This window comes from Molossus molossus, unplaced genomic scaffold (genome assembly GCF_014108415.1).
Source record: "Molossus molossus isolate mMolMol1 unplaced genomic scaffold, mMolMol1.p scaffold_m16_p_12, whole genome shotgun sequence".
In the NCBI taxonomy this organism is placed as follows: domain Eukaryota; kingdom Metazoa; phylum Chordata; class Mammalia; order Chiroptera; family Molossidae; genus Molossus; species Molossus molossus.
In genome coordinates this window covers 16897575-16963054 of record NW_023425347.1, presented here as the reverse complement: position 1 = coordinate 16963054, position 65480 = coordinate 16897575, and the positions used below count along the sequence as shown (strand labels likewise).

Here is a 65480-nt window from a genome sequence, read left to right as displayed (position 1 = left end):
GATCAAATGAAGTACAAAAGCAGGCAAAATAAATCTGTGCTAGAAGTCAGAAGGTGATTGCATTTGAAAGTGGGGTAAAATTGTCTGGAAGATAGCATGAGGGAACTTTTGGGAGTGATGAAAATGTTCTATATTTTGTTTGTGTTGTGGTTTCATGGGTATGAATGAAATGTCAAAACTAATGTCAAAAGAGTGAACACTTAAGATCTTTTCCTTCTAGAAATGAGAGTTATAAATCCAACTAAATGATTGAATTAATGAATAAACAAACATGCTAATTACTTTTTTAAAGGGAGATTCCCTAAAGGTAAATTCAAATTGAAAGAGAAGTTGCATCCACTTAAACATTCCTATAATTTGTTCCAGTTCAGCCTGGCCAGTGTGGCTCAGTGGTTGAGCGTTGACTCATGCACCAAGAGGTCACTGGTTCGATTCCCAGTCAGGGCACATGTCAAGACACATCCCCAGTGGAGGGCAGGCAGGAGGCACCCAATCAATGTTCTCTCTCATCAATGTTTCTATCTCTCTCTCCCTCTCCCTTTCTCTCTCTCTCAAATCAATAAAGAAAAACAAAATTTGTTCCAGTGCTAATACCATTGAGAAAAACCCAGGGTAAAAGGGAAATCATTTATTTTAAGAGGACCTAAGATATCTGAAAACATAGCAGGGAAATCATTTATCTTAACCTTCCCTCAAATAATCTTTAGGGTGTTTAGAATACCTGTGAGGTGCACAGTTAATTCCAGAATGTAACTAACTAGCTTGTAATCCAGAAAGATGTATATATTGTTACACATTCTGGAAGGACGTCTGAATTTTGCTGCTTGGGGTTTTGTTTCATGCACGTCAGGAGTGGCACATCTTCGTAGAACTGGCGCCTGCTTGGGCACCATGCTGTGCTGGGCATGTTGTCCTGATCTGCCCATACTGGGCACCAGCGAGGGCTGCGACTATACGTTAGCAAATCCCACCCAGTTCAGATATTTAATAGTACTTGGAGTTCATTTTATTCAAGGGATAAAAAGATTAGTTCAGAAAAATTGAATTCCACAGTGGAAATAACGTAAGTTTCAATATCTGTGCCATATTGCAAGGACTCACAGCTATCATCATAGTCTGGTTTTAGAGCGGCAGTAGCTACTCTAGATGCTGGTGAAGCTTCAGACAGGGTGACGTGGCCCCAGCTCTGTGGCAGTTCAGTGTGTGGTCAGGCTGGCACTGTGAGTTCCTTCCCCACCTCTTTGGCTTCAAAGTGCCACACTGGTCCAGTCGTGGGGTTGCGTCATGGCTAGTATACAAGTTCTAGAGTTTCTTATTCCTTTCTGTTCCTCAAAGTTCAGTCTCAAGGGCACAGATTTTATCAATGATGCTTTTACTGGTTTAGAATGTTGTGCTTCTAATTGCTTCTCCTCAAATCTTTGCAAAACCGGAACTTCCGCAAGAAAATCTTTGCTAATGCCTTGTGTCTAAGCTTCTCCACAAATCCTTACTAAACCCCAACGCCAGTCAGAGGGGAGAGGTTTTTATACCCTCCATTCATAACATAGGAAATAAAAATCACCTGCATTGAGACCCTTCCTCAACACACGAATGACTTGATTTACAGCCATAGCAGTTGAGGTCAAAGTAGCCAACTTACCACCTCATGAGTGTTTTACACGTTTTCCATCTCCCACTCACCTGTATTTGGGTTGCAGATTGATCTGAGTACGTGCCTTCCAAGAAAAACACCAGGAGGTAGAAAGAACAGTGGGCTGGGAGTCTTGAGTCTGAGTTCTACCTCAAGTTTTGTCATAAATAACTGTGTGACCTTAATATCTGTTCCTCAATTTTCTTGTATGTGAAATAAAAGTAGTTACTTCTGAGAATGGGACTTGGAACCATTAGCTACTGGAAGAGACTTCCAGAGTTAAAGGTCTGCCAGTGGGCCAGACAAGGACATACCAATGGAAATCAAGAAGAGTCACAGAAGGAGACAACTCTTACATACTGACACATGCAAACAAGTGAGAGAGAATTGTTTTCATATTGTACCTTTCAGACCATTAAACAAAAATGTATATGTATTACTTTTATACATTTTTAAAGTACCAAACATTTCAATATAGAAACGTTTTAGACAAGTTAATTCCTAATATCCCTTAATACTCAAAACTCTTTACTATTGAAAATGTTACCATGTGTGTCAGGGCAGGGGGAGGAGTTCACTAAGGGGCTGTGCCGGTGAACACATGACTCTGTGCATTTAGTAAAACCCACCAGACTGTATACCACAAAGAGCAAACTTGACTGCATGCAACTTTAAAAAATAAATCAGGATGTCAGGGAATCCCAAGTTGGAACGTGGACTGCCTGTGACAAAAATGCATCTAACTGTATGAAAAACGTATGACAAAACTGCATGGGGGTAGGGGTAGGGCTGACCTAGGTAATGAGAAACAGTGCTTTACCGTAAACTGTAGCACCAAAGACAAAAAGAAACTGACAAAAACACTGCGCTCTACTCAGTAATTGTTTCCCACAAGAGTACAGGTTAGCAAGTCTGGTACCGCCTTATAAGTATACTGGGGTTGAACAAATAAGTACATAAATTGTAAATGATGGAAGTGATGTTTCTCGCTGTTGGAGAAAGTTAACAAATAAGCAAAGGAAGTACAGCTAGAATAAATTCTGTGGAGTTGGAGGAGTCAAAGATATCAGCATGAACTCATGTAGACAGAGATCTAGATAAGCAGACAGGCAGGCAGAGAGACAGATAGGTGATACAAAAATAAAAAGAGTCCTTATTGGCCAGACTTGGAACAACTTGAGCAACAAAATTAATAACAATAACATTTATTTTGTTTTGTTTTTTGTAATTTCTTTTATTCATTGATTTTAGAGAGGAAAGGAGAGAGAGAGAGAAACATCGATGAGAGAGAACATTGATTGGCTGCCTCCTGCTTGCCCCCACTGGGGATCAGGTCCACCACCTGGGCATGTGCCCTGACCGGGAATTGAACAGTCGACCTCTTGGTGCATGGGTCAACACTCAACCAGTAAGCTACACCGGCCAAGCATAACAATAACATTTAATTATAACCCAAAGAATAAAAGAAGTATCCTTTAATTCATACTGATATAAATAAACGATTGAGTAAATAAATGGGAGAAAAGGGAAAACTTCCTGACAAAAAAATTCCAGAATTTCAAATAATAAATGTAGACAGAATGAGGGCAATAGAAAAACCACCATTTGAAGTCCACAGTAATAATTATTGTGGGCAAGATTCAAAGATGAATGCTAAAATTAGTGGGTGAAACTTTAAAGAGAAACAGAATAGCCCTGTTTTGCTCAGAGGTTAGAGCGCAGAGTCACTGGTTCAATTCCAGTCAAGAGCACATACCTTGGATGTGGTTTGGTCCCCGGCCCTGGTCAGGGTAATGGTGAGGCAACCAATCGATATATCTCTCTCACATCAATGTTTCTCTCTCTCTTTCTCTCTTCCTCTCTCTCCCTCCCACTCTACCTGAACAAAAAATAGAAAAATGTCCTCAGGTGAGGATAAAAAGAGAGAGAGAAACAGAATAGTTGCATAACCTCAAATTATCTTTCTCAAAATATTTATTAAATGCTTAGGTGGTTTTTAAAAATGTCCACAAATTATTTGATATTCCTTCCTTCAGGAGGCATGATTTATTTCCCTAGACTTTGAGTGTTCTTAACTGAACTTGGTAACTGCTTCTAGTGAACAGAGTGCAAAAAGAAAAAAAATACTAATTTTATAGCTGAGAAAACTGGCAGACAGCACCTTAGCCAAGCAGGTCACCATCTCCAGTAATAGCTGACTCTAGTACATGTTGATCCCATGCTTCCCTGATATGATGCAATAAGAAGGCACTTTATCTATGTGGTATTCTTAAACACCCATACCCCCTGTCTAATGGTGAGAATACATCAGACAAGCCCAAATTGAGGAATATTCTATGAAAATCTGGCAGTGTTCTTCAAAAGTGTCAAATTCATGAAAAACAAGGGAAGACTGAGAACACATCACAGATTGGGGAAGTCTAAGAAAATATGATGACTGTTCAGCCAGTGTAGCACAGTGGTTGAGCATCGATCCATGCACCAAGAGGTCACAGGTTTAGTTCTTAGTCAAGACACATGCCCAGGTTGTGGGCCAAATCCCCAGTGTGGGGCATATGGGAGGCAGCCAGTTGATGTTCTCTCTCATCGATGTTTCTATCTCTCTCTCCCTTTCCTTTCCTCTCTCTCTAAAATCAATAATTTTAGATTAAAATGTAATGTGGTATCTTACTAAACCCTGAAACAGACAAAAAGTTTAAGTGGGAAAACTGGTGGAATTCAAATAAAGTCTGTAGTCTAGTTAATAATGCTGTTGCAGTGTCAATGTTTTAGGTATGATAAATGTAACAGATAATGTAATAACATTAGAGGAAGCTGGGTGAAAGATAGACAAGAATTCTGTACTATCTTTGTAATATCTTTATCACTTATCTATAAATCTAAATTATTCCTAGATTAAAAGCAGAAACTGTTACAATAAAATTCATTCAGTATCTCAATAAAAATATGCATATCTAAACAGTAGCCTTATTGTTGAACTAGGGGATCAATTAAGAAACAAGCATAAATAAAAAATCCTCCAAACTCATTTTATGAGGCCAGCATAATTCTAATTCCAAAACCAGAAAAAGACACCATAAAGAAAGAAAACTACAGGCCAATGACGCTGATGAACATAGATGCCAAAATCCTGAACAAAATCCTAGCAAGTCGGATCTAGCAATACATAAAAAAAAAAAAATTCACCATGACCAAGTGGGATTCATTGCAGGGATGCAAGGCTGGCACAATATTCGTAAATCAATAAATGTGATACACCACATAAACAAAATGAAAGATAAAAATCATATGATCATATCAATAGACGCTGAAAAAGCATTCGACAAAATCTAGCACCCATTTCTGATAAAAACTCTCAGCAATGTGGGAATAGAGGGATCATATCTCGACATAATAAAGGCCATATATGAAAGACCTACAGGCAACATCATACTCAATGGGCAAAAACTAAAAGCATTTCCCTAAGAACAGGAACAAGACAAGGATGCCCACTTTCACCACTCTTATTTAACATAGTACTGGAAGTCTTAGCCACAGCAATCAGACAGGAAGAAAAAATAAAAAGGATTTAAATTGGAAAGGAGTAAGTGAAACTGTCATTATTCACAGATGACATAATACTATAGGTAGAAAACCCCAAAGACTCCATCAAAAATCTTCTAGACTTAATAAATGAATTTGGCAAAGTAGCAGGACACAAAATTAATGTCAAGAAATCGATCGCATTCTTATACACCAATGATAAACTCACAGAAAGAGAAACTAAAAAAACAATCCCATTTACCATCACAGCAAAAAAATTAAGATACCTAGGAATAAACTTAAGCAAAGAAATAAAGGACCTATTCACAGAAAACTACAGGTCAATTCAAATGCAGAGAGCCTGGGACTTCGCCTGGGGCTTCTACAACTCCCCTGCACTTAGGCCGCTGATTCCAAGCTGCTCAGCAAGATCCCGGACTGTCAGGGCTGAAAGACTTCCCCTCCGTGTGCCGAATCAGAAACTGCTCCTCACCCGCTGAGAATAGGCAGGATGTCAGGGGGTAGGTGGCAGTGGGGTAGTGGTGGTGGTGGAGGGTGGTGGCCATTTCGAGGTGTGAGTCCAGGGCATCCAAAAAGAAGTTAAACTGCCCATCTCAATGTTTTCGATTCCCTGGGCCAAACGCTGCTGTGGAGTGATGAGGGCCCAGCGAGGACTGGTAGGGGATGATTGGACTCAACAACCCTGTGTTAGGAGAACAACAAGCACACTTGTGCTGAATCACTGTGCTCCAGCTGACAATTTTGGTCGTTCCTCTTTCCATTACTTTCGGATGCATGGATGGACAGATGGGTGGCTGGGTGGGTAATTGGATGAATGAATGGTGAGGACTGAACTGGACAGACAAGAAAAAAAAAAAAAGAAAACTACAGGTCATTGAAAAAAGAGATACAGGAAGATATAAAAAAGTGGAAGCACATATTTTATTCATGGATTGGAAAAATTAACATCATTAAAATGTCCATATTACCCAAAGCAATCTATAGATTCAATGCAATCCCCATCAAAATACCAACGACATACTTCACAGAACTAGAACAAATACTTCAAAAGTTCATATGGCACCAAAAAAGACCTCGAATAGCCATAGCAATCTTGCAAAACAAAAGAAGAACAAAGTTGGAGGGATCATATTACCAGATTTCACGTTATACTACAAAGCCACTGTAATCAAAACAGCCTGGTATTGGCACAAGAACAGATAGATAGATCAATGAAACATAACAGAGAACCTGGAAATGAACCCAAGACAATATGCTCAATTAATATTTGACAAGTTGGCAAGAGCATACAGTAGAGTAAAGACAGCCTCTTTAATAAGTCGTGTTGGGAAAATTGGACAGTTACATGCAAAAAAATGAAACTAGACCATCAACTTACACCCTACACAAGAATAAACTCAAAATGGATAAAAGACTTAAATGTGACTCATGAATCCATAAAAATCCTAGAAGAAAATGTAGGCAACAAAATTTCAGACATCATATGCAGCAGAATTTTCACTGATACATCACCTCAGGCTACAGAAACAAAGGAGAAAATGAACACATGGTACTACATCAAACTCAAAAGCTTCTGCACAGCAGAAGATACAACCATCAAAATGGAAAGGCAACCCACTGTATGGGAGAGCATAATTGCCAATAATATATCAGATAAGGGGTTAATTTCCAATATATATAGAGTGCTCATACAACTCAACAAAAGGAAGACAAAGAACCCAATTTAAAAAATGGACAGAGGAACTAAATAGACACCTCTCCAAACAGGACATACAAATGGCTAAGAGACATATGAAGAAATGTTCAACATTACTAATCATCAGAGAGATGCACATTAAAACAACAATGAGGTGTCACCTCACACCTGTGAGAATGGCCGCCATCAACAAATCATGAAACAACAAGTGTTGGTGAGGGTGTGGAGAAAAGGGGACTCTAATACACTGCTGGTAGGAATGCAGACTGGTGCAGCCACTATGGAAAACAATATGGTGTTACCTCAAAAAATTAAAAATTGAACTTCCATTTGACCCAGTGATCCCACTTCTAGAAATATACCCCAAGAAGCCTGAAACACCAATCAGAAAGAATATATGTACCCCCGTGTTCGTAGCAGCACTATTTACAATAGCTAAGATCTGGAAACAGCCCAAATGTCCATCAGTAGATGAATGGATAAAAAAGCAGTGGTACATATACACAATGGAGTACTATGCAGCTATAAGAAAGAAAGATCTCTTATCCTTTGAGACAACATGGAAGGACCTGGAAAGTATTATCCTAAGTGAAACAAGCCAAACAGGGAAAGACAAGTATCATATGATCTCACTTATTTGTGGAATATAATGAACATAACAGTCTGAGGAATGGGGTAGTCCCAGAGACATGGAAGTGGGGTACACACTGACAATCCCCAGAAGAGGGGGTTGTGGGAGAGAGATAAACCACAGAACTTATATGCATGTATGCATGAACAGTGGACATGGACAACAAAGCCGGGGACAGGGCGGGGAGGGAAGGGAAGGGTATAATCAGTGGGGGCAAAAGGAGAAACATCTGTAACAAAACAATAAATTAATTAAAAAATAAAAATAAATAAATAAATCCTAAAAAATATTTAAATATAAAGAAATGTGGACAACTCCAGTGTTTTTTGTTTTTTGTTTTTTTTTAAAAACCAGGGAACAACATCTCAGACCTATCAACAAAGCCTGGGCACATACCTTGCACATCATGGAAGAGTAGAACTTATTATTTTGTCATTAGTTTGCTTTTCATATCTCTAAATACAAAGAGATCATCTGGTCCAAGGTTGGGGAACTGTTTCGTTCCCACCCAGGCCCATAAACAATTAAAACCACACACACACACACACACACACACACACACTCATTAGCATTAGTTCAAAGGGACTTAATGCCATTTCGGTTGTTAGTTTTTTGTTGTTTTTCAGGGATAGAAATGTGTGACATTATATTCATGTGATTTTAAATTTAAGTGGAGTTTATGTAAAATTGTTTCCTAAATATGAAAAGAAAAACAAAAGTATCCACATTAGGAAGTTCACGGAATGAAAGAAAGAGAAGAAGGGAGATGAGAGGCTACCTGATACTCACAGGTGGACGCTGCCTTTGTGGCTAACCCTCTTCCCTGACCTAGAGAATGAGCTTGGACGAGGTGTTTAAGTGAAGCCACACTGATGAGAAGCACCTGAGAGTAACCAGTCTGAGTCCTTGTGGAGGATGAGCATTCAAGGTCAGTAGCGAGATTTTGTTGTCAGGTCCTGGGGTGAAAATGGGAAAACAATATAACTGAAGCTTCCACGTGCAATGGTATATCTCACTGTATTTCCACACCAGCCCTGTGAGTTGGGTGTTATCATTATTCTCCTTTCCTAAGTGGGGAAACTGAAGCTGAGGGACATGAAGAAAATAGCCCAAGTCGCACAGAGGGTGACTAGGGAAGCCAGAATTGGAACCTAGGTGTCTATGATCTCACAGTTCGAGCTTTTAACCACAACATGAAAACAGTCCAAAGTTGAGTGGACACAGGAACCAAGAAAAGAAAGAAAGGACTTCCGGTCAAGATGGCAGCGTAGGGAAACGCAGTATCGCGTCCTCCCACAACCACATCCAAGTTACAACAAAACTACAGAACAACCAAGATTCAAAACCGCCTGAAATCAAGCTGAATGGAAGTCCTACAACTACGGAATTAAAGAAGCTGCATCGAGACTGGTAGGAGGGGCGGACGGGCTGGTCCCACACCCACGTGTGGCGGATAAAAATCAGGAGGACACCTCGGCTGGGAAGGTCCTTCCTGAGGACTGAGGGGGTCCTCGTCCCACACCAGGTGCCCCGCTCAGGGTTCCAGTGCCAGGAAGAGAATCCCCATCACTTCTGGCTGAAAAAACCAGCAGGAACTGAGGCTCAGGGAAGATGACACGGCTGGAGCCCCAGGCAGCTCCTTGAAGGGCCCGCGCACGGACTTATCGGACTCTCTCCCTCTAAGCTTGGAGGGGAGGCAGCTCGAGGGGCACCAGAGATATACAGGCAAGAGCTGTTTGGCACTGGAGTGAGGGCTGGAGAGGGGACTTTCTCCGAGACAAACGTGCTGTCAGAGGCCTTTGTTCCTTTGGTGAGCCCTTCCTGGGGGCGGCAGACAGTCTCCATATCTGGGACTCCAGCAACCTGGCTCACACTGGTAGCCCCGCCCTGCTGACTCCCTGAGGCCCCGCCCCACGCAACTTTCAGGCCCACCCAAGCTGTTGGCACTTGCTTAACCATAGGATTGTCCTGACTTGGATCCTGCTTCAGGTTTTCCTAAATTTTTTTTTTTTTTATCCTCACCCGAGGATATTTTTCCATTTTTTTTGTATGGATAGAGTGGGAGGGAGAGAGAGGAAGAGAGAGAGAGAGAGAGAGAAACATCGACGTGAAGGGACACATCGAGTGGCTGCCACCCGCACGACCAACCAGGGCCAGGGACAAACTGCAACCGAAGTACGTGCCCTTAGCGGGAACCGAACCCGGGTCTCTCCGGACTGCAGGCCAGGGCGGTTTTCCTAAATTTTTTCAAACGAGCAGCATCTGATCTCAGCTAGCCCCATACCACTTGTTAAGTAATACACAGAAACAAACACAGGGAGGCAGCCAAAATGAGGAGACAAAGAAGCAGGTCCCAAATGAAAGAACAGAACAAAACCCCAGGAAAAGAACTAAGCGAAATGGAGATAAGCAACCTAACAGATGCTGAGTTCAAAATACTGCTTATAAGGATGCTCAATGAACTCAGTGAGGGCCTCAAGAGCATAAAAAAGGACCAGTCAGAAACGATTGATGGCCCTGGCCAGTTTTGCTCAGCGGTTAGAGCGTCGGCCTGCGGTCCGGAGAGACCCGGGTTCGGTTCCCGCTAAGGGCACGTGCTTTGGTTGCAGTTTGTCCCCGGCCCTGGTTGGTCGTGCGGGTGGCAGCCACTCGATGTGTCCCTTTCACGTCGATGTTTCTCACTCTCCCTTCCTCTCTCTCCCTCCCACTCTATCTGTACAAAAAATGGAAAAATATCCTCGGGTGAGGATAAAAAATAAAAAAAAGAAATGATCGATGCACAGTTAGAAACGAAGGAGGCTTTAACTGAAATAAAGAATAATTTACACAGATTCAATAATAGAGTACGTAAATCCAAGGAGCAAACCATCGATTTGGAATATAAGGAAGCAAAAAACGCCCAATCAGAACAGCAAAAAGAAAAAAGAATCCAAAAAAATGAGGATAGTGTAAGGAGCCTCTGGGACAACTTCAAGCGTGCCAACATTCGCATCTTGGGGGTGCCGGAAGGAGAAGAGAGAGAACAAGAAATCGAAAACCTGTTTGAAACAATAATGGCGGAAAACTTCCCTAACGTGGTGAAGGAAACACACATACTAGTCCAGGAAGCACAGAGAGTCCCAAACAAGATGAACCCCAAGAGGCCCACACCAAGACACATCATCATTAAAATGCAAAAGGTTCAAGACAAAGAGAGAATCTTAGAAGCAGCAAGAGAAAGGCAACTAGTTACCTACAAAGGAGTTCCCATAAGGCTGTCAGCTGATTTCTCAAAAGAAACTTTGCAGGCCAGAAGGGAGTGGCAAGAGATATTCAGAGTGATGAAAAGCAAGAACCTACAACCAAGATTACTCTGTCCTGCAAAGCTGTCATTTAGAATCAATGGCCATATAAAAACTTTCCCTAACAAGAAAAAATTAAAGGAGTTCATCACCACCAAAGCGTTATTATATGAAATGATGAAGGGTCTTTTTGAAGAAAAAGATAAAATATATGAACAAACAAAATGGCAATAAATACATATCTATCAACGGTGGAATCTACAAACAAGATGAACAGATAGAACAGAAACATTCTCATAGATACAGAGAACATTTTGTTGGTTGCCAGATGGGAGGGGGTTTGAGGGAATGGGTGAAGAGATTAAGAAGTACAAATTGGTTGCTAAACTGACAAACCTCAAAGGGAAAGGGGCTGGGGGGGGGGGGAAGAAATAAACCAAAGCACTTATATGCATAACCAATGGACACAGACAATAGTGTGGGAAAAGGCGGGAGGGGGGCGGGAGTGGGGAGGAGGGAGTCAATGGGGGAAAAATGTGGAACATCTGTAATACATTCTACATTCAACAATAAAGATTTAAAAAATAATAATAAAATAAAATAAATAAATAAATAAAAATAAAAATAAATTTCCTGAAATATTCAGGAAAAGAAAAGAAAGAAAGGATAGGCAGGAATAATGTGAGGGTTTAGCATTGGCCTCATGTGCCTGAAATTCATTATTTATTTATTTATTTATTTTATTTATTGATTTTAGAGCGAGAGGAAGGAAAAGGGAGAAAGAGATAGAAATATCAATGAGAGAGAACATCGATTGGCCACCTCCTGCATGCTCCCCACTGGGGATTGGGCCCACAACCTGGGCATGTGCCCTGACCAGGAATTGAACCAGCGATCTCTTGGTGCATGCATAGGTCAACGCTCAACCATTGAGCCATACCAGCTGGGCCTGAAATTCACTTTTAATGGCTGCTGGGATTGGTTTCCTGATTTAAAGAACCAACAAGGTTCTTATCGCAGCAAACAAGGAAATAACAATGGAGACAAAGAACAAGTGTTCTCTCTCTCTCTTTCTCTCTCTCTCCCTTCCTCCCTCTGTGTGTGTGTGTGTGTGTGTGTGTGTGAGAGAGAGAGAGAAAGAGAGAGAGAGTGACAGAGAGACAGAGAGATCTTAGACTCACAGAGAAAATGGAATTAGAGCCACCACATATAACCATACACATCTACAGAAGGGAATGGTTTGTGGCTCTCATATCTACCAGCTAGTGATCCTGCGATTGATTTGTCTCCTGAGAAGCCTCCCCTGACGATATTAGGCAGGGTTCCCTGTGTGTGGTGATAACACGCCACGGTTCTCCACAGCATGTTTCACTGTAATGATTAACTAACCATTTGAATAAATTTATCTGAACTCTGCCTTCCTCACTTGTACCTAAGTCCATAAAAACAAGGATTGTTTTCTTTTTCTGTTTTGTTTGTTTTTACATAATATCTTCGGTTTTCAGGACAAAACTTGGCATATAATAATGCTCAAAGTTTGTTGGCTAACAGGGTGCCATGCGAGCATTGGGCTGCTCCTTGTCTAATCACTGCTGCAAGAAGCTAGTCTACTAGAACTTCTGTAATGTAACCAGATAGAATTAGTACCCAGCCCTGAACACCAGCCTAACAGGTTGGAGTTCTAACCACCCCCTCAGCCTACTTTTTACTAGGTCCCTTCCCTGGGTCTGGAGGCTACTTTCCTCTAAAGATGGGCTGGAGCACGCTGATCAGGACTGCGGTCTCTGAAACTGGATCTTGATCTTGAAGACAACCCAGCTCAGAGTCTCTGCTCCTGTTGTCCTGCCATGTGATTCTTTCTCGGCCTCACTTCCACCCGATAACCATTTTCCTCCGAGGAGCTCCAGTTGCCTCATAGTCAGAGCACCAATTATGAGTCACACAGATGCTAAGGAGCCAGAGGAATGTACTCCTCTGCTGGATATTGTCCATTTTAAACAACAACAGCAATGTTTTAGGGTAACTGCTCATTTCTCTTTCTTCTCTTTGATACATTTGCAGTCTTATATGAAGAGTGCTGGTGGTAGCTGAGGGCTTAGGTTTCAGGTGAGTCTGTGACTGAATCACTATCACACCAGGATGCTAGTACTAGCTAATGGGATTTTGTGTGTGTACCATAATTTAGGAAATTTAGTTTTTCATCTTAGAAAAAAAAAGAATTGTAGTGGATGCTAATGGGGGAAAGTGGGGTTGACTGGAGGACAGAGTGTTTAATTGCTCTTTCAGCTCCATTTGCCATCTTTTCATACTCTGCTCTGTACCCCAAGATCCTGACTTGATCAACAGCATTGACAAGGTTGCCAGCTGAGCTTGGCCAATGGGGAGCACAGGCAGGAGACTGGAAAAAGGAGGCCAGAGAAAGGCTGATGGATGTGTTCCCTTGATTGCCTCCTTGCTAGGTGACCGACGGTGTTTCTATACCAAAGGCCACGGTTCCTGCTGGAAAGTCCTCTCTCCCGGTTTCAGCAGCTTCATCTGTCACTGCCGCTCAAGGCTTCCAGCAATCCGTCCCTCCCGGCCCCTCCCGGCCCCTCCCGGCCCCTCCCGGTTTAGAGATGCTGACGGCTTCCTGCTGCCACTAGCCTGCCCTACTCCCCCATCTCTCGTGGTTTCCCTCTATCTTCTCATACCTCTGTTAATAGTAATTTCATCAAACCCTCTTTAATACCCCATTTTGAGGGTTCTAGCTCTTTCCTGCCAGACCCCTGACTGAATTAAAAGGGGAGTGGGATGGCTTCAGGAAACAAAACACTTAGATAGCATTCTTGCTAGAGAGAATATTGGGACACATTTCTCAAGGCATGGGATGGAAAGATTAAAAGCAAGGCCCTGGCCCTGGCCGGTTTGGCTCAGCGGTTAGAGCGTCGGCCTGCGGTCCACAGAGACCTGGGTTCGGTTCCTGCTAAGGGCAGGTACTTGGCTGCAGTTTGTCCCCAGCCCTGATTGGGTCATGCGGGTGCTGCTTTCACGTCGATGTTTCTCTCTCTCTTCCTCTCTTTCCCTTCCGCTCTATCTGAATAAAAAATGGAAAAATGTCCTCGGGTGAGGATAAAAAAAAATAAATTAAAAAAAATAAAAATAAAAGCAAGGCCCTGGAAGACCAGGTGGCCATGGCAGTGATGATGGGTACAGAGATTGTGCAGCTTGGGGTGGACATGTCTCCTACCCTGGAAAGCACATACAGGAAAAAGGCCAAATATTACACATTAAATGCCCAACTCAGGGCGTGAGTGGATAATCAGAAAATATATCTTGCATTTTTTTTTTTTTTTTTTGGTACGTGCCCCTAGCGGGAACCAAACCTGGGACTCTCTGGTCCACAGGCCGATGCTCCAACCGCTGAGCCAAACCGGCCAGGGCTATCTTGAATTTTTTTAAAAAACCCCTTAGATCCCAGGGGCACAGGGCAGATGTGAGTGAGAGGTAAACACAGAGCCTGCTTGTAAAGGTTGCAGAGTTGCAGTGTCAGTTACATTACAGCACCACCGAGTCTTTCGTGCTAAGTGAAGGCATCCATAAGAAGGGAGTAGGAACCTCAGATATGTGGCTGGTAAGGAAATTTCAACAGAAGAGATGGTGCTGAGTACTTTGAATCCCAAATCCCCTAAACCTCCATAGCCAGCAGAAGCATGACCAACCCTGTTCTGAGGAAACTAGACCCTCTCTGCATAAACACATCCCAATGGCTTCGCTTTCCTGTTTAACTTTCCTGGCTCTTGGCAAAAACCATTGAGGCCTTGGAGGATGAATGTGAATTTTTGCTTAATTAGGTGATTATGTCATTTGCAGCCTGCCATCTGGTATGACTTAGAAAATGCTTTTATTCAGTTCCTATTAGCAAAGGTAATCAAAGGTAGTTACCTTTACAGGGCAGAGGGCACAGTACACCATGATTTTCTTTTTTTTTAAATTCTGACTAGGTATTTATTTGTTCCTTTTTAATAATTTTTAAATTAAAAACATTTTTCAATTAGTTTATTGTTAATATTATTTTGTATTAGTTTCAGACGTACAACATAGTGGTTAGACAATTATGTACTTTACAAAGTGGTCCCCAGAATGCCATCATTTTTGTATCTCGGGGCTACATCACGCTCCTGTTTCTGTCATATTAGAATCTGTGGGGAAAGTTTTCATCTTAGTATCTCACAGATGATCACACTGGAAGAATGCTGCTGATCTTACCTCTTTTCCCCAAATGTCCTGAGTGTATTTTATGGGCAGAATTTAAATTGTATCCAAAAATGTAGTTCCTGAGTTTCCAGTCCCTTTACTTCAGAGACTAGCACAGAAGGAGGTAGACATAAATCTGATTGCTAATACACAATATTAGACATGGGGGGTGATGCATACTATATAAGACTGAGGATCATTACAAGAGATTACATACAATGACTGGTTCAGAGTAAGGACCAGTCATTATGGCAACAATATTCAACTCAAAACACAGCAAAGTGACACTGCCATGGTGAAAGACATTTCTCTTAAGAACTGTTTCCCTGTAGCACTTCTTCAGGGATAGAACCATCAGCCATTTCTACACTAAATAGCATAAAAGCCAGACAATCTTTTGCACCATTATATCATTTCTAGCTGTATTACTTCATCTTTATAACAACCACGTGAGATAGATACTTCACAGTCGGAGAAACAAGTTTTGGAGAACTATGTGATGTGCTGCAGTGGCAGAAAGAGGCCTCAAACCCAAAAGTTTTTAGCTTCAGTGTTCATGGTCTTTCCTCTATGCCGTGAACTGTAACAGAAATACAAAGGGCTTATTCAGTATAAATGCATTAATCCTAGTTTGGGGAACCTGGGATACATGTTAAAGGAAGCAAGTTTAGGTCTGTCCTTTTGAAGAACTGACCAAGGTGATGATGGGGAAGAAAAAAACATTCTTAGTAGAGGACAAGTCGAGAGAGAGGGAAGCATAAAGCATATCTAGAGAGTGATGAGTGATTTGGGGCTACAGAATTCAGAGGGCAAGAAGTCATATCCCAGGCAAAGCTCAATGAAGCCAGCAACTGGGTCTGCTCACCATTGTATTCTCAGAGTCTAACATAATACATGGCACATAGTGGACTAAATGAATATTTGTTAAATAAATCGATTGAAGAAAAGTCTGGAAACGTGGCAGGGGTCAAGATTTAAAGGAACACCAGGCTGAGTGTGAGGAAACATTTTACTAGGCAGCCACGTATAGGAGGCTCTGAGGGGAAGACCAAAGATGGAAAGGTTGCTGCCCTGGCCGGTTTGGCTCAGCGGTTAGAGCGTCAGCCTGCAGTCCACAGAGACCCGGCTTCGGTTCCCGCTAAGGGCATGTACCTTGGCTGCAGTTTGTCCCCGGCCCTGGTTGGGTCGTGTGGGTGGCGGCCACTCCATGTGTCCCTTTCACATCGATGTTTCTCTCTCTTCCTCTCTCTCCTTCCCGCTCTACCTGAGAAAAAAATGGAAAAATGTCCTCGGGTGAGGATAAAAAAAAGAAAAAAAGGTTGCTGACCAAACCTAGGCATGAAGCCTGAATAAGGGTAGTTGCCTTGAGAGTAGCAAGAAAGTAATAAATTGAAAAAGCATTTTGCAGATAGAATCAGCAAGATTTGACAAGAGATTTTTGAGTGTGGGGTGAAAAGATAGAGAAATTTAGAGATCACACCAATTTTAAGTCTGAATTACCTGGAGGATGGTGATTACTCAAGATAGTGAATGTGGGCTCGGCAAGTGTGGCTCAGTGGTTGAGCGTCGACCCATGCCCCAAGAGGTCACCAGTTCAATTCCCAGTCAGGGCACATGCCCAGGTTGAGGGCCTGATCCCCAGTGGAGGGCATGCAGGAGGCAGCCAATCGATGTTCTCTCTCATCGATGTTTCTATCTCTCTCTCCCTCTCCCTTCCTCTCTCTCTAAAATCAATAAAGGAAAAAAAAAATTTTTTTTAAAGATAGTGAATGTGGGAGGAAGACTAGAATAGAAATACCAGGTAGGGGAATCTGGAGATGAATGATGACTTCCTCTGTGGATGGCTTGGTTGTGAGATGCATGTGGAACACCAAGCAGGCAGCCGGCTGACACTACCCTTAGGGGAAAAGTCAGATGTATAGTATATACTTGTGCATGATTCAGGATGTAATTGAAACTGTGGGCACAGAAAAAACAATCAAGGAGAAACCCAGATAAATAAATTTAAAAATATAGATTGAGCAATACCTGAAATCAAATTCTGGTTTTGTACATAGTGCTTTCAAAAGAACATGGTAAGCTATAAGAGGAGAAGTTAAAGACTCATACAAATCTGGGAAGGGCTGTGTAAAAATAAATAAATAAATAAATACACATATATATGCATACACCTCACAAATAAGATTGTTTTTTAAGGAAGAATAAATTCTTCCTAAAAAAATAGATTCAAGTAATCTCCAAAGCATTTTTGGTTCAGAAAATATTCCAGTGCATTTGTTGTATTTCTTAATAAAAATTCAGATATGTAATCTTACATGCAGGAAAAAAACCACAGAAGTTATCTAAAAAAGATGTATACATTAAATAAACTGGTAGTTTGTGAAATATGAAAAATTATTTTTAAGTGGAAAACAGTTTTAGAAAGATTTAGAATATGTCTAGAATAAAGTGCTTACAATTTATTTTGCAGATACCTTGTGGGAACATAGATTAACTACAAAAAGTCAATATTGCATATTGACAATGTTCGCCTCACACTTTTATCCATGTAGAGTCAAAGCTGCTGTTTTCCTCCTACAACGTTTTATGTCCACTTAATCCTATAAGTAATGTTTGCCCTCTGTGTTAAGTATCTTAACAGGATTTAATTTTGCAAAGATAAAGATAAACCAAAAACTGAGTTTGTGAAAGGGTTCAAGAAATGGAATTGAGCCCTGGTCGATTTGGCTTAGCGGTTAGAGCATCAGCCCGTGGACCAGGGAGTCCCCAGTTCGATTCTGGCCAAGGGCACGTACCTCTGTTGCAATTCGATCCCTGTTCCTGGTTGGGGTTGTGCGGGAGGCAACTAGTCAGTGTGTCTCTCTCACAATGTTTAACTGTCCCTCCAACCCCACCCCCCCACCACACTCTGTCTAAAAATCAATGGAAAAAATATCCTCGGGTGAGGATTAAAAAAAAAGAAAGAAATGGAATTGCTTTTCAAAACAGAAGAGTTTGGAGTCTTCAGGCAACCCAGGAGGGAAGGGGTAGTGATGAGGAAGAGGAATAAGAGGAGTAAGAATGAGAAAGATTCAACAAGATGCGTACCTCGGTAGAGCAGGGACTCGAAGAACATGTAGGAACAGAAATGGCTAGCTTTCAGTATCTTTTAAAAAATTATTATTCCCCCAGTGAAGCCACCAGCTCCACTTCTAGTTTCCACCAAAGCAACAGTAGATAATGTAAGAATGAGGCGGTGCTGAGTAACCAGAACAGTGCAGGTTTATTGAGAGAAAGACCTGCCGGGCTACCTCTAAGGAGAAAATAGCAACCTGCTCATCCAGACTAAGGATTTTTATTTCTATTTTATTTATTTTTTATTTAATTTTTGTTACAGATGTTTCTCCTTTTTTACCCCATTGGCACCCTCCTCCCCATCCCCCCCCACCCAGTCCCTGGCTTTGTTGTCCATGTCCATTGGTCATGCATACATGCATATAAGTTCTGTGGTTTATCTCTTCCCACCCCCCACCACCCCCTCTTCTGAGGGTTGTCAGTCTGTACCCTACTTCCATGTTTCTGGGTCTAAGGATTTTTAAACTTAGGGCTGGGGTGGGTGGTTGTTCAGCCGAGGAGTCGTGGTTGTCCTTGATTGGTCGGGGCTGGGGTCTCCTGAAACTTGTTTTTCTTGTCGAGCGACAGTTTGCAGTCTTGGGTAGGTTAGGGCAGTTCCATTCCACCTGACTGGAGTGATGGGTTTTGGTTTCCTGGAATGAGAGGCTTAGGGCAAGGTTAAACGATAAGAGGCTTGGGCAGTAATATGGAAGTTAGAGCTAACAGGCAATAGATAAATGACATGGACTATCTCAAATCATTCAAGATCTGTTTATTAGGGTTTTGTTTAGGCCAGTGACTCGGGCTTGTATAAGAAATCACAACTGAGAGAAGTAAGAAAAGGGAGGACATTTACTTTGTCTTTCCCCATAGACAGCGTGGCACTGGGCAACAAAAGATAGCGAGTTGCCCTTTTATTGAAGGGGTGGTATTTGAAGTCACACAGATACCGGGTTTGGTCACCTTAAGGAGTTTCCTTCTTGGGCCTGCAGGAGCCGGTCCCACCCATGCACCAGGGTTTCTTATCTCTTCTTTAGCCTGTAAAATATGCTTGGGAAAAGAGAAAAGGAATTTCACCTGACAGGGTTGCAAAGAATTCGAAAGAGGAAGAAGGGAAGTTTCTATTCTAAAAGGCTAGGAAAGAGCCCATGCCCTGCCTATTTTACTGGTGGTGAAACCCAACAACTGCTTGAGCCAGTTAAGCAGAGAAAAGGTTGAATTGTATGAGTGTTTATTCCAATATTGCCGGCAGTATGGGAGAGCAGCGGGTTATCCCATAGAATCTGCTCTGTCCCCCTCAGTTGCCAGTTTAAAGAGTAGAGAAACAGGACTTCCGGTCAAGATGGCGGGTAGGTAAATGCGGTATCACGTCCTCCCACAACCATCAAAGTTACAACAAAAGTACAACACAACCATCATTCAGAACCGCCTGAAATCGAGCTGAATGGAAGTCCTACAACTAGGAATTACAGCAGCAGCCACATCCAGACTGGTAGGAGGGGCAGAGGCAAACGGGCTGGTCCCAGACCCACGTGTGGCAGATAAAAATCAGGAGGACACCTCGGCTGGGAAGGTCCTTCCTGAGGACTGAGGGGTCCCCGTCCCACACCAGGTGCCCTGCTCAGGGTTCCAGTGCCAGGAAGAGAATCCCCATCACTTCTGGCTGGAAAAACCAGCGGGAACTGAGGCTCAGGGAGGCTGACACGGCTGGAGCCCCAGGCAGCTCCTTAAAGGGCCCGCTCACGGACTTATCGGACTCGCTCCCTCTAAGCTTGGAGGGGAGGCAGCTCGAGGGGCACCAGAGTCATACAGGGAAGAACTGAGCTGTTTGGCACTGGAGAGAGGGCTGGAGAGGGGGCTTTCCCTGGGACAAACGTGCTGTCAGAGGCCTTTGTTCCTTTGGTGAGCCCTTCCCTGGGGCGGCAGACAGTTGCCATATCTGGGACTCCAGCAACCCGGCTCACACTGGTAGCCCCGCCCTGCTGACTCCCTGAGGCCCCGCCCCACCCAAGCTGTTGCCACTTGCTTAACTATTGGTTGGCCTGTCTTGGATCCGGCTTCAGGTTTTCCTAAATTCTTTCAAACAAGCAGCATCTGGTCTCAGCTAGCTCCATACCTCTTGTTAAGTAATACATAGAAACAAACACAGGGAGGCAGCCAAAATGAGGAGACAAAGAAACAGGTCCCAAATGAAAGAACAGAACAAAACCCCAAGAAAAGAACTAAGAGAAATGGAGATTCTGAGTTCACAATACTGTTTATAAGGATGCTCAATGAACTTAGTGAGAACCTCAGTAAACTTAGGGAGGGCCCCAAGAGCATAAAAAAGGACCAATCAGAAATGAAGGAGGCTTTAACTGAAATAAAGAATAATTTACACAGATTCAATAGTAGCGTAGGCAAAGGCAAGAAGCAAACCATCGATTTGGAATATAAGGAAGCAAAAAACGGAGGATAGTGTAAGGAGTCTCTGGGACAACTTCAAGCATGTCACCATTCGCATTTTGGGGGTGCCAGAAGGAGAAGAGAGAGAACAAGAAATCGAAAACCTATTTGAAACAATAATGGCGGAAAACTTCCCTAATGTGGTGAAGGAAACAGACATACATGTCCAGGAAGCACAGAGTCCCAATCAAGATGAACCCCAAGAGGCCTACACCAAGACACATCATCATCGAAATGCAAAAGGTTCATGACAAAGAGAGAATCTTAAAAGCAGCAAGAGAAAAGCAGTTAGTTACCTACAAGAGAGTTCCCATTAGACTGTCAGCTGATTTCTCAAAAGAAACTTTGCAGGCCAGAAGGGAGTGGCAAGAAATATTCAGAGTGATGAAAAGCAAGAACCTACGACCAAGATTACTCAATCCTGCAAAGCTGTCATTTAGAATCGATGCCCATAGAGTTTCCCAGACAAGGAAAAGCTAAATGAGTTCATCACCACCAAACCATTATTATATGAAATGTTGAAGGGTCTTCTTGAAGAAAAAGATAAAAAATATGAACAAACAAAATGGCAATGAATACATAGCTATCAACAATTGAATCTACAAACAAAATGAACAAGCAGAACAGAAACATTCTCATATAGAGAACATTTTGTTGGTTGCCAGATGGGAAGGGGGATGGGGGAATGGGTGAAAAAGGTGAAGGGATTAAGAAGTGCAAATGGGTTGCTATACTGACAAACCTCAAAGGGAAGGGGGGTTAGGGGGTGGGAAGAAATAAACCAAAGAACTTCTATGCATATATGCATAACCAATGGACACAGATAACAGTATGGGAAAAGGCAGGAGGGGGGCGGGAGTGGGGAGGAGGGGGTCAATGGGGGAAAATGAAGGACATCTGTAATACATTCAACAATAAAGTTTAAAAAAAAAAAAAAAGAGTAGAGAAACAATGACTACTTGAGAAAAGGCAGTTAGGCAAAAGGAAAAAAAATGGTTACAGGCAAGTGGAGAGGAATGTGGATGAGGGCTGGTCCCCAGTGAGTTCCAATCACAGGTCCGTGGTTCCGATAATCAGGTTATTAATTCCAGGAGGTCAGGTGTTCCCCCCCTGTCCTCAGATTAGGAGGATGGACAGCGTTCGAGGTAAACTCTGGAGGTGCACACCTCCCAGCAAGGTCAGAGTGGGCTTTCCCTCAATCAGAACAGAGCAATCATGACCAACATTGTAAAGGATGATTAACATTTTTCTAACTATGGCTAAATGCCTCACTATGCTTTGTTTTCTTGCTCTTCTAATATTTTCTGTTAATTCTCATGTTCTTTCCTGCCCTTTCAGTTGGGTAGAAAGGCAGTTTAAAGTTGCAGACACCAGCCAGGTGTTTAATTACCAGGCGCTTCTCATACATTGAGGAAAAAAATTATAAAAAAAAGAAAAACCTGTTTTCAGTCCTCTGTTGTGAAATGGAGGTTCAGAAATGCAGTGACCCACCCATGGTGGCAGAGTGGTAAGGAGTGGTTTCAGTGAGATGCCCAGGCTCTCTTACCCTATGTCTACAGATATAGTGCGGAGGGCATCAGACTTGACTTAAATTTTGAAATGGAGGTTTAAGCATATCTTGGTAGGGTGAGTGTCATATAGAAAAAAAGCTTTGCAGCCCTGGCCGGTTTGGCTCAGCGGTTAGAGCATCAGCCCACAGACCAAAGAGTCAGGTTTGATTCTGGCCAAAGGCATGTACCTCGGTTGTGGTTTGTCCCTGGCTTTAGTTGGGGTTGTGCAGGAGGCAACCAGTTGATGTGTCCCTCTCACATTGATGTCTCTCTCTCTCTATCTCTCTCTCTCCCCCCCCCCCCAACTCTATCTGAAAATAAATGGGAAAATATCCTCAGGTGAGGGTTAAAAAAAAAAAAAAAGGTTTACAGATAAATATTTTTTTCAATCTTTTTTTCCCCTGAACTTTTTTCATAGTTATGATTATACACTATACATTCTGTTGCCATTGTGTGTGCGTGTGTGTGTTTCTCCACCCTTTATGCAAATTTTAAGACAAGTCCTTAGTGACATAGATAAACCTCTCCTGACATTTCTCAGGTGGGTAATGATTGCTGGAAGATTCGTAACTCAGAAGTAGGGGTTATGCAATGTAAAGTTCTTTGGAAAATTAGTTATAAATATTTGCCATGGCCAGGAAAACAGAATTTTTCCACGTTCGAGGCAGTGACTGATACATACAGAGCACCTTTGTGTCATCACGTGTGTGACAAAGGAGTGTTGACAAGTGGCAGGGGACCCGTGAGTGTGGCTACCCACCGGGGGAAGCACTTTGTGTAAGAGCACGTTTGCAGTTCTTTGGCCCCCTTTCCTCTTCACCGCCCCTTCGAGTGTGGTCTTTCGACCTGTTTGTTCCCTTTCCTTCTTCTCAGCTCTCTCCCTCTCTCTCTCTCTCTCTCTCTCTCTCTCTCTCTCTCTCGAGTCCGCTCAGGTGTTGTAAGATCAAAGGTATTATTCTAGTTTATGATTATATTTCATTTGCTCAAGACTCCTTCTAGACTTCCTGGAATGCCAATTCCAAGATAATCTCCTTAGTTCTGCAAAACTCACCATGAAGTATTGCCACTTGCCCTTTTCTTGGGCTAAGAGCATGCCACAGGGCTCTGCCTTGGAATAAGCCCCATGAGACATTTCAAGGAGAGCAAGACCCAATCTGCCCAGAACTGCACAAAAAACTCAGCTCTCAGGTGTTCATCTCTGTGGCTACCACTCTGCTTCCTGTTCCTGGCTGCCTTCCAAGTAATCTACAGTGACACCCCCCCACACACACACACACACACTAAGTTCAGCCTCTAAGCTATGTACCTGGTTTTCACTGCCTTGTAAGGCCAATAGCTACTTGGCTCCCATCTCTCTTGTGGACTTTGAAGACTGGCCCAGGCTTTTGGCTCTAATTTTGTTCAGCATTTATTCCCCTACGGGCTGAGCTGTTACTCTCACTAGGAGTGGTTGTCTGCATTGAGTGGGAAATACCTCTGAATTGAGAAAGCCTCTTCTCTCACTCTGCTTGGCTTTCAGAATCTTTCTTTGTTGTGGCTCGAGAGAACTGATCAGGGAGTATGTACCAACCGGAAGAGTTTATGTTCCCTTTTAATTTACATCCGAGTGTAAGAACGTGGTGGAACGAGGCGGTGCAGGGTCTCCAGAAGTGCAGGTTTAATGGGAATCAGCCTGCCGGACTACCTCGAAGGAGAGCGTGTTGTAGACCAACGAGACAGACCAGACTCAGACTCCGAACTGGGTTTAAAAAACGAGAGCTCTATCGGCCACGGCGACTGTCCCATCCTACACAGAGGGGAGAACAGCCCCGAGCTCAGGGGGAGGGCTGCTTATACAGTTGTCTTAGCTCCCGTTAAGGAATTTGGGCTAAGGGTTTGCGAGCAAGCAAGCAGTACAGAAGCAGATATTTGCGGTTAGCTGTTATGCCTGAGGAGCAAGCACTTTCGGTGTACACAAAGCAATGGTTATCTATACAATGCAGTGGTTAGCTATCAACTCTAGCAGCTAGTTCTTGTCATTCTCCCAAAACCCAGGGGCTAAGTTCTGCCTAATGGGAAAAATTTTACTGTACATTCACGTAGCATGTGTTTGTCCTTTACAAGAGTAGCAACCGGCTTGTATAGACTAGGGATTTTTAAACTCAGGGCTGGGGGGTGGTCGTTCAGCCGAGGAGACATGGTCGTCTTTGATGGTCAGGCCCGGGGTCCCCTCGAGTTCTTAATTGGTCGGGGGCTGGGGTCTCCTGAAACTTGTTTTTCTTGTCGAGCGACCCTTTGCAGTTTTGGGTGGGTTAAGGTGGTTCCATCATTCTGGTCCTCCTGACTGAAGTGATGGGTTTTAGTTTTCTGGAATGAGAGGCTTAGGGAAAGGTTAAATAAGAGTGATGGGTCTTGGTTTCTCGAAATGAGAGGTTTAGGGCAGTAATATGGAAGAGGTAACACCAAGTTCTTTTTCCTCTTCTGTATAAGAGGGAACTTTAGGGAGATTTCGTGGAGGTAGCACAGGTAAAATCTGGAGGGGCCCCACTGGTTTTTTTGGGCAGTGTCTCTTGCAGTTCGATTTGTAAAAGCATTTCCCTGGGCCACTGGGTCCTTGGTTATCTGATGTCCTTTACAGTGAATAATGGCAACCCTTTGAGGCAGCCAGATGGCCTCTAACAGGGCTACGATTTCAGCTTTGTTTTTAATTTTCTTTCCCTCTGAGGTGAGGAGTCCCCGCTCCTGATAGAGGGTCCCATGTACATGAGCAATAATGAATGTATATCTACTGTCAGTATAAATGTTTATAGTCTTTTCTCCAATGTAAGGCTTGTATTAAGGGTATACGTTCAACCCTCTGTGCAGAAGTTCTATGTTGCAATGTCTGTGCCCAGAGTATCTTATCTTGTGTTATCATAGCAGTTCCTGCATATCTGGTATGTTTGACATAGAGCTGCTCCCATCTGTGTAGAGATCAGCATCTGAGTCCGGCCAGGGTGTGTCTCTGAGGTCCATTCAAAGACTAGTCAAGGAGTCCAGGACCTTGAGGCTGTTATGAACAGGTTCTGCTGGGTCATCATCAGGCAGCAAGGTGGCAGGGTTTAGGGCAGTAGTCTTTAGGAATTTAATCCTTGGGGGGTTTAACAAGAGCACTTGATACTGGACAATTCTGGTATGGGACATCCATCGTTTGTGGGGTGCTATAATTTATAAATCTTGTCTCACGGTCAGCTTAGAGGCTTCCTTAGTGAGCAGGGCTATAGCCGTTATGGTCCTTGAGTAGTGTGGCCACCCAGAGGCTATTGGGTCTAGTCTCTTTTAGTTCTTGGAAAGCCTTTTCCTCAGTTTCAGTCCAAGTTAAATAGTCTGTCTTTCCCCCTGTACTGGTGTATAGGGGCTTTGCGATTTCTGCAAATCAGGGTATCCAAAGGCGGCAGCACCCAGTTGTTCCTAGAAAATCCTGGACCTGTTTCTGTGTTTGTGGTCAGGGTATTTTCAGAAGGGCCTCCATGTGGCTTGTGGAGAGGGACCGTTTTCCTCCTCTCAGTTCATAGCCCAGACAGGTGGCTTTCTCAGTGCATAACTGAGCTTTCCCTCAAAACCCTCTAACTTCTGTAATTTCCTCCTACTGTCTGGGGCCGACTGGGTAACAAAAGCAATATTAATAGCTCTCCTATTATCAGGGCCTTCCGGGTCTATGAGTGGAAACAGCCGGCAAGCTTCCATCAAACACTCTAAGAAAGCGGAGGGGGATTCCCCCGACCGCTGGACAGTTTCGCTCACCTTAGACAAGTTGGTTTTTTTTTAGTTGTTCCCTGGATGCCCCGTAATAGAGTCAGGTGACATTGTTTAAGAGCCTCCTTCCCTTGGGGATGTGGGTAGCCTGTGACAGAGACGGTCGGGATCAGAGGTGGGTTCTCTGTCTGGCCTGAGAACAGCCTTAGCTGCTTCTCAATAGATTCCACCCCTTTCTTCAGAGGTGAAAGGGACCTGTAAGAGCTGCTGACAATCATCCCAAGTGAGCTGGTGAGTGTGAAACACAGTTTCTAACAGAGAGATTAATCCTTGGGGTTTGTCAGAGAAAGGGGTTTTGTTATTTCCAATTATATAGGTCTTAGTGGAGAAGGAGACATATATCATAAAAGGCCGGCAGACGGCAGAGTAATAAGTGATTCAGGGGCCAGCACATCATTGGTTAAACAGTTTGCCTGTGAGAATGTTAATAAGCCTTGCAGAGAGGCCCTGAGCCCTCACCACAAAGACACCAATACGTCCATTCAGATGTATCCGTTCAGACATTGGGTCCTCCCATACACAGGGGTCGCAATAGCCGAGGCTCTGAGAGAAGCCTTCCTGCCAGCAAGGTAGGAGGAAGCAGCAAAGAATCATCATCTTTTTAAATTCTTTTATGTCAATTTTCCTATCTTCTATTATTCATAAATCTTAAATCCTTATGATTTTTATAATTTCCTTTTCATAAAGCCCTTCTCAGGTGGAGACCCAAAGTACATCAGAGGTATCATTTTATCTATGCAACAGTAGCCATAGCTCAGATCCATTTTTCCTTTTTGACATGTGAGTGCATTGTAGCACCACGAAAGAAAAAAAAAAACGCTCTCAGTTAAACCAAAAAGAGCTTGATCTTCAGGCCTCTGGGGCTTAATCATGTTCTTTCTTTAAATAATTCAAGCATGACTTTACCAAATATCTTATATTATATGCCCCTTTAAAGTGAGGACTGTTTGTATAACCCACAGCATTAGCAGAGTCCCACATATAAGAGGCATTCTATGCATCTGCTAAGTGAACAAATAATCACTCTTAGTAGTGTGTATACTCTTGGAGTTTGTTGTCCGCTTACCCATATTCCAGTGGGGAAACAGACTGTGTTAAGCTATCTGCACTGATTTAGTTTCCTTTCATAAGGAGAGAAAACAAATCCTTGAGGAATTCCAGGTCCTATTGGAAGGACTCAAAGCTAATTCCAGGTCAAAAAAAAGTTTCTTAAAATTCAAATCCTGGGAAGGTTGTCAAACATATTAGACCAAAAGATTATATAGTATTATTATAGAACAGTATTTAATTATTTATTCATTTAAAGTGACAACAACAGATGTTAAACATAAACATAAGTCAGTGAAATTTCAGTTCTTATGATTAAGAAAATGGGTCTTTAAGAAATAAAGTACTTGCCCTGGCCAGTTTGGCTCAGCGGTTAGAGCGTCGGCCTGCGGTCCTGAGAGACCCGGGTTCGGTTCCCGCTAAGGGCATGTACCTTGGTTGCAGTTTGTCCCCGGCCCTGGTTGGTCGTGCGGGTGGCAGCCACTCGATGTGTCCCTTCACATCGATGTTTCTCTCTCTCTCTCTTCCTCTCTCTCCTTCCCGCTCTAGCTGAACAAAAAATGGAAAAATGTCCTCGGGTGAGGATTAAAAAAAAAAAAACAAAAAACAAAACAAGAAATAAAGTACTTGATTAATATAACATAAAACCATTTCAATAATATATATATATAATTTTTGCTTCCCAGGCAAATATTGGGGAAAAAAACTTTTTTCCTTTTAACAGACTGAAAAAGAACCAAATAAATTCTATATTAATTTATTTTAGATGCATGTATCTTATTACATTTATTATTTGTCTTATGATTTTCTTCTGAGATTTCTCTTAACAAATCTTTTAATTTTCATAAACCTTTTTATCCATCCAGAAATAACCAGTTTTAGAACAATTTTCTTTCAAAGAATATGTATATAATTTCCATATCTTATATCTTCTTTCATCAAAACCATATAATTTCTTTCTAATTTAATCTGAAACTTTAACTCTTAGAAATGTTGATTTTTTTTCCTCTTTTTTTGACAAGTACAAGTAATTAACATTCCTCAGATTGGAAAATATATTCATATTTTCAATAGACATTTTTCAAATCAATAGATCCAAATTCATCTTCTAGCTTTTCTGTAATAAGAACCCAAAGTAGGCAAACTCAGGTTAACTAACATTTTAGTATATCCTGGGGAAGGGGAGGTCCTGAAGGACTAGATATAATTTCTTCTGGGGCTGGGAGGAGTTACCGTTTTTCAGGGCAGACTGAGGCATTGTTAACAAAACTGTTTTTCCCTTCTTTTGAACGTCTGGACATTGACATTTTAAAAATATAATTTGGCCCTGGCCAGTTTGGCTCAGCGGTTAGAGCGTCGGCCTGTGGTCTGGAGAGACCCGGGTTTGGTTCCCGCTAAGGGCATGTACTTCAGTTGCAGTTTGTCCCTGGCCCTGGTTGGTCGTGCGGGTGGCAGCCACTCGATGTGTCCCTTCACGTCGATGTTTCTCTCTCTCTCTCTCTCTCCCTTCCTCTCTCTCCCTCCCACTCTATCTGTACAAAAAATGGAAAAATATCCTCGGGTGAGGATAAAAAATAAATAATTAATTAATAAAATAAAAATATAATTTGGTTTGTCTGTAGTTATATCAATCCAAATAGCAATATATGGCATTTGATCCAGGTTTCCAGGGTTTCTGTATATTTTCTGATGGACCATGAAAGCCAATTGCAAATTGAAACTACCTTCGGGTGGCCAATTAACCCCGCAGGTAGGCCATTCAAGTTCACATAGGGTCCGCAAGGTCCCAGAGCTTACAAAACATTATAGCTTTTTGCCAGAGTTTTGAAATCTTTAAAATTATCCAACAGGCATTGTAATGGAGTTTTCATACCAGATTGGCTTTGGCCCATGACAACAAAGGAAAGTGCAATCAGACAATAACAGACAATCCAGAGGGCCAATAAACAAACAGAAAAACAATACAGACAGGGCTGAAACCTAAGGTCAACCAAAAAGCACAGACAGAACTGACTGAAACCAAAGTTACTGAAACCAAAACAGAACTGACAACTGACTAAAGTTCCGGAACCAACTAAAGAATAAAGTTAACCACCTGAAGTTCCCTGCGATGTCTCGCCAAGGGACCTGGCTGGGGAAGTGATGCCGCGTCCAGCCTTCCCCCTTGCCATCGAAGGGCGTCCAACAGAACAGATAACAGTACTCACTGGTGAGATTGCAGATGATGCGAGATGAGTCTAGAGGCACTCTCAGAATTCAATTTAGAACAGGATTTGAGATCGGGCTAGGGACACTGGGAGGGCAGGCTTAGTCCTGAGGCAGAGGACACGTCCCTCCGAGGCCCTCCCCCAGGACAGCCCCCTTGCAGTTTAGATAGCCGGTCTACTGGTCCGGTCCGAGGCTTCCCTGTAAGGGAAGGATCCCGCTGGGTCTCCAAATGTGGCACGAGAGAACCGAGAGACCATCAGAGCCAAATTAAAGCCAAATAGAGAGCAAAGCAGGCTGGCGACTGATCCCCAGTTCTCGGAGATCAGCCCCGACTTTCAGCTGATGTTTTATTTTATAGGGAGTTTGTTACAAACTTCTGCAGCTGGCATTTCTTGTTGGCCTTGGGGAAGAGCAAGCAAGAAGTGGAGGCAATTAGCGATAAGTTGGAGGGAACGGAGGTAGGAGGGAGCTGAGGGGAAAGGGAACTGGGTCAGCACACATCTATCCTGCTATTCATTTTGTTTTCTAAGTTCTAAAAACGAACAAATTTGCTTAGAGGACAAATTCATTTAGAGGAGTACCAGGCCAGCTGGTTACTTCCTCAGGTTGCCTCTGAAAGCTTCATAGTTGGCCTTTTGTTTATTTAATAAGGACAAGGTGATAAGAGCAGGCCAGTACACCTGCTATATCTGAGACTGCTGGGCCAGGGGAGCAGAGTAAATCCCACAATACTCTTCAGCAATTTTAAGATATTGGCTTTCAGTGCAGAAACACGCACAGTAGCGCAGAGATTGGCATCTACTTCAAGTGAAATGTCAGTTTCTTTTTTTTTATCCTCACCCAAGGACATTTTTTGTTCCGATAGAGTGGGAGGGAGAAAGAAACATTGACGTGAAAGGGACACATCGAGTGGTTGCCACGCGCACGACCCAACCAGGGTCAGGGACAAACTGCAACCAAGGTACGTGCCCTTAGCAGGAACCGAATGCAGGTCTCTCTGGACCACAAGTCAATGCTCTAACCGCTGAGTCAAACCGGCCAGGGCTGAAATGTCAGTTTTATAAACCATCTCAGAATGATAGAGTTTAGCAACATCGCTTAGGATAAAAAATGTTGGTGTTAACTGCCATTTATTGAGTCTCCAGAATAGGTCATGTTCTCAACATACATTATTTCATTTTATTATCACACACAAACAATGGGAAAATAGATATGATTATCCTAATCACAGGTGAGCAGAAGCTGAGAAGACTGAGTGACTTTCCTAAAGGTACATGGTTAGTTGATGGCAAAACTAGCAGTCAAATCAGGCCTGGCTGACTCCAAATTCCTGACTCTTAGTCACCATGCTAACAGCCTCCCATAGAAAAAACAGAGATCCACTTCACTAGCATAAAAGCATGGACCACATTATATGCTTTTTGGAATCTGTACTAATCAGTCAATGATTTACAGGGTCCAACTACATGCAAGGTACATTGGCTAGTACGATGAAGGACAAGCCAAAGGATGACACAGTCCTTGCCCTGAAGTTGGAGAGATGACATGAAACTGAGTGCTGAATAAAAATGCAAGAATTAAATAACAGTGGGCAGCAATGCAAGAGATATCACAAGTAACCCTTGAGAGAATTTACTATGTCCCAGACTCTGTTCTTTTATTTTTAACTTAAAAAAAAATTTTTTTTTAGTTAATCCTCACTCAAGGATACTTTTTCCATTGATCTTTTATTTTTTAACATATATGTTTTTATTGATTTTTTAGAGCGAGATGAAGGGAGAGATGAAAATATCCATTGCTGCTTCCTGCACACCCTCTACTGGGGATTGAGCCCCAAACCCCGGCATGTGCCCTGATGGAGAATCAAACAGGGACCTTTCAGTCCATGGGTCGACACTCAGTCCACTGAGCCACATGGTCCAAGCTCCATTGATCTTATAGAGAGAATGGAAGGGAGGAGAGAGAGAGAAACATCGATGCAAGAGAGACACATCAATTGGTTGCCTCCCACACAACCCCAGCCAGGGCCAGGGATCAACCCAAACCTGCAACCCAGGTACATGCCCTTGACCAGAATCAAACCTGAGACCCTTTGGTTCTCAGGCTGACATTCTAACCTCTGAGCCAAATCAGCCAGGGCCAGATACTGTTCTTTATAAACATTTTTTATTGTGGTATAATATACTTTTTAACCTCTTTGTGATATAATATACATAATAAAAATTAATGTTTTAACTATTTTAATGGCATTAAATACATTTACATTGTCATGTAATTATCACCACTATCCATCTCCAGAACTTTTTCATCTTCCCAAACTAAACCTCTGTATCCAATAAGCAGTAACTCCTCATTTCTTCTTCCCCCCAGCCACCGGGAACCACTGCTCTGCTCCCTGTGTCTATGTATTTTACTATTCTAGGTGGCTCCTGTAAGTGGAATCAATGAGAGATTTCAGAGACAGAAATATCTCCGCCTCCAGCAGATGCAAGAACTTGCCAGCATCTGAACCTGCGCTACGAACGGGTTAAGACCTGGTTCCAGAACCAGAGAATGAAATATAAGAAGTGGAAGAAATACACCTGGCCAAACAATCAGCAACCAGGTGCCTCGGACGGCCTCAGAGCTACACAGTAACTGGGTCTCTCTTCCTGTCACCAGGGAGGCCTGGTGAATGCTTCTGGAAACCTCTTCGTGTGGAGCAACCAGACCTGCAGCCACCTAACTTGGAGCAACCATTCCTGGAACAGCCCATCTTGGAACTATACCACCCCTGGAATAGCCAGAACTTTTGCCTCCAAGCCTGGAACAACTAGTTCTTTGTTTTCCTCATCTTCTTTTATTGATTTTAGAGAGAGAGGAAGTGAGAGGGAAAGAGAGATAGAAACATCGATAAGAGAGAACATTGATTGGCCGCCTCCTGCATGCCCCCACTGGGGACTGGGCCCACAACCTGGGCATGTGTCCTGACCGGGAATGGAACCAGCAACCTCTGGGTGCAAGGGTCGATGCTCAACCACTGAGCCACACCGGCCGGACTGGAGCAACCAGTTCTAGAGTTATGGAGAGGAATCCCTGCAGCTCCAGATCTTGTCAGTGATTTGGAGGCCACTGTGGAAACTGCTGGGGAAAGCTATGATGCAATACTGCAAACCCCTAAGTATTGTAGTACCCAGCAAACCATGGATTTAGTCCCAGATTACTCCATGAACATACGGCCATGAACATAGTGTGATGATGAGTATATTATTCAATCTCAGTTTGGGCAGCGACTGTATTACCTCTCCTAGGATTTGTATTAAAAACATTTATTGTGTTATTATCATGAAAAGGAAGAAATCCACCCTTTTGACTGGCATTGCCCCTTGGGGATTACACCCTTTTCAATGTGTGTGACAATATCCTTATGTGGGAGTAGTCTGGAAAATGTATGTATTTAATATATATTTGATATGTAATGATACTTTTATTGGCTCCTGTTTGTTTTTTAAATTATAAGAGTTAAATAAATCAGTTCACATTTGAAAACTCATTTTTAAGAGTCTTATTAAGAACCTTAGCATTGACTTCATTTCAAGGTCATCATTATAATAAATGACATTGGAGAACCTGGAAACTTCTACCATAAGAGAGTCATGTCAGAGATTTCAGTCAGAAAATAACAACATTGCCTGGCCAATGTGGCTCAGTGGTTGAGCGTCGACCCATGCACCAAGGGGTCGCTGGTTCGATTCCTGGTCAGGGCACATGCCCAGGTTGTGGGCCAAATCCCCAGTGGGGGTGTGTGCAGGTGGCGGCCAATTGATGTTCTCTCTCATCGATGTTTCTATCTCTCGCTTTCCCTTCCTCTCTCTAAAATCAATAAAGAAGAAAAGTACTCTTTAAAAAAAAAAAAGAAAATAATATTGAGAAGTGTCGGGCAAGGGACAATTTATCTGGTGAAGTAAGCTCTTGCCCTTTGTACCTTCATGCTTGCCCTTTCCAGGTACCTGGTAGAATTTTATCAGCTGTCACTCTGTGAAACAAAGTTCATGTCCTTATTTTAACTTTGACTCTCTTCCAGTCTGTGTATTGAAACAAACACATGCACAAACATTAAAGCTACAAAACATGTGAAGCAAACACTAATAAACTGCAAGGAGAAATAGCCACACCTGCAGTTACAGTTAGAGATTTCCACATTCCTCTCTCCCCAATTGACAGAACAACTAGACAGAAAATCAGCAAGGATATAGAAGAACTCAACAAGATCATCATCCAACAAGATCTACTAGACATTTATAGAATGCCCTGCTCAGCAACAGCAGAACACATATTCTTTTCAAGTACTCATGAAACATATAACAATACAACTATATCCTTGGCTATAAAATAAACCTAAACAAATTTTTAAAAATTGAAATTATACAAAAACAATGGAGTCAGCCCTGGCCAGTTTGACTCAGTGGTTAGAGCATTGGCCTGAGGACTGAAGGGTTGCAGGTTCGATTTCTGGTCAAGGACATGTAGCTGGGTTGCAGGTTTGATCCCTGACCCTGGTTGAGGCATATGTGGGAGGCAATCAATTGATGTGTCTCTCTCACATTGATGTTTCAATCTCTTTCTCTCTCCCCCTCCCTCCCTCCCTCCCTCCCTCCCTCCCTCCCTCCCTCCCTCCCTCCCTCCCTGCCTCCCTCCTTTCCACTCTCTAAAATTCAATGGAAAAAATATCTTTTGGTGAGGATTAACAGAAACAAAAATAAACAAACAAAATAACACCCCAAAATAAAAACAACAATGCAGTCAAATCAGTAATAGAAAGTTAACCAGAAAATCTTCAGACACTTGAAAACTAAGCAACACATTTCTATGTAATTCATAGGTCAAAGAAAAAGTTTCAAGAGAAAGAAAAATATACATAGGTTGAAAATGAAAATACAACACATCAAAATCTGTGGTACGTAACTCCAACAGTGTTGAGAGGCAATGTGTAGCACCAAACACATATATTAGGATAAAGGAAAAGTCTCAAATCAATAATTTAGACTTCTACAATCAAGAACCTTAATAAAGAAGAACAAAATAAACCCAAAGCAAGCAGAAGGGAAGCAATAATAAAGATAAAAGCAGAGCCCTGCCGGTGTGGCTCAGTGGTTGAGTGTCGACCCATGCACCAAGAGGTTACCAGTTCAGTTACCAGTCAGGGCACGTGCCCAGGTTGTGGGCCCGATCCCCAGTGGGGGCATGCAGGAGGTGGCCAATTCGTGTTCTCTCTCATCGATGTTTCTATCCCTTTCTCGCTCTCCCTTCCTCTCTCTCTAAAAGCAATAAAAAGAAAAGAGATTTTTTTTTAAAGACAAAAGCAAAAATCAATGACATTGAAAACAAGCAAAAGAGAAAAATCAATGAGATAAAGAGTTGGTCCTTTTAAAAAGATAATAAAACTTGAAAATATCTAGAAAGACTGACAAAGAAAAAATAAATAAAAGGGACAAACTACAATATCAAGAATAAAACAGGCGATGGTCATTACAGACCCCATGGACATCAAAGGGGGTAATATGGGAATATTATAAACTCTACACCCTTAAAGTTGAAAACTTAGATGATAAGTTAGATGACCAATTCCTCAAAAAATATGAACTATCACAAATTAATCAATATGGAATAGATCATTTGAATAGTTTTATAAGTATTGAGGAAATTGGATTTATAATCTTAAAACTCCCTAAAATGAAATCTCCAGGTTCATACAGTTTCACTGGAGAAATCTACCAAACAGTTAAAGAAGACTTAACACCAATTCTATATAATCATTTCCAGTAAATAAAAGAGGCAGGAATATTTCCCAATTCATTTTAGAAAGTTAGTATTGTCTTCCTGATACCAAAAGTAAATAAAGACATTACCAAAAAAGGAATTCTCACAACCAATATCTCTCATAAATATAGATATGAAAATGGGAAAAAATTGAGCAAATTGAATTCAATAAAGAACTGTACAACATGGCTAAATGGGGTTTATTCCAGGATGCCAGGCTGACTTAGCATTCTAAAATCAATTAACTGAGGATTGAACCTGCAACCTAGGTATGTGCCCTGACTGAAATCAAACCTGCTGCCTTTTGGTATATGGGACGACACTCCAACCAACTGAGCTGCACTGGCCACAGCTCAATCAATTTTTTTTTCTTTATTGATTCTAGAGAGAGAGGAAGGGAGAGGGAGAGAGTGATAGAAACATTGATAAGAGAGAACATTGATTGGCTGCCTCCTGCATGCCCCCCACTGGGGATTGGGTCCACAACCTGAGCATGTGCCCTGACTGGGAATCGAACCAGCGACCTCTTGGTGCATGGGTCAATACTCCACCACGGAGCCACACCAGCTGGGTTCAATCAATTCTTGATAGGCATTTAGGTTTGTAGAGCTTTTTGGGGGGGGGGTTAAGCAGTATATTCTGAACTTCTACAAACTGAACACACATGTATATCCAGCACTTGGGTCAAGAAACAGAAGTCTTCCTCTTGTTCCCTTCCAGTGACTGTACCTCGAGAGTAACTGACATTTTTATTTCAAATATTATTTACTGTTTTAAATATTAATTATTTAATATTAATTGTTGTTGAGATCAGAAGAGATGTTCAATTATTTTTTTGTGTCAGGAAATCATTTGTGATCAATGGAAATAGATCCTTGCTATCGAGAAGAGAGGGTATTAGTACCTTGGAATCACTTGTACGAGGGTGGAGCTGGGGCCTTGCTAAGAAGTCAATCATTTTAAGTCACTCAGAATAACTAAATAAATACTTGTTATCTAAAATGATTATTGGTACTTCATTCTAAAAGACAGAGCCTGGCCAGTGTGGCTCAGTGGTTGAGCATCGACCCATGCACCAAGAGGTCATCAGTTCCATTCCCGGTCAGGGCACATGCCCAGGTTGTGGGCCCAGTCCTCATTGGGGGTGGGGGGGTGTGCAGGAGGCAGCCAGTCAATGTTCTCTCTCGTCGATATTTCCATCTCTCTCTCCCTCTCCCTTCCTCTCTCTGTAAAATCAATAAAGGGCAAAAATTTTTTTGACTATCTCCATGGCATTGAACTATTCTGTTAAGAATCCAGGAGGACTCTCAGATAGCAAAACATTCTAACAATACATTAGCCTTTCATAACTGTAGCTTTTCCATTTTTTCCTAATCCCTAATACCATTTCCTTCTCTCTCTCTCTCTTTTTGTCTAGAGAAAAGAATACTTGAATTTTTAAAATGTAAAATGAGTAGATATTTCTTCGATAGCGCACGCAAAGGAAAACCCCACCCTCTTGGAGCTTCCTCTTCTTTCTCTTCCATATAAAAACGTCCATATAAAGGCTCTGGCCTTTATCTTCAAAGCCCAGTATGTTACAAAGAGACTTCATAGTTTGTTGAGCTCTATATTTATTCAGATCAATTTGAACCATCTGCTTCACTTAGAATCTTTTAAGAAGAAGCTTCAGATGTTTATAATTATGTTATAATAATAGATTTTAAGGGCAAAAACAAGTCCTCCATGTTAGATCTGAGCAGATCCTGTGACATTTCAGACTGTCTCAAATGTGAAGTCTGTCCATCTCCATTTCATTCAAGATAACACATCTTTTGGTTAAAAAAAAAAATCTGGAGCCCTGGCCGGTTTGGCTCAGCAGTTGGAGCATCAGCCTGTGGACCAGAGAGTCCCAGGTTTGGTTCCCACTAGGGGCACGTACCAAAAAAAAAAAAAAAAAAAAATCTGGAAATAAGTTACTCGATACTTCTATTGTAGACTCTTTTTTTTTTTTTTAAATCCTCACCCAAGAACATTTTTGTATTTATCTTCAGATAGAGTAGGAGGGAGAAAGGGAGGAAGAGACAGAGAGACACATCGACTGGTTGCCACCCACACAACCCCAACCAGGGCCGGGGACAAACTGCAACCGAGGTACGTGCCCTTAGCGGGAACTGAACCCGGGTCCCTCTGGTCCACGGGCCACTGCTCCAACCACTGAGCCAAACTGGCCAGGGCCTATTGTAGACTCTTTTTAATTGGATTTATTGGGGTGACATTGGTTAATAAAATTACATAGGTTTCAGGTGTGTAATTCTATAATACATCATCTGTATATTGTATTTTGTGTTCACCACCCCATGTCAAGTCTCCCTTCATCACCATTTATTTGCCGTTTACCTTCTCCTACCTCCTCCCACTCCCTTTTCCCTCTTGCAATTATCATACCGTTGCTTGTGTCTATGAGCTGTTTTGTTTTTTTTTTTCTTTGCTCAATCCCTTTAATTGAGATAACTTCAATCAGATTAGCATTGAAGGACTGCAGCCCCAGGATGAAGCAACAGAACACTCCTGACCTAATCAAACAGACCCACCCACTGATAATCTCTGTCCCAGACTTCACATGCCTTTTACCTCTCCCTTAGTTTCCTTGATGATTTTAAAAAATAAGTGTGGGAAAATAATCTGATAGGTTATTGGCAGTAGTGGTGGCGAGCGGTGGGCCGGCAGGGGAGATGGAGGCAGAAATGTCCTGAAGCGAAGCCCACACTCCCCCTGGTCACAGGCTGGAGAGAGTGTGGTCGGCAGACCGGAGCTCTCACTGAGGAGAGGGAACACACTTCCCAGGACAAAGGGCAGGGGAAGCAAGAATAAACTGATTGATCCTGTTTATTAATTACATCTGTCCCCTCTTGCTCCCATAGCATATAATGTAAGAGTAACTGTATTGTTTGCCAGGTGATTAAAATTGTTGCTAGACTTCCTGTCAAGATGGCGGGTAGGTAAACATGGTATCGCGTCTTCCCACAACCACATCAAAGTTGCAACTAAACTACAGAAAAACCATCATCAAAACCACCTGAAATTGAGCTGAGTGGAAGTCCTACAACTACGGAATTAAAGCAGCAGCCACACAAGACTGGTAGGAGGGGCGGAGGGGGAGGGGCTGGTCCCACAACCACGTGTGGCGGATAAAAATCAGGAGGACACCTCGGCTGGGAAGGTCCTTCCTGAGGACTGAGGGGTCCCCGTCCCACACCAGGTGCCCCACTCAGGGTTCTAGTGCCAGGAAGAGAATCCCCATCACTTCTGGCTGGAAAAACCAGCGGAAACTGAGGCTCAGGGAGGCTGACGCGGCTGGAGCCCCAGGCAGCTCCTTAAAGGGCCCGCGCACGGACTTATCGGACTCTCTCCCTCTAAGATTGGAGGGGAGGCAGCTCGAGGGGCACCAGAGTCATACAGGGAAGAACTGAACTGTTTGGCACTGGAGTGAGGGCTGGAGAGGGGCTTTCTCTGGGACAAATGTGCTGTCAAAGGCCTTTGTTCCTTTGGTAAGCCCTTCCCGGGTCGGCAGACAGAAGCCATATCTGGGACTCCAGCAACCCGGCTCCCACTGGTAGCCCCGCCCTGGTGACTCCCTGAGGCCCCGCCCCACCCGACTTTCAGGCCCACCCAAGCTGTTGCCACTTGCTTAACCATAGTATTGGCCTGTCTTGGATCCGGCTTCAGGTTTTCCTAAATTCTTTCAAACAAGCAGCATCTGGTCTCAGCTAGCCCCATACCGCTTGTTAAGTAATACACAGAAACAAACACAGGGAGGCAGCCAAAATGAGGAGACAAAGAAACAGGTCCCAAATGAAAGAACAGAACAAAACCCCAAGAAAAGAACTAAGCGAAATGGAGATAAGCAACCTAAGAGATGCTGAGTTCAAAATACTGTTTATAAGAATGCTCAGTGAACTTAGTGAGGGCCTCAAGAGCATAAAAAAGGACCAGTCAGAAATGAAGGAGGCTTTAACTGAAATAAAGAATAATTTACACAGCTTCAATAGTAGAGTACGTAAATCCAAGAAGCAAACCACTGATTTGGAATATAAGGAAGCAAAAAACACCCAATCAGAACAGCAAAAAAAAAAAAGAATCCAAAAAAATCAGGATTGTGTAAGGAGCCTCTAGGACAACTTCAAGCATGCCAACATTTGCATCTTGGGGATGCCGGAAGTAGAAGAGAGAGAACAAGAAATTAAAAACCTGTTTGAAACAATAATGACAGAAAACCTTCCTAACTTGGTGAAGGAAACAGACATACAAGTCCAGGAAGCACAGAGAGTCCTAAACAAGATGAACCCCAAGAGGCCCACACCAAGACACATCATCATCAAAATGCAAAAGGTTCAAGACAAAGAGAGAATCTTAAAAGCAGCAAGAGAAAGGCAGCTAGTTACCTACAAGGGAGTTCCCATAAGGCTGTCAGCTGATTTCTCAAAAGAAACTTTGCAGGCCAGAAGGGAGTGGCAAGAAATATTCAGAGTGATGAAAAGCAAGAACCTACAACCAAGATTACTCTATCCTGCAAAGCTGTCATTTAGAATTGATGGCCATATAAAGAGTTTCCCAGACAATAAAAAGTTAAAGGAGTTCATCACCACCAAACCATTATTATATGAAATGATGAAGGGTCTTTTTGAAGAAAAAGATAAAATATATGAACAAACCAAATGGCAATGAATACATATCTATCGACAATTGATCTACAAACAAAATGAACAAGCAGAACAGAAACATTCTCATTGGTTGCCAGATGGGAGGGTGGTTGGGGGAATGGATGAAAAAGGTGAAGGGATTAAGAAGTACAAATTCATGCTAGACTGACAAACCTCAAAGGGAAAGGGGTTGGGGGGGTGGGAAGAAATAAACCAAAGAACTTACATGCATAACCAATGGACACAGACAATAGTGTGGGAAAAGGCAGGAGGGGGACAAGAGTGGGGAGGAGGGGGTTAATGGGGGAAAAAATGAGGAACATCTGTAATACATACAACAATAAAGATTTAAAATAAATAAATAAAAATAAAATAAATAAATAAAGACCTGCTAGAGGCAGGAGTTTCTTATGACTATATAAACTTTGGTTTAAATATATTTAAGGAATATGTGTGTGTGTGTGTGTGTATCCCAGAGGCAGGATTGAGGCACTGCTTGTCTATTTCCTCAATGGCAACAGGACAACTACAAAAGTTTATAGTTGCTGCCAGCCAGGTCATAAGAACAAATGGTCTCTTCTTTTTTTTTTTATCCTCACCTGAGGACATTTTTCCAATTTTTGTACAGATAGAGTGGGAGGGAGAGAGAGAGAGAGAGAGAGAGAGAGAGAGAAACATCGACGTGAAAGGGACACATCGAGTGGCTGCCACCCGCACGACCAACCAGGGCCGGGGACAAACTGCAACCGAAGTACGTGCCCTTAGCGGGAACTGAACCCGGGTCTCTCCGGAATGCAGGCCAACGCTCTAACCGCTGAGCCAAACCGACCAGGGCCAAATGGTCTCTTCTTAAAGGTGGCATTTGGTCTACACAGCAGGTGCCCTTTGAACAGGTGCTTAAAATAAACATAATGTGAAATAAGAGTTCATGTGGTAAGTTTTGGCTGCTTTCCTAGGTGTTCAAATAGGAAATGAGGTTAGATGTTAATATCTGATCTCCTGTCCTGGGCAAGCAGTGGCCCCTGTAGCTGAGCATGGGAGGGTAAAGCTGGCCAGCAGCCACAGACTTGGGGTCCAAAGTCTAAGTGTCAGCTGAGGTAGCCCTGACAGGCAAAGCATAGTTAGTATCAGATGAAAGGCTTTCAACTGCAGGTAACAGCATAGTGAGAAGTGATCGAGTAATGGTTATGTCTGTGGATTCTGAGCCATGTCTAGGTTCATACCCTAGCTTTGTCACTTAACTAGCTACTGTATATGACCTGAGCAAGATATTTGAGCTCTCTGTGTCTTAGTTTCCTTATCTTCCAAATGAAGGAAATAATAAACCTACAGGTTTGTTATAAGCCTTAACTACATGAATTAATTTAAGGTACTTAGAAGAGTACTCAGAACTTAGCTTGATACATGGCAACACGTAATAGAAGCCCCTACTCCAACAGACTTAAACATTTAGGAATGTATCATGTCACATAACAGGAAGCTTAGATGGTGCATGGGCCTCACAATTGAGCAGCACAACATTGTCATCACCTCTGTTCTGTAACCCAGTTATAGTGGCTTTGTTTTCAGGCTGGTAGACAATGGCTACAGAAGCTCCAAACATCACATCTAGATTTAGGATGTGTTTCTTTCTCTGGTCTTCTTTTGAGAGAAAAAGGTACCATTCCAGAGAAGTTCCTTCTCAGACTTCTAAAGTATTGGCTAAAGTTGACCTATTGGGAGAGGGAATGAATAGGTTACTCTTAGACAAATCAATTTAGCCTCTGAAACTGGGGATGGGTCCGCTTTCCCTGGCTGCTTGGAAGTAAGTGATTACCCAAATGGTTGGTGTTTGTGTTTCCTGGAGGAGGTGTGAGAATAGTAGAGAATGTATACTGGATAGCCAACAGACAGTGACCACTACAATAGGATGGACAAACAGCAAACACTACCTGCGGGGGTGAGATAGGATGGCACAAGAGAGTGCAAGAGGCAGAGTCTGGAGAGACCCATTTGAGGTAATTTTACCTCCTGGGAGAGGCTGTTGAAAGCCTGTAATTGGGGAGAAAACTGTGAAGGACAACAAACTATCACCTTAGTCCCTCTTTCATGGGTAAAGAGGAACCAGATTACTTTAAGCTCACGTAGAAAGTGTTGACTCATTAGGAGCATTATAAAGAAGATGTATTGATGTCAAAGGAAGACAAAGAACCCAATTGAAAAATGGGCAGAGGAACTAAATAGACACCTCTCCAAACAAGACATACAAATTGCCAAGAGACATATGAAGAAATGTTCAACATCACTAATCATCAGAGAGATGCAAATTAAAACAACAATGAAGTATCACCTCACACCTGTCAGAATGGCCGCCATCAACAAATCATCAAACAACAAGAGTTGGCGAGGGTGTGGAGAAAAGGGGACTCTAGTACACTGCTGGTGGGAATGCAGACTGGTGCAGCCACTATGGAAAACACTATGGTGTTACTTTGAAAAATTAAAAATTGAACTACCATTTGACCCAGTGATCTTACTTCTAGGAATATACCCTAAGAGGCCTGAAACACCAATCAGAAAGAATATATGTACCCCCATGTTTGTAGCAGCACTATTTACTATAGCTAAGATCTGGAAACAACCCAAATGTCCTTCAGTAGACAAATGGATAAAAAAAGTGGTGGTATTTATACACAATGGAGTACTATGCAGCTGTAAGAAAGAAAGATCTTTTATCCTTTGAGACGACATGGAGGGACCTGGAAAGTATTATCCTAAGCGAAACAAGCCAAACAGAGAAAGACAAGTATCATATGATCTCGCTTATTTGTGGATTTGTATAATGAACATAACAGTCTGAGGAATGGGGTAGTCCCAGAGACGTGGAAGTGGGGTACAGACTGACGATCCCCAGAAGAGGGGGTGGTGGGGGAGAGATAATCCACAGAGCTTATATGCATGTATATGCATGAACAATGGACATGGACAACAAAGCTGGGGACAGGGCAAGGAGGGATGGGGTGGGGGGAATCAGTGGAAGGAAAAGGAGAAACATCTGTAATAAAAATTAATTAATAAAAAAAAAAGATGTATTGATGTCAAGAACTGTGAAGGTTCTGACATTTTGCCCAACTTGCAAGCCAAGACAGTCTGCCTCAAATTTGTGGGGGTTGGCAGAAAGCTTGACTCCTGGGTCAAAGGCAAAGGACTTAATTAGAGCAATAGCAATAGTCAAAGCATGAGCATCTGTCCTGGTTCCCTAAGCCCCAGATTCCAAACAAAGTAGGATGCAAAAGGGCCAGGTGCCACCTGAACATATTAATGGGTTCCATTACAGAAGAAAAATCCTGACCTTAAGCACCCAAATATTTTATAATGGAAAGTAAGCCTGCCTGCTCTCTGCTTCAAAAGTAAACCTTATCTTTATTTTACTGGACAACAAGCATGTCTATCTACACTGACTTTGATTCTGAAAAATTTTCCCATGAGTATACCATTCCATTGGCCACTCTAATTTTTTTTTTCAATTTTTAAAATGTTTTTATAGATTTTTTAACTTTATTGTTGAATGTATTACAGATGTCCCCTTTCTTTTTTCTCACTGATCCCCCCTTCTCCCCAATCCTGCTCCCCTCCTGCCTTCCCCACACTGTTATTGGTGTCCATTGATTATGCATATATGCATAGAGGTTCTTTGGTTTATCTCATCCTGCCCTCCGAGGCTCCCCCCTTCTCTTTGAGGTTCATTTGTCTAACAACCAATTTATACTTCTTAATTCCTTCATCTTTTTCAACCATCCCCTCAGCCCCCACCCATCTGGCAAACAACAAAAAGTTCTCTGTATCTATGAGTCTGTTTCTGTTCTGTTTGCTCATTTTGTTTGTAGATTCAATTGTTGATAAACATGTATTAATTGCCATTTTATTGTTCATATTTTCATTCTTCTTCTCCTTCAAGAAGATTCTTCAACATTTCATATAACACTGGTTTGGTGGTGATGAACTCTTTTAGCTTTTTCTTATCTGGGAAACTCTTGATATGCCCATTGATTCTAAATGATAGCTTTGTAGGATAGAGTAATCTTGGTTGATGGTCCTTGCTTTTCATCACCTTGATTATTTCTTGCCACTCCTTTCTGGCCTACAAAGTTTCTTTTGAGAAATCAGCTCACAGTCTTATGAGAGCTCCTTTGTAGGTTACAAACTGCTTTTCTCTTGCTGCTTTTAAGATTCTCTTTTTGTATTTAACCTTTGGTGTTTTGATGATGATGTGTCTTGGTGTGGACCTCTTTAGGTTCATCTTGTTTGGGGTTCTCTGTGCTTCCTAGATTTGTATGTCTGTTTCCTTTACCAAGTTAGGGAAGTTTTCTGTCATTATTGCTTCAAATAGGTTTTCAATTTCTTGTTTGCTCTCTTTTTCTTCTGGCACCCCTATGATGCGAATGTTGGCATACTTGAAGTTGTCCCAGAGGCTCCTAACACCACCCTCATTTTTTGGATTCTTTTTTCTTTTTGCTTATCTGATTGGGTGTTTTTTGGTTCCTTATATTCCAAATTGATTGTCTGCTTCTTGGCTTTACCTACTCTACTAGTGAATCTGTGTAAATTATTCTTTATTTCAGTTAGTGCATCCTTCATTTCTAACTGGTCCTTTTTGATGTTGTTGATGTTCTCACTAAGTTCCTTGAATATCTCACCAAGTTCCTTGAGCAACCTTATAATCTGTGTTTTGAACTCTGCATCTGATTGATTACTTGTCTCCATTTTGTTTCATTCTTTTCCTGGAGTTTTATTTGTTTCTTTCATTTGGGACATGTTTCTTTGTTTCCTCATTTGGGCTGCTTCCTTGTGATTGTTTCTATGTATTAGGTAGAGTTGCTATGTCTCCTAGGCTTCGTAGGGTGGCCTATTATTGTAGATGTCCTGTAGGATCCAGTGGCACAGCCTCCCTGATCACCCCAGCTGGGCCCTTGAGGTGCACCCCTAGTGTGGACTGTATAGCCTTCTGTTGTAATTGAGTCTTAATTGCTGTTGGCATGTCAATGGGAGGAAGGATCAGCTATGTAGGGGCCAATCAAGTCAGAGCAAGACTTACTTCATCAGGGCTCTAGTACCCACTAAGTCCGCACATTGAGTGTGTCACTTGTGGAGGTAGTTGGGTAGTGTTGTTTCTATGTGGTCTGAAGCTGTCCACTGGGTGTGCTGGCTCTGGGGCAAAGTCAGCCACTGCCTGTGTTCTACCCAGAGCCACCCAGCATAAGCTACAGAGTGATCTGCTGATGGCTGCTTCTTATGCTGGGCTTGGAGATGCCCAGGAAAAGCCAGGTTGTGAATCAAGGCTGGCTGCTTCTAGTACCAGGCCTGGGGCCACTTAATGAAAGGTATGGGGCTGACTGAGACCAGATACTGCTAGTTTGAGAGATTTTAGGAAACTCTGAAGTAGGATCCGAGACAGGCCAATCCCATGGTAAAACCTTCGGAAACAGCTTAGGTGGTCCTAAAAGTTGGATGGGGCTGGGCCTCAGGGAATCACCAGGGCAGGGCAAACAGTGTGAGCCAGGTTGCTAGAGTCCCAGATATATCTGACTACTCTGATAAATCTGACCAATAGAGAGATCAAGTCTGTTTAGTTTGTCTCATTTAATTAAGCTATTATGAATAGAACTCTAATCAGCAGGATGAGGTCAATCAGCAGTATTGACCTCAACCATACCTCCCAGGGGGCTAGGTCCAGGCAGCTAAACAAATTCCATGTATCATCAGGTTCTATTTTAGAATGTCAGGGGATTTTGCTTAAGTTTCTGTATTGATCTTTCCACTTGGCCTGAGACATTAGATCCAGGTACAGCAGCATGTAACAGTGACTGCACAGACTGTGTCTTGGGCCTCAAAGAGACAGTCTAGGGCAATTCTCTCAAACGTAACAACCTGGACCAGTGAGTTGTGGCAACTGAAGTCAGGGACTGATTTTGAACCACCTGTTCTACTTGCATGACTCCTGAGAGAGGGACAACTGCCCAGAGGGTGTGCATAAATCACATCCGTTATCTCTCTGGGAATTGCCCAGAGGAGCCAAGAAGAGCTTCTTTTGGAGGAGATCTTTGCAGTTCTGAGAGCTACATGGTGCTGCTGCTCCTTGTGGTGCTTTTCTGAACACTTGAAGATTTCTTAAGGTCACTGCTAAGTTGCAAGTCACTCTATTTTCAGGAGGCAGGAAGGTTAATGCCTGGGTTCCACAAAAGCAATCCAGTCCCAAGGGTGAGCATCATGCCCATGGAGAAGAAAGTGTTGTTTATCATTGTTGGGAGTTCCTAGGCAGGGCCCATATCATTTAGAGGAGATGTTGACTGCCTCCAACATCACCTCCTGGCCAGGTAAGCCTTAAAATTCCCAGCTCAGTTTAAATAGTTAAATTTTATCTTCATTTTTCAGAAGGACTGTCTGAGGGCAGTCCATCTAACCTGTCCTGTTTGTCCACACCACCAGCTGGGTGGCATTTGTTCCCTTTAAGGAAATGACTTCGGGAAAACCTGTGAGAATGGGGGAGAGGAAGAGAGTAGGATGTGTAGGGGGTGGAGCCATCGCCTGCTGTTTCTGACTGACTTCTCAGTCAAGTTAGGGGAATTGGTGGTCAAATTACAGTCAGAGCCGACTGCCAGAGGGTCAGCAGCCAGTTAAACCTAGGGGAGTTGCAACGGTCTGGGAACACTTCAGCAGGGTTTTTTTTTTGTTTTTTTTTTTTTCCTTCCTGAGAAAGGGTCCAGAGGTGATTCTGAAAAGTAAAGATCATTCAAACCCCTCTGAAGTGCTCCCATCGGAGATGACGCTGTTGTCTGCCCTCCATCACTTGAAAGCTGGTGCCTCCAATGCCAGGATCTATAGTTTCACCTTTTTGCAGTCATCTCCTAAGCACACTTAGAACTTGAACTAAGGAAAATGGTGCAAGAGTGCCTTGGACATTTTTAGAAAAGTCACAGAGACACATTGGTCTGCGTGGGCTAACTGTAGGGGAATTCGTGGCCATGTGCTCAGCCAAGTGTCAATTATTCTTATGATCTAGGACCATGTCAGTTGATGAGAGAATCCAGGCAGCAGAACCAGAATTATGTTTGAAGCTTGCTGGCCTCGTTTTGGTTGGGCTGCCATCTGGAAGGTGTATTACCCAGGTTGGCCTGGGGTTGCTATTAGGGGAGCGATAAATACTACCCACCCTTTTGTCCTGATCATTACCCAGGAAGCAGCCAAAGGAAATGATCATTTTTCTAGGCACAGCTGCATTCAGTGACTCAATGGCCATGCTGAAGTGCATGGACCAGGAAAAGCTGAGGGAAGTAGAGTCAGAATTTTTTTTTGAGTCAGTGTTTAAGGAGGCTATTCCAACGCCAGTGCCTGGAGACAGTAGAGAGCATGGAAGGTTCATCTAATTAATATCTACGCTACCAGCAGCTGAGGTGAGGGCACAGCGGGGAAGAAGGGTGCAGGGAGCACAGAGGGAAGAACTCCCCCACCCAGTTGCCCTTAAATAAGGAGCACTTGTCTTTTTTTTTTTAATCCTCACCCGAGGAAATTTTTCCATTTTTTGTACAGATAGAGTGGGAGGGGGAGAGAGAGAAACATCGACGTGAAAGGGACACATCGAGTGGCTGCCACCCGCACGACCCAACCAGGGCCGGGGACAAACTGCAACCGAGGTACGAGCCCGTAGCGGGAACCGAACCTGGGACTCTCTGGACCACAAGCCGATGCTCTAACTGCTGAGCAAAACCGGCCAGGGCAGGAGCACTTGTCTTTTGAGAGTGCTACTGTGCTAACTTAGATCGTGGCACTAAAGTCTGAGCTAATGGCAAAGCCTTGCCCTTTTTTGCTATGTTCTCTGTGACTATATTTCCCCCTGATATCTTAGGAGAAGAGACTAAACAGAGTTAAGATAATCTTGTCCTCCAGCAGGTCCTTGCTAAATCCATGTCTCAACTTGTCACCCCTTTCAAATATATGAGATGACATCTGTCTTGAAGATATCCATCATGGGCCTTCTAAGTCTTCTTTCCTTGAGGCTAAACACTCCCGATTTCTTATTATTTTATAATATAATTACTTCCTTTCAATATTTTATAATTAGTATCATATTCTTTATCATTGAGCTCACTCTCTAAAGTAGTTGTGTGATTTTCCATAAATATTTGACAAATGGATGAATTTGTTAAATAATACATATGCTAATTGATCGATGTCTTTCTTAAAACATCACCAGAACACATTTTAAGGGCAGTGTATCAGTTAGGATGCTTTAGATTGCACACACACACACAAAGAAAAACTCATCTCGAGCTGCCTTTATAATGGAATTGATTAGTTCAACAGACAAAGAGTCTAGCAGTTATACAGACCCAGGAGAGGCTCACACTGTGGTATGGGCTCTGGCTCTCTGCTAGTCCATGTGCTCTCTGCCCAGCGTCGGACTGGTCCTCCGGCTGAGGCTTCTCTTGATAGAAAGTACCTGCAGCCATTCCACTCTTACCAGCACCAATCACACCCATCAGGGAACTGAGACCATCCCTCTCCCTAACCACCAAGCCAAAGGGCTTTACCTGGATCACACCAACCTGGGCCACCTTTCCAGCCCCGAGGCCACCACTGCCTGGACTGTTGACTTGGGCTTGGCGTGGTGCCCACCTCTGAGCCAGTGACCGCTGCCAAGAGGATGAGGCTTCCGGGTCAGTCAAATCCTCCCTTTCCCACTCCACCCCAGCACCTACTGGGGAGAAAAAATCTTACCCAGATCCCACGGCTGGAAAATATAGACCCTGCTGGGGAGAGAGGTAAGAGAACGTGCCTTTTCCACTATGAATTCAACTGGTGTTTACTCAGCACTGTGTGCCGGACACCCCCCTACCCCCCAGGAATAGAGCAGAGGACAAAACGTGCGAAGTCCCTACTGTCCTGGAGGGAAGACAGGATGTACATAAACATAATTAAAAAGAAATAAACACGAATAAACCAAAGAGGGTAAGAATTCCCAGGAATGCTGAGGGTTGGGGGCTGCTATCCTAGGGCGGGTTGTTGGGGGACCTCTCAGGAAAGGTGGCATTGGGGGAGCAACTCAGAGGAAACAAGGGCGGAACCATGAAGTCGAGAGAGTGAAGCGTGCATGAGTTAGCACAGGGCTGAAGACGGAACCGCTTGTGGAATGTGGGGAATAACGAGGAGGGAGGCTGAGGGTGGGCCTGCTGGCCCTGCCAGGACTGTGAGAATAGCGGCTGGCGGGGAATCAGCCAGGTCTTCCGGGGGCAGGGGCCTGATTTTTAGGCTGCAGTGGGCACGCTGTTGGTTGTTATGTCACTGCTGTTTCTGCTTGTTTCTTACCGCAGGGCTCATCTCCCACGAAAGGCGACGGATCCCAGACCCTGGCTTTCCCTGCCTGCCCTGCAGCAGGGGCATGAGCAACAATCCCCAAGCCCAGCAGTGCTTCCAGAAGACTGTGGGAGCTTATGGCCAGATAGACTGGGGAGAGGAGACTGCAAGCCACAAACCAGTCAGGAGGCTCCCGCCAGCTTCCAGGACAGAGGTAAATCGTGTCTGAATGAGCAGTAATGGTCATAGGACAGCAGAAGAGGGATGGACGGGCCTGAGATGGCAGAGATGGAAGTGACAAGTTCTGGCAACTGCATGTGAGCAGAAAGGGAGAGAGACATCAGATGAGGAAGTGTAAGTGGGAGAGTGGCAGAGCCTAGAGCAGGAGCAATAGTAGTTTCGAGAAAATGACTTCAGTAACGGTGGCTGTCCATTTGACATGGAGCACATCCGTATTTGGGGAAGGACAAAGACTCCCATCTTGGATGTTGGGGGGGGAGATACACCACAGAACTTATATGCATGTATGCAAAACCAATGGTCATAAACAACAAAGCTGGGGGTGGGGGTGGGGCGATGGGGAGAAGGGTGTCAATGGGGCAAAAAGGAGAAACATCTGTAACAAAAACAAATTAAAGTGATAAGAACAGATACTACACTTGATGTTAGCCAAAAGGCCGAGAAGCAATAAAAAACAAATTAATAAAAATAATTAAAAAAAAAAGAGACTCCCATCTTTGGGGAAGAGTATCTAGAAGGCAAGAATAGAAACGAATCAGACTCATTCACAGATCTAGTCTTTACAGCATGTGATTCATTCTGCCTGTGTTATTCTTTGCCTGGCAAACTCCTCTTCATCCTCTATGCCCAATTAATTGCTGCCTCCTCTGTGAAACCTTCTTGGACTATCTTGAGGCAGAATTAGTTCTTTCACTGACACCTGCATTCCATCCCTGGCTGCATGCAATGTATTGTAATTTCTCTTTATTTAGTACTGTACTGTAAGTGGGCTCCTCAATTAAGCTAGGGACTAGCTTAATGCCTTTTGTATTCCTGACATTTAACACTGTGCACAGAATATAATAGGTAATTATCAAACGAGTGATGAAACGAATAAATGAAATATTGATCATTAAAAAGCAGTTTAAGAGCTGTAGCAGAAAAGGGTGAAATTCTGACATATTTAAGTTAGACACTCACAGAGAATGGTGGAAGAAAGGAGGTTCCCTTTGGAAACTCTTAGAAGGTTGTCTTTGTGGAAGGAGATCTAAATCTTTAAGCTAACACCAAATATGAAGGAGAACTATGATAGTTACCTGAGAATAGCTCAAGAAGAAGGGTGCAGAGACGAGCATGACATGTTAAATGAAGCCGAAAGCCAGAGCCCCGAGAACCTGAAGGTCAGGAAGTCATGAGAGTTGTTCTTTTCCAGATTTTTGGGAAACATTTTATGATGCAGTTATATATTGCAACCATGAAAATCTTACATAGTCAAGACTGATTGTTCCATAGGGCTCCATGTCCGAGGTGTATTCTCAGGCTGCAGGGGCATTAACATGTCAGCTTTGGGGCATTTTTCTGGGAGCTGGTCTTGCAGCCGGGCCAATGCCATTTTTCTATTGTTTCCCACCTGTCTCAGGACAAGTGGGAAAATGAAAAGTTATACTGGCGATAATGCTGCTTTCCTCCACTGTATCTCAACGATTTCGTAGTGTACTCTCTCTCAGTGGTTCTCAACCCAGGAGAATTTTGAGCCTCTCCACTGTCCACTTCTTCCATTAAAGCGATGCTCACAATTTCCATTTCTGAGGTTAAAATGAGAATTTATCAGTATTTATTTTGCATTTCAAATCTGCACAAACAAATTAGTAAGTTGTTACACTGTAATTCTTCAGGGAATCACTAAAAGAACAGGACAGCAAACAATTCCTGGGACAAAGGCTTTATCTCGCCGCTGTTTCCCCAGTTCCGTGATGTGCCACGTGAGGGAGCCAGACGACTCCTTTAGAAAACAAATGGGATGCTTTTGGTTTTGTGGAAATTATACCAAAAAGAGTCACAAGATGGTGCCAAAAGATTCCTTTTGAAAACCATGTGGTCAATTCTTCCTTTGGCGTTTGAGTTGTAATAAAAATACCTCTGGTTATCATATTTAATTGGAACAATACAACACATGAGGTCAAGTGCAAACATTTCAATTCAACATAGACCAAATATTTTTCTCTGTTCTAGATCCTAGTCATAGGAAAACTCCTGGGGAAAAATTTTCTGTTTGCATTAATGTATTCGTTTTAGTAAAAGAAAATTTAAAAATTAAATCCCATTTCCCTGAGAATGGTTTAGCAGCCCCATCGCACACAAAGGATGAGGTTCTGGGGATCTGCTATAAAGAGCTCCAGTTCCCTGTGTTGATGGATTCCCGGGTGACTGCTTTGGTGACTCCTGCGTTCTTTTCCAGGGTAAGTGTCCACCTGAGCAAATGTGAGACAACTCGGACAGCACGCGGCAGGGCTTTCCGGAGTCCTGGGCTTTGTTTTTTTTTTTTTAAAAAAAAGTTCCAAGTGTGATGTTAGACAGGCATACTGGGCCATGGGCTACCAAAACCTCAGGTCCCGGTGCCTGTCTCCTTCGGGGTCTGGGCCGAGCCTGCAGAGCCGCACGTAGCCCCTCGACATTCCCTGGGCTGGTCAGCCCCGCCCCCGTGGGGAGGAGCCCTGAGGGACACCAGCCCCAAAACAGAACGTGTGCATCTTTTTGAGAGTGTGATGTAACAGCCACGGGAAAGGGGACTTGGAGTCTTTCCGATGGCCCAGTAGAACTATTCAAATAGTGACGATTCCTTGGAAATTGTGTTCTCAACTTATCTTGTTTTCTGTCTTTCATACTCATGTAAAAGATGGCTGAGGAATAATAATGAAGAGAGAGCCTTGAAGTCTGGAAACAAAGAGTCCCAACTTGGTCATATCAAAATTGCGGAGAAGGGTAGAAAGCAGGCAAGAGAGAGGAGGAGGAGGAGGAGATAACGATGGAATGACTGCTCTGTGCTGGCAGAGTCTCAGCACCCACCCAGTGCTGCCAACTCATTTAATCCTCCAAAGAACCCAACGGGTTTGGTGTTTTTACCTTCATTTGACAAATAGGCAAACTGAGAATTTGAGAAGTTATTTTTTTCAAGATCACACAACTGGTAAGGGGTAGAACCCAGGAGTCAAACCAGATAGCTAAGAAATGTCAAGTATGTGGAATTTTAATAAAGGTCGACAGGTAACCATCCATAACCTTCACTATTTACTCTGTGGTTGTTGTTGTCCGAGGAGCATACAGAAAACAGGTTATTTGCTCTCTGTTGCTTTGACGGAAGGGGCAATGACCACAGAGGATAAGTATGTGACTTAGACTCTGTCCAGGGGAGGGGACTTGCCTCTTCTCTGAGAAGGTCTCAGGATGCTGGGTGGTCTCCAGGTTAGAGTAGAAGCTGCCTCCCTGCTCTGGGCCCTGGCCTACCTACTGACAACTTCCTGGCTTCCTCCAAGGTGGTAGCTTCCCTCTACTGTTTATTAATATGTTATCAAAAGAAAGTGCTTGTAAACAACTAGAGTGCATGAACTATCTAATTAAAGTAATTAAAGTAATAGCTTGTGAAAAAAGCAGTAAAACTAATTATTATAGAGTATCCGTGTGGGAAGACGAAAACTGCAGACATTCTTTAGGTCTAAGCTGCTCCATTTGACACAGAAAAACAGCGCCAGGCCTCTGTTGGGAGGGTGTGGCTCCTCCCTCCCAACAGAGAGTCAAACTCTCCTGCTTCTCGCCTGCTTCTCATCTCCATGGTTAGCTTCCTTTGGGCAGGAGCCATGTGTGTGAGTGACCCTCCAATGCTTCTCACTCCACATTGTCCCTTGTAGTCAAGCACCTGACATTTTTCTTTTTAACGCAAAGAATCATGAAAGTTCCGAATCTGAGAGCTTCGGTACTGATAGGACCTGTAGACCCCCAGTACAATGACCCAGAGGATGCAAGACTCCTTTCGCGAGCATTGCCACTTGAGCGCTAGCCAGTCTTTGCTTGAGCACCTTCCAGAGACAAGGAAGTGATGGCTGTGTCTGTGCTGACCGCTGTCAAATACCTCTTCGTTTTTGTTTTAAACTGCACTCTGTCCCTTTATTGTCCCACTATAGCTCCTTCTATCCTTTGGGGCCATAGAGAATAAGAAAAATGCTTCTTCTACATATTTGAGGGCATGTGTGTGTCAGCTCATGCCTTCCCAGTTCCAGCACAAAACCTACTAGGTGTCCCACCCCCCAGGAGTGGAGCCCCAACTGAAAGGTCCCCAGGTTCACCTGAAAGGGCTCAATGCAGTGCCCCCCCCCCATCCCAGAGGGAAAGAGCAGAGTCTTTGCTAGGAGGAGCACAGTCATGCCAGAAGGGAAATGGGGTGAACATCAAGTTCAAAGATAAAACAGGGAGCCGAAGAAGGATATCAAACAGTAAATCTGTCCGCTCAGAGAGTGAGGAGTGGATGAGAAACAGGGAAGAGAAATAGGTCCAGAAAGGCAATTCAGAACTAAGGCCACAAATAGTAAATGTTTACAGGGGCTCCCCTTTTACACGGTGATTCATACACATCCTGTGGCCATGCAGGGCCAGATACCCTCAATGAAACATAGATAGTTCAATTCTTCATCACAGGACAGGCTATTGAAACTGCCTTTATGATCCATTCCAGAATATTGTTGAACAACCCATCAAGTAACTGTCATTGGTTGGTAGAATCCTCAGACTGGCACTGGAGCATGGCCAGAGGCCGAGGGGAAGGAGCTGCAGCCCGGAAAGAGGGATGAGCTCACTGGTGAAACATCATCCTGCAAGAGCCTGGAGGAAACTGTTGAATCCATAGTGCGAGAGAGAGGTTGTCTTTGCAAAGGAGTGGGGACGCAGTGTCCTCGGAAACAGGAGGGGAAGTTATATGGAGAAGAAATGGAATAAGTTTTTAGTGGGAAAAGGGAAATTGAGGATGTTTGGCCTTCCTACCACCTCTTAGAGAGAGCTGGCTAAGGGGGGCTGTGGTCTTCAGAAGGTAATGCTTCGAAGGGAATAGAGTGTCAGCCAGAGATGATGCTGAGGAAGTAAGGAGGGTGTGCGTTCTCATCCTCAGACTGACTACAATTTATTCATCGCTATAGCTACTGTCATTTCCCAAATATGGTCTCCCTTGATTGATTGATTGATTTTTTTCACCAAGGAAAATATTTTATTCAAGTTCTCAAAACAAATTTGAGGTGTCATGTTGGGTTTAAATTGAAGAAATAGACCCAGCTAAAATATGGAAAGAAAGTTTTCATTTGGTGGGAGCTGAAATCAGTGAACACCTTCTAGTCAAGGATCTGTCCCGTATGGCATTTGTAAGTTTTTAAAAGTCTACCAGACCGGCCCTGGCCAGTTTGGCTCAGCGGTTAGAGCGTCGGCCTGTGGTCCGGAGAGACCCGGGTTCGGTTCCCGCTAAGGGCATGTACTTCGGTTGCAGTTTGTCCCCGGCCCTGGTTGGTCGTGTGGGTGGCAGCCACTCGATGTGTCCCTTCACATCGATGTTTCTCACTCTCTCTCCCTTCCTCTCTCTCCCTCCCACTCTATCTGTACAAAAAATGGAAAAATATCCTCGGGTGAGGATTAAAAAAAAAATTAAAAAAAAAAAGTCTACCAGGCCGGACCCTTAGCCGCCTTCACTGCCTTTGCGATGTATTCCCCCTTCCCTTTCTTTCGCTTTGCCTTCGGTCTTTTTCTTTGCCTCTGGTTCATCCAAATGGGGTACTGTCCATTCTGGTCTAGAAGACTCTTTTCTTTTCTCTTAATATCAGTCTCCATTTTCATGTCATCTTTTTCATCTTTCACCACACACTGGGTTTTCTCTTCAGAATGTTTGGGGACCACCACGGTTGCTATCTCTTGAACATCTTTCATTAGAACATCAGTATCTACTTTAAGAATACTTTTAAGTCTGATAAGCTTTTTGGGGGCATTCTTTTTTTTTTCTTTTCTTTAGTTTTTGCAATTTTTATTAATTTATTTTTGCTACAGATGTTTCTCCTTTTTCCTCCCTAGACACCCTCCTCCCAATTCCTCCTTCCCGCCAACAGTGCTTCTTTCTGAATGCATTGTTGGTGATGAGGAATGGGGGATGATTAGGGGTAGTACGGATATTTTTCTTTTTTATTATTATTATTATTTTTAATTTTATTTTTGTTACAGATATTTCTCCTTTTTTACCCCATTGACACCCTCCTCCCCATCCCCCCAGCCCCATCTCTGACTTTGTTGTCCATGTCCATTGGTTATGTGAACATGCATATAAGTTCTGTGGTTTATCTCTTCCCTCCCCCCACCACCCCCTCTTCTGAGGGTTGTCAGTCTATATCCTACTTTCACGTCTCTGGGTCTACCCTATTCCTCAAACTGTTATGTTCATTATATTCCATAGATAAATGAGATCATGTGGTATTTGTCTTTTTCTGCTTGGCTTGTTTCGCTTAGGTTAATACTTTCCAGGTTCCTTCATGTCATCTCAAAGGATAAGAGATCTTTCTTTCTTACAGCTGCATAGTACTCCATTGTTTATATGTACCACTGCTTTTTTATCCATTCATCTACTGATGGACACTTGGGCTGTTTCCAGATTTTAGCTATTGTAAATAGTGCTGCTACGAACATGGGGGTACATATATTCTTTCTGATTGGTGTTTCAGGCTTCTTAGGGTATATTCCTAGAAGTGGGATCACTAGGTCAAATGGAAGTTCAATTTTTAACTTTTTGAGGTAACACCATATTGTTATCCATAGTGGCTGCACCAGTCTGCATTCCCACCAGCAGTGCACTAGAGTCCCCTTTTCTCCACAACCTCGCCAACACTTGTTGTTTGATGATTTGTTGATGGCAGCCATTCTGACAGGTGTGAGGTGATACCTCATTGTTGTTTTAATTTGCATTTCTCTGATGATTAGTGATGTTGAGCATTTCTTCATATGTCTCTTGGCCATTTGTATGTCCTGTTTGGAGAGGTGTCTATTCAGCTCCTCTGCCCATTTTTAATTGTGTTCTTTGTCTTCCTTTTGTTGAGTTGTATGAGTACTCTATATATTTTGAAAATTAACCCCTTATCTGATGTATCATTGGCAATGATGCTGTCCCATACAGTGGGTAGACTTTCCATTTTGATGGTTGTTTCTTTTGCTGTGCAGAAGCTTTTGAGTTCGATGTAGTCCCATGTGTTCATTTTCTCCTTTGTTTCTGTTGTCTTAGGTGATGTATCAGTGAAAATTCTGCTGTGTATGATGTCCGAAATTTTGTTGCCTACATTTTCTTCTAGAATTTTTATGGATTCACGGGTCACATTTAATTCTTTTATCCATTTTGAGTTTATTCTTGTGTATGGTTAAGTTGATGGTCTAGTTTCATTTTTTTTGCACGTACCTGTCCAATTTTTTCCCAACACTATTTATTAAAGATGCTGTCTTTACTCTACTGTATGCTCTTGCCTCCTTTGTCAAATATTAATTGAGCATAATGTCTTGGGTCCATTTCTGGGTTCTCTGCTCTGTTCCACTGGTCTATATGCCTGTTCTTGTGCCAGTACCAGGCTGTTTTGATTACAGTAGCTTTGTAGTATAACCTGATATCTGGTATTGTGATCCCACCCACTTTGTCCTTCTTTTTCAAGATTGCTGTGGCTATTCGGGGTCTTTTTTGGTTCCATATGAACTTTTGAAGTATTTGTTCTAGTTCTGTGAAATATGTTGTTGGTATTTTGATGGGGATTGCATTGAATCTATAGATTCCTTTGGGTAATATGAACATTTTAATGATGCTAATTTTTCCAATCCATAAACAAGGTATGTGCTTCCACTTTTTTATATCTTCCTCTATTTCTTTTTTCAATATCCTGTAGTTTTCTGCAAATAGGTCCTCTACTTCTTTGGTTAAATTTATTCCTAGGTATCTTAATTTTTCTTGCTGCAATGGTAAATGGGATTTTTTTTTAGTTTTTAGTTTTTCTTTCTGTGAGTTCATCATTGGTGTATAATAATGCCATCGATTTCTTGACGTTAATTTTATATCCTGCTACTTTGCCAAATTCATTTATTAACTCTAGTAGATTTTTGATGGAGTCTTTAGGGTTTTCTCTGTATAATATCATGTCATCTGCAAATAATGACAATTTCACTTCCTCCTTTCCAATTTGGATCCCCTTTATGTTTTTTCCCATGTCTGATTGCTGTGGCTAAGACTTCCAGTACTATGTTAAATAAGAGTGACGAAAGTGGACATCCCTGTCTTGTTCCTGTTCTTAATGGAAATGTTTTTAGTTTCTGTCCATTGAGTATGATGTTGGCTGTAGGTCTTTCATATATGGCCTTTATTATGTCGAGATATGATCCCTCTATTCCCACATTGCTGAGCATTTTGATCAGAAATGGGTGCTGGATTTTGTCGAATGCTTTTTCAGCATCTATTGATATGATCATGTGGTTTTTATTCTTCATTTTGTTTATGTGGTGTATCACATTTATTGATTTGCAAATATTGTACCAGCCTTGCATACCTGGAATGAATCCCACTTGGTCATGGTGAATAATTTTTTTGATGTATTGCTAGTATTTTGATTCGATTTGCTAGTATTTTGTTCAGGATTTTGGCGTCTATGTTCATCAGGGATATTGGCCTGTAGTTTTCTTTCTTTGTAGTGTCTTTTTCTGGTTTTGGAATTAGAAATATGCTGGCCTCATAAAATGAGTTTGGAAGTCTTCCTTCTTCTTGAATTTTTTGAAATAGTTTGAGGAGAATGGGTGTTAGTTCCTTCTTGAATGTTCGGTAAAACTCCCCCGTGAAGCCATCCGGGCCTGGGGTTTTGTTTGCTGGGAGAGTCTTGATTACCTCTTCAATCCTTAGTTGTTATTGGTCTGTTTAAGTTTTCTGTCTCTTCCTGGTCCAGTTTTGGGAGACTATGTGTTTCTAGGAGCATTCTGTTTTCTCTTTTCAGCATGCATCTTCCTTTTCCACTTACTCCGTAAGCTTTTAGCCATATTTTATCTGAACAGGCTCACCACTCGCAACTCACATGCTCACGGAGACCGGAAGCCCTCCCTTGACTTTTAGAACAATCCTTAAGGTAGGTTTGCCGAATATCCCATTTTTGAAATGAGGCAACCAAGGCACAGAGAGGTTTACAGCTACAGAGCTGCACTTCAAACCCAGGTTGTCTTAGTCTAGAGGACCCTTCTAGAATACCCAACCTTTCCCACTGCTCCTTACCAAACTTATGTTCTTACCAAGCCTTGATCTCAATTCCTCAATCTGTTTCTCATTCCTGGCTCCAGGCTCTCTCAGAGGTTTTCCCCATGTCTGAAATACTGTCTTGCTTCCCTGTCTGCCAAGAAAACCATTGTTCCATCACCTCTCTGCAAGGATTTCTTTCTTTTTTTTTTTTTTATCCTCACCCGAGGATATTTTTCCATTTTTTGTACAGATAGAGTGGGAGGGAGAGAGAGGAAGGGAGAGACAGACAGAAACATCGACGTGAAGGGACACATCGAGTGGCTGCCACCCGCACGACCAACCAGGGCTGGGGACAAATTGCAACCGAGTACGTGCCCTTAGCGGGAACCGAACCCGAGTCTCTCCAGACCGCAGGCCGACGCTCTAACCGCTGAGCCAAACCGGCCAGGGCTCTGCAAGGATTTCTTAATGCGCACCTTTTCTGTGAAGTCTTTTCTCTCTCTCTCTTTAAAATGTTTTTATTAGAGAAAGGAAGGGAAAGGGAGAGAAACACATCCATGTGAGAAACATTGATCAGCGGCCTCCTTTATGCCCCCTGCTGGGGATCAAGCCCATAACCAGGGCATATGCCCTGACTGGGAATCAGTAGCAACCCTTTGGTGCAGGGATGGACGCTCAGTCAACTGAGCTACACCAGCCAGGGAAGATCTTCTCTTTTTAGACAAATCTCTTACTCATGCATAATACATAGGTCTTCTATCATTGGATGCCCAAACCTGTGGGAACCTTTGTGTCTACAACGATGTCAGCTCCTTAAGTCTGTTCGAGTGTTAAAGCAGGGAGGGTTTGTTTAATCTGCTCTTAATCCTTCCTTTCTAGTCTCTATACTATGATGTTAGTTAACAAGTCACATTTGAAGAATATGTTAATGATGCAATAAATGTTTAAAATTTTTTTTTTCTTTATTGATTTTAGATAGAGAGGAAGGGAGAGGGAGCGAGGGATAGAAATATCAATGAGAGAGTACATCAGTTGGTCACCTTCTGCATGCCCCCCACTGGGGATTTGACCCACTACATGGGCATGTGCACTGACCAGGAATCAAACTGACAACCTCTTGGTGCATGGGTCAACACTCAACCACGGAGCCACACCAATAAATAAATATTGTTGTGTCTTTTCCTAAGGCCAACCTTCCATCATGGTCTACTTTAGATTTTCTCAGTTCACAAAGGAGTATGTATAATTTGATTATATACCCTCTTTGTATTGTTTACCAGTCTTCTCTATAAATACAAATGTCAAAAATCCACTACAAGAATTTAATGGAGGTGGCTTTTCTTCCAATTGGATTGTTTTATTTTTCTGAACTCATATAAATAGGCATTTAGTAATTTCACCCTGATGCTTCTAGCTATTTTCTGTTTTCTCCCTGGTCCATTTCTAGAAATGTGCTAGAGTTACTTGGCTCTGTTTCCCCTAGTATCTCTGTCTTTCCAAACACTGCATTAAGGCAGCATTAATCTCTGCAACTTTTCCTTCCCACTCAGGAATGTTTCTTCTTGAGTCGTATTAATTTATTGGAGGGAAATTCCTAATTGCCCTTCATTTATCACTCTTCTGACACTGTTTCCACTCCTGACACATTTCATTGGCTGCGGAAGGCAAGACAAAAAATATTAAAATAAAGTAAAGTAAAATAAAACCTAGTTTAATTTTTCAAGTTCCTGAAAGTTCCCCCTCACCTATGGTCACTTTTAGGTATTTGAAGAATCTTTTATTGTTCTGGCTCTTCCTAAGACCAACCTTCCATCCCTGTGTACTTTAGATTTTCTCAGTTCACTTTTACACCCTCTTAGTATTGTTTCAAAGCTCCCCGCCCCTGGAAAAAAAACAACAAAAAGCTTCTTTTAAGTGTGGTGGCTGTATAAATCAAGAGCCTTCTGCTTTTCTCTGGTAACTTTTGGTCATTCTTATTCATTTATTAGTTTGTCTAAGCAGTTCGTTCATTTCCTGGACAGGGGATTTCTCAGAATCCTTCATTTGCCTTATTATCCACTTAGCCCCTCAGTCAGCCCTTTGTAATAGCATCTGCTTCTTCTAATCCTATTTAGTATCTTCATCTACTTTGTAATAATCTCTCCTCCTTTTCAATAATGTTAGCTGCCCTGGTTCGTCCTTCTGCTTGCTTTCTCCCATGATTTTAACATCTTGGTTGGTTCAAGTTGGGCTTCCTCTTAGCTTTCTTGCCAATCAATTTTTCTCTGTACCGCAGGCCGACGCTCCAACTGCTGAGCCAAACCGGCCAGGGCCTGCCAATCAATTTTTAAGAATGAGTCAACAACAATTTTATTTTGGACTCCCAGTAGATCTTTTTCTCTCGTGCCAATAATAATGTGTGATAAATACATTGATTGAAAATTCTTATTTTCATGAAACAACCATCCTTTTTTCTATCACCGCTTTCTACTTATAGAATATTTTCTCTCCTTATAAGTCATTTTGATAGTTATAAAAATTACTTTTAAACACCTTTATAGGTTTAAATTTTTTTTTCAGCCCTGGCCAGGTAACTCAGTTGGTTAGAACATCATCTCAATATGCCAAGGTTGCAGTTTTCCATCCCCGGTCCCGGCACATACAAGAATCAACCAATGAATACATAAATAAATGGAACAACAAATCACTGTTTCTCTCCCTTCCTCTCTCCCTCTAAAATCAATCGTTTTAAGAAAAATAAAAATAAAAAATTTCATTTCCATGAATACTTTTTTCTTAAACTATCTATACTTGCTAATTAATACTCGTGCTGTGGATGCTTCTTGTAGTTTCTGATGGAAATATGTTGCTTACTGATCCAAGCTTAAACGTTAGCTCTTTTAGGGGTGGGGGCCAGGTTTTTCTGGACTAATCACGAAATCATTCTTACCTGGAATTCATAATATTTGTGCAACAATCTCAAAGAGCTGCGTGAATAAAGATAGCTGCCTTGGAGTTTGACACTCCGAGGTGTGAAAGAGTTAAATTGGGAGCCACAGCATCCAAACAATAGGGCCCCGGCAGCACCTGAAAGAAAGCCGGCATTCCTAAGTCCCTTCTCCCAGCCATTTCTCCCGACTCCTCTTTTGTTGCAGGCTCTCGTTTCCTCTGATTGTAATTCATTCTGTATTCCTTCCTGCTCCGCTGTCTTGGCTAATTGTTCTTTTCCCACACTGCTGGGTTTTCATTTCCTCTAGTTATCGCCTTATCACTAATGTCTACACTTCCTCCACTCTTTCTGACCTGTCTCCAGCTCCCCACTGCCTTTCAGGGACCCTGGCAGGACTGCTTCACTTCCACTGTGCCTTGGTGTGCCGGTCGCTGCAATGGGGGTGTTCTCTCTCCCTTTCCTTCCAAGGCAGCTGCATCAAAACCCAGGCATTCTAGGGCCGCCTTGCCAATAACGGAAGATGGATACGCCGAGTCCTGTCGTTATTTCAGTGGATAGTCTAGTTGGCTTCACTAGCAAAGCTGGAGGCTGAAAGGATATGTCATCCTTAGTGGTTTTGTTTCCCCTGGTGTTGAACTTTATGAGAGAATTCAGCAACACAAATTCTCCTTTTTTCTGTGTGGCACATTCACTGCAGGAGAAATTTTCTCTGTGCTCTAAAACTTTGGGTAACATTTTGAGTAAATGTACTCTGTTTTCTTTAAGGAAGAAGAATACTTTCTACCCTTGTGTGTTCACAGCCTGGTGCGGTCCCAGGAACTGCACCATACTGCAGACTTGCAGACTCGCAAATCCAGTTTATGGGGGGTTAAGAGGGGAACCTTAATTTTTTAAATGACAACCCATGTCTTCTAAAACTCTGTTGCCATTATTACATTGAAAGAGGGGGAAATCAAATATTCAATGTAGAAGGATCCTTCCCTGATGTGAAGAGCAGGAGACACCATTCAAGTTTGCTCTTGTTTTGTTGGGTTTTATTTTGCTCTTGCAAATTTGCTCCTCCTTTTTCCTCATAGTGCCTGGGGGTTGGGGGAGGACCCATCCTCCAACTGAGGAGGTGGAGTGAAGCCTTTGTTTTAAGTCCGTGGTTCTGATTACACCTGACAGGGCTGAAATTTGATTCCCACAGAGCTTACTCACACTTTATCTTCTTCCACCAGTGATGGCTACACCAGGAATGCAGCAAAAGTCGACACTTTGATTCAGCTTGTATACTGCTGAGTATGATAACAAAAACCCAAGTTCTTTTTTTTTTTTTTTTTCCTTGAAATCAGCTTCAGGGGGAGTTCTCCCTTCCATCTTTTTTATTTTGGTCAACACAGCAAGTTTTCTTCTCAAGGCTAAATCTTCAGGCTCCTGGCTGAGATTCTCATAGTTCAGGAATAATCACATTTAATAAAAAAGTCTGCCTGAAAAAAGACCCATATAACCTGAGCTGTAGCAATGACTTTGTGGTATTTGGATTCATGTCTGTAAAAATATTTGGACACCAGATGGTGGATTGTTAGGCGCATTTATCCCAAACTAAAAGTAAAAAAAAAAAAATTCACACACACAAAACATGGCAGGGGGAAAAATCATCATTCAGTTTTTTTCCAGTCATGTTGCGTGAGTAATGGTAAAAGCAACAGCTAAAACAATAAGATTACTGTGCTGAATTCTTAATGCGTTGTCGGGAATAAAGACTTCAAGTCGTGCTGAAAATATTTTCTCCCTCTGAATAATGCATACCTTAAGGACAACTCACGTTGACAGCTTACCAAGTGTGCATATTTTCTAATAAACAAAATCATCCTGCTGGTGGAGGAAGCTATATGGGGTGACCTATCCCCTACCTACATAAGGCTGGTTTGGGAAGAAGCCAAATTAAACACTGAGCCAACAGCCTAGGGCCTAGTCTTTCATCCAAAATAGCTTTTACTCTGCAGGTTGGTTTTGTTTTTAACAGTCAATTCTCAACTATCTACTCTAATGGGTGGGGAGGCACAGGATGAATAAACCAAAACAGGATAATAGAAAATGAAATTTATATTTAACTGTGGAATGTATGATATGTTTGTGGGAGGCTTGTTATTTATGTCACACGGTGGTCACGCTCCATGGGGCTCTGGCTGTCCACTTGTTGTTTGTGCTAGAGCAAACGGGAACTGTTTTCTGAAGGAAGTCTGGCTCTTGCCCATGGCTACGCCTTTGTCCGCCTCTCTCCAGAGGTAGGTCTCTGCAGACACCTGACCTGGTTAGGAACCTTCGTTTTCACAGGCAGATGCCAAACTCTTAAGTGTAGCTATGCATCTAATCAGAAATATGGAGTTTCAACACGTTGGGTCTCTGCCTAAAAATTTATCCTTGATTTCTCTGCTGCTTGAAACTTATCGAAACTTGATTGTTGAAAATAAAATTTATGGAAGAATGCAGTCCATTGTTTCTTTTCGATATTTTCAACTTAATCTCTGAATCAAATTATACCAAGAACTTCATTTTGAACTATATCATTTATTCCCTCAGAGAACTGTGTTTCTGAGGCTGTCACTTGGCTGTTATGCCCTAAATTAAGGCTCAGTAAATGACAATATAAACGTGGGCTTCTTGCAATATCTTGAGAAAAATAATTTTCTGGGACTCGAATGGGAGGATGAAAAGTTGCAGAAAGCTTTATTTCTGTGCAATTACACCACCCGTGAGTTTCCAAGTTCCCATTCTGTTTGTCCCATCATAGAAGTGTAACTGGCTGCAGCAGAGCTAGGATTAAAGCCGTTGCCCAGAGTTCCCATTCCATTTCTGCACAGTGTAATCCACCATCAGGCTAGTTTAGCTTGTATTTCCCACTTCAGTCCATCGGTTCATTGTCTGTGGGGTCCACAGGGCCACAGGGCTATGGAGGGAACACAGGTGAATGCACGGAAGCAAGAGCAAAACCAAAGAAACCAGAGAGACAACGCCAAGAATGCCAAGTGAGAGAGCTCTTTGGTCTAGGGGATTATGTATTTCAAAAATTCCCCAGGTTTACACTGGCCTTGCTTCTCTGGCCAATGATCTGTGTTTCCAGGTTTGACTGACAGGTACCTTCTCTACATCATCCTGACTTTACTGCTCATGGTCTCTCTCCCCTTTGTTGGACCCCTTCCCCCAGTGATTTGTGGGGAATGGGCTGATGGTTCCCTGGGGAGTGTAAAACCTAGTGAAGCTGCCCTAATGGCCATGCTTATAATGTCTGGCCTCCCTTTTGCTCCTTCCTACTATTAATAAACTAGCTAATTATAACGCTATCAATTTTACCGTCGTCTTTGCTATGATTTATCTCTTTCATTTCAATTATATGGCATGATTTTTATATCACCTAAGATGCATTTGGAAACGAGGCAGGGATTAAATTGATACATGTATCATTCTTATGGAATTTCTGAGCAAACATCAACAAGAAAATACTCTTGGAAATAACCCCCATCCAAGTGTGAATGACTGTAGGGGAAAATTCAAGGATATTTTAATTATCCCAGATAATTGAGGATTTTATATACTATGACAGCTACTTTAAATGAATCTGAGGCACAGAGGACATTGAAGGATATGTAGATCTCAGACTCGAGGAAGAAGAGGAAGTAAAACTCTCTGCTGGGTAGGACTCTCCCGCTAAGAAAATGAGAACTCACAAGAAGTTAGGAAGGTACCATTTGACCCTTCACTGGATGGGAGATCGTCCTAAAAGGGCTCATCTGGGCCAAGGGTTGAACTCAAGGCCTACTTCATCTAAAGGGAGTGGTTACTCTGCTGAAACAGTGAAGCAGGGAGGAAATTCAATCCTCATAACATGATTTAATGCTTCATTCTCCTTGCTTTATCTTATTTTATTTATAATTATTATTAAACATAAGCAAAACATAACTTGATTCTTATTTTTACTGAAATAATGATATATGATACTCATAGCTACATGATAATGGACCTGATTTATGAAAATAAAGTCGATCAAATATATTCAACAATGTGCCTGGCACTGAGGATAAGTGAGTGAGCTAGAATCCCTGTTTTCAAAGAGCTCACTCCTTTTTAGCCCTTATTTATTTATTTATTTATTTATTTATTTATTTATTTATTTATTATTTAAATTCTCATCTAAGGACATTTTTGCATTCATCCTCAGATAGAGCGGGAGGGAGAGAGGGAGGAAGAGAGAGAAACAGCGATGTGAGAGAGACGCATTGACTGGTTGCCGCCCACACAACCCCAACCAGGGCCGGGAACAAACTGCAATTGAGGTACGTGCCCTTAGCAGGAACCGAA

At 42.6% G+C, this 65480-nt stretch overlaps 1 protein-coding gene and 1 pseudogene across 1 annotated transcript; both read right to left on the bottom strand.

Moving 5' to 3' along the window:
• Positions 1-49525: 49525 nt before the first annotated feature.
• Positions 49526-49631, bottom strand: LOC118627459 (annotated as a pseudogene).
• A 5005-nt stretch (positions 49632-54636) lies between these two features.
• On the bottom strand, positions 54637-58017 carry LOC118627253 (uncharacterized protein C12orf31 homolog). The gene is made up of 2 exons (XM_036257536.1): positions 57965-58017; positions 54637-54967 (listed from the first exon to the last, which is right to left on the bottom strand). Exons 1-2 carry the CDS (start codon positions 58015-58017, stop codon positions 54637-54639), a joined length of 384 nt encoding a protein of 127 aa, XP_036113429.1.
• Between the last annotated feature and the right edge of the window lie 7463 nt (positions 58018-65480).

What these genes read in the sequence shown, in the direction of transcription:
- LOC118627253 (XM_036257536.1), bottom strand. Translation starts at nt 58,017, where the DNA reads ATGGCTAAAAGCTTACGGAGTAAGTGGAAAAGGAAGATGCATGCTGAA. An exon ending in AAGATGCATGCTGAAAAGAG is followed by an intron (nt 54,968 to 57,964) that starts AAAACAGAATGC and finishes AAGAAAAGAAAA; the next exon opens with AAAAAAGAATGCCCCCAAAA.